This window comes from Gracilinanus agilis, chromosome 2, assembly GCF_016433145.1.
Source record: "Gracilinanus agilis isolate LMUSP501 chromosome 2, AgileGrace, whole genome shotgun sequence".
Lineage (NCBI taxonomy): Eukaryota > Metazoa > Chordata > Mammalia > Didelphimorphia > Didelphidae > Gracilinanus > Gracilinanus agilis.
Window position 1 is genome coordinate 463,756,374 of NC_058131.1, and position 72,089 is coordinate 463,828,462.

Genomic DNA, 72,089 nt, shown 5'->3' on the forward strand with positions numbered 1-72,089 from the left:
AAAACATTTTTTTTTCACATGACTATTGATAATTTGGATTTCTCCCTCTGAAAATTGCCCTTCCTATTCCTTATATATTTGGCTTGCTTTATTTAACTATATAAGGGGGAGTTCTTGGAGAGACAGAGGATTACTGGAAATTGGGAGTGATTTTTTAAAAAAAGGGAAATAGATATATTCTCAAGAAAAAAATCATGGCAGAAATCATCACCAAAATGTAAGATGATGAATAACTATGGTTATTCCCTCTTCCTTTCACCTCTAATTCATAACACTTTTTTGTGAAGTTGAGGTTGTCCATAATCATAACTGGCTTGACTCAGACTAGATCTGACAAAAAAGGTGCTAGGCCCTCCTTGCAGTTAGACCATAGCTCAGACAGAGATTGTCCTTCTTTTGTTATCCAGACTAATATCTGCGTACTAGGTAAATATCATCTTCCCTCCCCCCCATACAGCAAAAAACTATATGCTGCTTTTGATTTTACTATACTCATAATTTTATATTTGAAACATGAAAATTAAATTTTGCTTGTAACTCATCTCACATTTCTGTGACTTTTCTTGAATTATAACAAAGTTATAACTCAAGTTTTAGACATAATTTAATTTATTTGAAAATATATCTGTTAAGCTCTGGTTAATTATAAAAATGACAAAATTTTTATTTTCTATTTATTTTTTATGTCCATCGTGTAGATTTTTTTACTTTGTTTTCTTTTACAAAGTATTTCTTTGAAAGATTAAAATTATACCTGACTAAAACTATTTTTTCTTTCTTTCTTTAGGACATTATTGCTGGATTTCTGTATGCAATTTTTATCTTAGCCGTTTTCTATCCATATGTGGAACTCATTGATAACTTCAACCAAACATATAAATATTCTCCGCTAATTATCATCAGTTTGCATTTAGCCCTGGGGATCTTTTCCTTCACCCTTGACACTTGGAGTACATCCCGTGGAGACACAGCTCAGATCCTGGGCAGTGGTGCAGGAATTGCATGTGGATCTCGTATTGCTCATAGCATTGGCCTGGTGTCAGATCATCCTCTTGATACCATACCATTAACTGTTCCCTCTATCACCGTGACTCGTTTTGGAAAAGTCATATTACGGATTCTAATAGGAATGGTATTTCTGCTACTAATGAGAATTGTAATGAAAAAGATCACCATCCCATTGGCCTGTAAAATCTTTGGTATAAAAAATGATGATATTCGAAAAGCAAGACAGTGCATGGAAATTGAACTCACTTATCGTTATATAACTTATGGAATGGTTGGCTTCTCTATCACATTTCTGGTTCCTTGCTTATTTTTCTTTATTGGCCTCTCTTGATGGAGACCCATCATTTATAAGAAAGGATAGTAGTATGTGAGAATAATTCTGAGGCAAAAGCCAGATCAATGCCTTTGCAGGAATTTTACTTAAATCAGTATTTAAGTAAGTTTTAAGCAGACAGTGCTTTTTACCACTGTTAATCTGGATATTGTTTTGGAGAATGCTGAGCAATTTCATCATGGAGAAAGTTATGGACTATCCCTTAAGTACAATATTTTGAGGTGTTTTATTGCTATTGTATAATTTGGGTTACAGATCTATATATAATATATATTTAGGCACATAATATGTATTTATGCATCTAATGTATATTATATATGAGTCTTAATAAACTGTGGGACTGTATAAATAAATACAAATAATATGCATACAGTTATGTCTTTGTATTTGGATTTAATGTAGGTATGTTGTGAATAGCCTGACCAAAAAAAATTTCCTTTATCTCGAATGTGAGCCATTTCCTAATTATTAGTTAATGAAAACAGAATTAGTATACAAGCCACTTATCTGTTTATTGCCTCCTCCTACACCTTTCATGCTATACTTGTTAGTCTAAATTGGAGGAATTTAAAGGACCAAATCTTAAGTAAAATGAACTTTTGCATTCAAAAATTTTGGGACTTTTAGTTTTGTGTACAGTGTAAAATACTTTGGTTTGCATTCATTCTAGATATATCTAAATTGATTCAGGTACTGTATTTTATTGCTTATTAAGTGTGCCTTTCTGTTGCTGTATTAAGAGATGCCATGTATACTGTGATGTAAAAATCAAACTGATAACTTTATCTTCAATGACTTATAATTAAGGAATTTAAAAAAACTTATGTTGAGAAAATTCTGAGGAGTTTAGAACTAAACTGTACTTTCCACATTAACTTGTATGTTAATAAATTGAATGAACTAAACTTTCTCAGTGACTTAACAACTAATAGATTGTGTAGTTTGAAGGATTTTTTAGTTGAATTTTAAGTTACAGGAAAAATGCTTTTTTTCCTGTACACTGTCTTGATTGTATTGCAGGTTGATATCCCAGTAAGAGGAAATGCATTTGAAATTTAGACTGAGGAAGTGGAACATTAACTCAGTTTCATTTATAACATTCTTAAATTGTTTCCAAAGATCTATAGTTGGCAGTGTTAGTTAGATAGTGGCTTAAGACAGAATATATAAGTTAAAGTAGTTACCTATTATTAGATCCTATTATTTTTCAGTTTTATTTTTTCTCTCTTCTCAAAATCTGAAGGCAATATTAGGCTGTCATTTATTCTGTTTAAGTTTCTTCGAAAATAGGTTAATACTATTTCACATATGAGGAAGTTATTACATAAATATCAGGATAACATTGATGATTTTAATGCAATATCTGTACTGTAGACCCAGGAGTTGCCTTAAAAAATATTTTTGTTTTGATAAACATAGCTACTGCAGCTAATAGTTATAATATTCTAATTGAGAACTTGGGTTTATGGCAGCTGGCCTAAATTCAATCTACTAATTTAAGCATTAAAATTTGTCACTACTCTTTTAGAGATAAGAAAATAGCCTTTTTTTTCCAAATTGGGGGTTCAGAAGAATGAGTTTAGGGGAATATTTTCCAAGAATTAGTTCCATACTATTAGCATTTATATAAAGTTTAAAACAAATATTAGCTTGAACGTAGTCATTGTTTATTTTTTCCATCCTATGCTAAATATATTTAAAAATAAAAACCAAATATAAGATTTAAGATTTTCTTCCTTCTATAGATTTGTTTCTGTACTACTTAAACATCTTGAGCAGATGGTTAGAATTTTCATTCAAAAAGGCTTTTTCTTTATGCAGCCCATACTTAGCTCATTCAAAATGATTAAACCATTAGTGTTGTTTGTTTTTTTTTTTATAAAATCTTAGTTCTTGACTTAGTAGAGACCTTTGTTGGTCTAGTTAAACTGGGTCACTCCTCCCAACTCTAAGCACAAAGCCTGGCCTAGTGCAGGTGCCATAAAAATGCTAATTAACTGACTACTTTTTCTTATCAGTAAGAGGAGGAGTTTAACTAGATGACTTGCCCCAGATCATAAAGGTCGTAGCCATCTTTGATGGGAAGTGAAGCACTTTCCTTAGCAATCCTTTGGGCCTTCCTTTTGTTCTTTTATAATAGCCTTACCTTGTTATGAAATGTATTGTCTCAGAGGAACCCTTTTCTAAAAAAAAATTGTTAGATTTATGACTAACAGTTACTAGAATAAATATGGATGTATTTTCAAAATTGTGATTTTGGTATTTGTAGTTGATATCATTAGCATTCTATGAATGCCCCAAGATAGTCAAAATACTGAGAAGAGAGAACTCTTGCAAATAGAACAAAGCTATTATGAGATAGGTTTTTAGAGAAATTAGGAAAATTTTAGCTTATTATATCATTGAAAAATGATAACAAAATGTAGGGTTTAAGGTTTACCAAGCACTTTCCTCACAATAGTCCTGTGAAAGTATATAATATATATGTATATATATATATATATATATATATATATATAAATTGTATTAGTCCAATTTGCTGATGGAAAGAAGTTTTCTAGGAGCAGTGCTTTTTAAAGAAATGCAGAAAACTCTCATCTCTGATGTAAATTATTAATCTTGTCTAGTATTTTTCATAACAATTGAAATTATATGATCTTTTAAAGAAGATAATCTATATCCTTTAAGACTAATGAAACATAAGGTACATCCAGGGATCTGCACAGAATGAAAAGAAAATCTTCAACAAAACATTTGACAAATTGTGAACCTAATTCAAATACAACCAAACATCCTATATTACTTGATACATGTTGTATATAATTATTGCTTATTTCTAGAAATACTTTTTTTTCATTAATCAAAGCCCTTTTAAAATATTGAATATATCATAAAAATCTTCTGGTCAGCTTATACCAAAAACGTTTTAAATATAGCTTTAAAGGTGAAGTAGTTAAGCTTTCTTGCTGATGAAGATTTTTAAAAAAAAAACATAATTTATAGGACATTTTAAGAAAAGAATGAAGAATCCTCTGAGGCGATCTGAAAGATTCTAGGCTGCAAAGCTGTATAGTTTATCAAGTTTTTAAACTATTTCAACTCCATTCAGAGTAAAATAAGTTGTTTTTAGGTTTTCAAATTGAAGTGAGTTTTTGCACCCAATTTTGAGTGACAATATAAGGTGTAAATAATTTCGCACAATAAAAAGAAAGCATTAACATGCTATTTTAAAGGGCACTTTGGAAAAGGTCTATAGAAATCCTCTGAGAGTTCAAATGATCTCAGTGTATTGTATTTTTTCCCAATCAGTATAATGAGACTTTTTAACTTTGGATATTTTTACATTCAGTAGACTCTACTGTATATTGCATTGTTACATTGCTTTTTATAATCCACTAAAAATGTGATTGTTTTTGTACCATGGTACTATAGACTAGAATGCTTGGCTAGTTCCTTTTTTCTCCTTCAAAGCTGCCTGTCTGTGCATAGAGTTTCTGCATATTAAAAAGTATCTACATTAAGGCTCTTCTTTTTGAAACATGTCAACTGTTACAGAGATGTTACTTCATAAGCCCTAAGACCAGCTCCCTCATGACTTCTACCTATAATTTTCTTACTTAGGGACCAAACAGCTAGCAGCTAAAAGGTATGGACAGGTAGAAGCTTAATTTTGCTATTGTAGCAACTACCATTTTATTTCCTTTATTCTATTTTTAATCTCCTTGTTGGAAAGTTATATTTTTGCTTAGATTTTCCTTTTAAGTAGACTAGAAGCTTTCTGCTTTTTCTAAACCTCCCTTAAGGGGCTTTAGCTGTCTTCGTTTGCAGAATTCTATTCAACATTATATTCTCAGGTATCTCTAGAACATATCCTCTGGGAATGGCAAGGGAATTCCATAATTGTTTTTCCTGGCCACTTTCCTCATTGGAACAAATGGCTTTTTAAAAAAAGTGTATTCTGATAATTAGTTTCATATTGCCTGTAATCTCATGTTTCACTTTAAAAAGTTGCACAAATACAGCTTAAACTTTTAAGAAACTTCTGTGATATGTATAAGGTAATTAATTGATCACACTTTAACAAATCTTAAGAAAGAAATTCAAGGTAATTAGTGAACTAAAGTGCTTTGGTTTTTCACAGATTTGTTTATCATACATACTATGATATTTTTCCATTGAGGATATGAGTGGTTTTACTATACTACAGAGGTTTAAAGAAACTAACTAAACACACAGCAGTATTTATTTTCAGATTTGAGTTTTCTCATTATTATTAAATAGTTGACTTTTTATGATTTTCAATTTGTAAACAATTACTTCAAATTCTGTAACTATAAGATTTTTGTTATTTTGGATATGTAACTATTTAAGGGCTGAAGGTGATTTCAGATTCTTAAAAATAAGCTTTGCATGTAATAAGTACAATACACTTATTGTACAAAATGTGATTTGTATCCAAATCAGTTTTAAGATATTGCTTATTCAATGTTTAAATTAGATCTACAAAAGTAAAATACATTCAACTCATGGAAACACAGAGTACAACTACCACTAACCATAAAATAAGTCTTCTATTTTGTTGAATTGAAAATCAAATCTTGTGGGATTGACCAATATGCAATAAACTAGCTACTTAATATAAATTAAATTTTTGGCTAGCGTGTCATTTTAAAACTAAGTATGTCAATCCATACAATCTAAACTTAAATTTTTAGTGAAGACTAAAATTGTTCAGAAAATACATGGGATTGGCAACAGTGTAAGCCTTGAATTTTCTTTCTTTCTCTCTCTTTTCTTCTACATTTTTTGTAGCTTTAAGAAATACATATTTCCAAAGACTCAATCTTTCTGGCAGTGTAGAGAATACAATTATATTAAATTTAAATATGGGAATAAATAAAGAGTGGCCAAATTTAAACATTTTAATTTTAATTTTTTTCTTATATTTATGTGACATTCCCATCTGAAAGCCTTTTTTTTTTTTTAAAAGGACAAAACTGCAACTTTATAGTAATCTTTAAGTCTTGAGAATTTTAGGTGCTGGAAGCAATTTATTCCATTTTTCACCAATGCAGGAATCACTGATAGCAAGCCACATGGCTTTTTTGGAATAGTTCTATTGACAGGGTGTTCAGTTTTGAAAGCAATCCATTTCTCTTTTAACAAAGAGCTCCATCAGCTATCTAGGTTCTTTGTAGGCTATTTTCCCTTCTTGAGTAGGCAAAGCCACTCCCCACTACAGGGTGAAAGGTATTATGAAGTTTAACTGAAAGGAATGGAAGCAAGGCCTTCAATAGGGAAGGAATGGAATGGATCAAGAGTGGTGCTTGGGGGGAGGAAACATTTGTCAGCCAGAGAATGGAAGAATGTCAGAATAAGGTGGCAGCTGGGTGGCTCAGTGAATTGAGAGCCAGGCCTAGAGATGGGAGGTCAAGTTCAAATCTGGCTTCAGACACTTCCTAACTGTGTGATCCTGGGCAAGTCACTTAACCCCTATTGCCTAGCCCTTACTACTCTTCTGTCTTGGAACCAATATTGACATAATATTGGTTCCAAGACAGAAGGTAAGGTTTTCAGGGGAAAAAAAAATACACAGTATCGATTCTAAGATGTAATGGGGAGGGTTTAAAAAAATGTCAGAGTAAGGAGGAAAATAAGATTACTATATACTTTGAATTTAAAAAAGGAGTGGGATGCTTGTCCTATAACTGCTCGTCCTCCAGGGAATGATAGAGTAAAGCCACAGAACCTCATTCAATAAAGGATCAGAGAAAGAGGAGTAAATAGGTTGGAGACCTTTTTTTTTCTTTTCCCCATTTCATGGACATGTTAGGTGCAAGTCATAAAGTCAGGGGATATGCAGGCATACCCAGTTTAGTCTGAGAAACACAGAACATCAGCATTGATAGGATTTTTATTATAGAAAAAGGAGGAGCAAAGCTGGGGATTACATCAAGGAAACTTTTAACAAAGGAAGGAAAGGTAAAATAAATTGAGGAGTGGGTATATAGGGTATATTTACCCCTAAACTTAACATGGGTAGATCCAGGGTTTGGCTAAGATTGTTGATAATTGGATTAAAGTATTTATCCATCATTTTGAAAGTAGGTTTTGACGGCCCCCTTGAGAAAAGGATCTAATTTTGGTGGGGGCAAGAAATCTTTTATCTTCTTGGTTAATTTGCATTTAATTTATAACAAACAAATTTCAAAGGGGGAGAGAGGAGGAATTTTGATAAATAGGCAATTACATATATTCTTAATATCTAAATGATTAGCTTACCATTAATCCTAAATTTTAGTTGACTTGGCTATTAAATGTTAATGGTTAGAACTACTTCTTACTGCAAAATCAGAGTAATCACTAACAGTTCCTAATCAATAACTAATTCTAAATTGAATTTATTACTTCTGTGTGGTGTCACAGACTTTTTGTTTATACCAGCTCTTCTTACTGCGTGAGCCGTGGTTGAGTGTGCTATTCTCAGAAGGAATATTCAGCTTGCAAAGGTGAGTTGATTACCTTTTGTTGACTGTGGACCCCAGTTTGGGAGGGGGACTTGATGAAAGACAGAAAGGGCAATGAACAACTGGGTTGGAAGAATCTACCACCCAGTCGCAGGTGTTTTGGATTGTAGCACAGGGAAGTAGGTAGGAGACTGGTGTTGGGAACTTGTATATATTTCCTATTTGCTGCCTAGTCAGTTGGTGCTTCTTAGCCCATCATTGAAGTGTTCTCTTTCATGAAGGGGAATAAACAACTGCCTCTTTTTACTCCTGCCTTCTCATTCTAGGTTATTTGAGTGAGTCATTTTTATCTCACACATTGCTATATACAGATTAATGATCTGTCTAAAAATTGACCATTTGCCTTCCTTTAATTTTTTTGTTTGTATTATTTAAAAAGAAATTTAAAACAGCACATAGAAAAACTTGAGAAAGCATATGAAAAAAATGGCCAAAGATTGCTATGGAATACAGCTCCAAGACAAGGGGGAAAAAGGTAAAGAGAAAGTGATTTGGAGGGTTAAGTGATATTGCAGGGTTAAGAAAATTCAATTTTTGCAAGGACTGATTGAGACTTCTCACTTCTTTCTAGCTGTTTTTCTGGCTAATCTGTGACCTTCAGCATTGCCTTAGACTTTTGGATGAGCAGGAACATACTTCCACTCATCACCTATAATCCCAAGTCATGCTATCCAGTTTAGTGAATTGGTCTTTTAAAAAAACAAACAAAAAAAAAAAACTTGTTTTCCAGACATTTTCATTTGTTAATCCATTCATTCGTACCTTTGGTGAGAAGTTGGTTACCTATGTACACAGTGACTTTCACAGGGTTTGGGGGCTTAGCTTGCTTGGTCTCATTGTTTGCTGCTTCTAATGAGGCTCTTTGGTTTGTTATGCAGCACATATACTACTTGGGTTTAGGCCAGTGATAGGCAAACTACAGCCCCTGGGCCAGATGCAGCCTCCTGAAATGTTCTAGCCAGCTGTCTGACATTATTCCTAATCTGACAAATACAATGAGTTGGATACAACACAATGAAACTTCCAAAGAGTTGCCTTAGAAACAGACTGGCAGATGAGCATTTCCTTTCCTTTGGTCCCCTCTTTAAAAAGTTTGCCCATCACTGGTTTAGATCATGGCTTCTGACCAGCAGTCGCAGATACCTCCTTGTGCCCCTTCTCTTCCATTGTTACAGTGCTAGAGTCTGATCCCTGGTGCTGATGCTCATACCAACCTCCAGAGCCTCTATTCTGCCATATTCTGCCATAGTTAGAACTCCAAGAGTCCTGCTGATTGTGTTTCCAATTCATCTCTAGTCTCCCCAAAGGTTTGGCAGAGAAAAAAGGAACTCTGACCTTTAGAGAATGTGAGTTGGAGACTTTACTTTGAGGTACAGGAGGAACCATTTGTCAAAACAGGTGACTACTACCAATCTCCAGAGATCTGCATAGGCTCAAATGATACTGTTCAAAGAAAACAAAAAAGCATCACCAAAAATTATAAAGTCTTAGGCAAGAAACTGTGACAAGGACTTGGGTTTTATTTCCCTCACTGATTCTCACTGAAGGTGGGGAATGGAGAATATTAACTAATTTGAGAGGCAAACTCCTTCCTGAGAATGTAGTACTTGTGAAAAGAATTTGGAGTTAAGGAACCCAGCTTAAAATTTAACAGTTACAGACTCCTAACAAGGGATGAAGTGCATCTAACTAGGACTAGCAAGAATGTTATTTATCTAATGAGGAAAAAAAAATTTGTAGCAACTTTCTCTTGATAAAGGTCTCATTTCTTTTCCTTCTTTTTTTTTAATCATTGCCAAGAAAGACCCCATAATGGTGTCACAAAGAGCTGGACACACCAAAAACGACTAAACAACTAAGAAAAGCTAGATTAAACCCCATTATAGCTCCTAAAGTAGCAATATTTAGGGAGCAGATGTAATTCTAGTCTGGTACTCCCGCTTTCTTAGGAGAGCTTCATGAAAGTCTCCCTTAAAGGTATAGGGCCCTGAGGGCGAACCTATAACACGCATGTCAGCATTGACACATGTAGACATTTTCAATGACACACAGCCGCATGCATCTGCATTATGCCATTTTTTTCTCAAAGTGATCCACCACCCGAGTTATGCTCGTTTTTTTTGGCTAATTTTGACACACCAAGCTCGAAAGGTTGCCCACTACTGGTATAGGGAGAAGAGGCTAGAGATTCTCTTTTGCCTCCTAAATGTCTCATTCCTAATGTATATAGGGAACTTCCAAATTCAAATTTGTAAGAATAAGAAGCATTCCCTAATTGATAATAGACAAAGGATAGGAACATGCAGTATTCAGTCAGAAGAAATCTAAGTTATCAATAGCCCTGTTTAAAAAAGGCTTCAACTGGGGGAGTAGAAACAGAGAAGAAAAACAACTGCTTCATCACATGGTTAAATGGGGATATGATTGGGGATATTGATGATCTAAGCCAGGGGTCAGCAACCTTTTTGGCCGTAAGAGCCATAAACGCCACATTTTTTAAAATGTAATTTCGTGAGAGCCCTACAGTGCTCACAGTACATGCTCCTGTAACAGCGCCTGAAAAAAAATTGACTTTATGGCTCCTGCAGAAAGAGCCATATCTGGCCCTCAAAAGAGCCATACATTGCAAATCCCTGATCTAAGGGATCACCCTAATGCAAATATTAATAATATGGAAATAGGTCTTGATCAATGACACAAATAAAACCTAGTGGAATTGCTCGTTGGCTATGGGAGGGAGGAGGGGGGAGGGAAAGAACATGATTCATGTAACCATGGAAAAATATTCTAAATTAAACAAATAAATAAACAAAAAAAGGCTTTGGATTACTAATTAGAGAAATGCAGATTAAAATAATTGAGATTCCACCTCATACACTTTAAGTTGACAAAGTTGGCAGAAAAGGGGAAAAAATGCTGAAGGAGTTATGGTAAAACATTATTGCATTGCTATAAATAGTCTAGCATTCTAGAAGGCAATTTGGAACTAGTCCCAAAAACCTATTAAACTGTATAACCTCTGACCCAGCAATATCATGATTGGGTTTATACTTTTAAGAGATTTAAAAAAAAAAAAAAAAGAGCAAAAGGTCCCATATGTCCAAAAATATTTATGGCAGCTTTTTTTTTTGTTGTGACAAATGATTAGAAACTGGAGGTGAGTACTTATCAATTAGAAAATGGCTAAACAAATTAAAGTGTATGAAGTTACAGTATATTTTATAATATATAATTATTATATAGGAAATATGAAAAACAGTACTATTGTGTTGTAAGAACTGATGAGGGCAGAGGTTTCAGAGATATGGGGAAAGTCTTATAAGGAACTGATGCAGAGTGAAGTGAGCAGAACCAGAATTTAACAATTTATGCAATACCTATAATATTGTAAAGCTAAACAACTGTGAGAGACTTAGGAACTCTGGTCAACAAAATGAATGATCACAATATTGGAAGACACATAAGGAAACATGCTACTGACAACTTTCCTTATAGAGAAGTGATAGACTAAGTGCAAATTAAAATGTATTGGGGCGGAGGAGGTTGACCAACATGAGAATTTGTTTTGCTTGACCATACAAGTTTATAGTGGATTTTCTTTTCTTTTTTTTTTTTTTTTATTAGGGGTGAGGGAAAACTTGAAGGGAAAGGAGGCAAGGAGGGAGAGAAGAGAGAAGAGAAAATAAAGTTTGATTAAAAAATATATTGCCTGATGTCTTTCCAAGACTAACCAAAAGTGCTTTCAAATTAAAAGTACGGGGAGGGGGAGGAGAACATGGCCTGTGTTTATTCACCAAGCTAGAAACTAAAGAGAGTAATAACTACAAGGAAGGAAGAAGAAATTTAATTGAAATACCCAGAGGTTCACAGATAACATCCAAGAAAGCCAGTAAACAAGGAGCAAAAATGACTTCATGGATACCATCAAGATTGGTAGAAAGAAATCCATGATTAGAATATGACTTTGGATGCATATACCTTATTCAAAAGAAACATCATAAGTAAAGGGATGGGAAAGGGACAAGGATAGAGACTCATGAGGAAATCTAGGAATCAATAGGAGGGAAGGACATAAGAGTGGGCATTTTGGTAATATTTAGTAGAGGAAAAATCAGCAGAGAAGAATAACTGGTTTTCATAACATCTGGGCAGTGTCAACTTGGAAAAACACAGAACCATTATAGTAGTCAGAAAATCCAAATCTTTAATAAGATAAGAGACAAGTCCTTAATAATCAGCCACCACACAGAGCCAAAGCCCTGGGACTCTGGGGCTTTGGGGACAGTGTCTCTGGGAGAACACCTCCCCAAAGATGATTCTCCAAAGAATAATAGAACCTAGGATTAATACAAAAGCATGGCACTATAAGTATCTGGAATGGATGGGATAATAATAATAGCTAATATAATACTTACTATGAGCCTGGAGCAATGCTAATTACTTTACAATTATATTATTTGAACCTCACTGGGAGATAAGTAATATTATTATCATCATTTTATAGATGAGGAAACTGAGGCAAATAGGGGTCAGGTGACTTGCCCAGGGTCATGCAGAAAGTAAGTTTCCGAGCTGGGTTTGAAACCAGGTCTTTCTTACTTCAGAGCCTGAAGACATAATAAAAACCATCCATGTGAAGTAGGGACTACTCCACTTGGATTTCTTATGACCACACAAGTCACCATATCATACATTTTTGATTATACATGTTTCCATATAGTAACAAAGGGTCCCATAATCATTAAAGCTAAGGGCCACTATATCTTTGTTGCATGTCCTTGCTGTGTTAGGTTAGGCCTAGGTAAATCTTTTGTTAACTGTTCAGTGCCTTGTGAGGTTCTCATTTTGACCTAATACTGAAACGGAACAGGGGGCCTGGTGTTAAGGCTACCCTTAATAAGGGCTTTAGTGGACTTCAATTTTATCAGTCATATGATGTGACAACCAAAAAAACTAATATATTCCTGGATTGCTTTGAGAGATGGCTTCTAGGAGGAGGTGATAATACCTTTATACTCTGCCCTCATTGGACATCATTAAGAACGTTCAGTTCTTGGCAGAGTATACAGAAAAAAGCAACTAGGATCATAAAAGACCTCGAGTTCATATCATACAAGGAGCAGTTAAACTGAGGAATACACAATTCAGAGCAATTTGAAAGAACTGGGAAAGAGCAACAGATTCGTGATTCATATATTCTCTTCTTTCTCTCCTTTGTATAAAGAAATGTTACTGTTTGATGTTTTCCAAGTTCATAACTTACTATGAAAATTTTAAACTAAAAAATAAAAGGGGAAAAAGGAAGCCCACGTGGGTCGCTGGGGTCAGTGAGACTTCAAGGGAAGCTTTACTACGAGGATGGCTAACAGCCACCAGGGGGCACCCACAACATCGCAGCTCGTTGCACGCACAGATAAGATGCTTTCTTGAAAGCAATATAGTTGTCATTTCCGTTGACGTAATGGACGTAGGGGGACGGGAAGAGATCGAGTCTTGGAAGGTCGTAGCAAAGAAGCAGTCGGCCGCTTCACTCTACTTTAGTATGACTACCAGCTTCCTCCGCTTTCACCCGCCCCTCTCTTCCTCCAACCCACCCCACCATTTCTTTGACCAATGCCTTTTGGCCTTCCTTTTCTGGTCTACCCAATGGGTGAGGCGAAACCTTAAGACCGACGGAAATAATTAAGCTAAGGGGGCGGGGTCTTGGCTGTCGGGAAAACTCCGCAAGGCTGTCGCAGTCTACGCCATCATTAGCTGGGGTTTGGTGGTCTCCTATCTCCCACTTCGCCCCAACGTTATTTGGACTGTCAGCGAGGGCTACCGGCTAGGCTGGATTGCGAAGAGCAGAAGCATCTGGAAGCATCTTTGATCTCCCGGAGCCTGGTGCGACTAGGACGCCGATTTCGGCGCTTCAAAGGCGGCGTGCGCCATAGGGAAAAGTGGGGTGAGGACAGAGCCCAAGCAGCCTAAGGAGAGGAAGCTCCTCGTCTGGGAGGAAGCTGAGGCCGGAGTATAAAAGTGCAGCGAATGCCAAGGGAGGAGATTGCCTCTCTCCCGCTGCTTGGCCCTCGAGCGAATTCCCAGTGAGGTTAGTACTTTACCTGCGCTTGCTACTTTGAGTGACACCCAGCGGACTTCCTAAGAACTACAAGGTTTTTGATGTGGATGTAATAACACCCTTGAGATGTTTAAATGACGTCATTTTGCTAGTTTTTTGTTTTTAATTCGGGGAAGGTTCCCAACTGTCTAGAATTAATGATAGCGTATTTATGTAGCGTTTTAAGGTTCGCAAATCGCTTTACAAATCCTTTTACGGTAATAACGCTGGGAGCTAAATGGCGTCATTACCTCAATTTTACAGATGTGACTTCCTCAGGGTCACACAGCTAATAGGTTAGAGGCAGGACTTGAATTCTGGTTTCCCTGATTCCATCTCCTTTACTTTATTCAATGGCCTATCTCACTACCTTCTAAGCACGGCTGTTTCTTCTAAACATGGCTGGGGTGTTGTGAATTTGTTGTTGTTGTTTTTTATACTTAGATAACCGATAAAACTGTTCCCTTTGTAATCCTGTTTATCTTATTTAATGCATCTAAAAAGATCATTCTGAGAATAGGTCTTATGGGCTTCACCTGGCTGACTGTGACTGGGGTCTTTGACACGTATTGGGGGGGCCTAGTCAAGCATTGATTAGGCCACTGCTATTTGCTCTAGGCACTGTGCTAGGCCGTGGTTTAAAAGTCTGGAAGACTGACAAAGATCTGTGATTTACTAAAAAAAGGTTAAGACTGTCTATCCGTACTAGGGGCTGCAGCTATGTATAATTCAAATCCAAATTGTGAAGCAAAAGTAGATGCCTTATCTGCATATGGCAATATCATTTCACCATGTTTTCAGTGAATGAGGTGTCTCAGATAAAATGCTTATCCTTTTAAGTGCCAAAACTAAATTTTTAATACTTTGAAGGGAATGTTTTAAAATCTGAGCATGTTGGACATAATTCTTTTTTTTAAACCTTTACTTTCTATTTTAGAATTGATATTAAGTATTAGTTCCTCCAGAAGAACAGGAAGGGCTAGGCAGTTGGGGTTAAGTGATTTGCCTAGGGGTCACAAAGCTAGGAAGTGTCTGTCTAGATTTGACCCAGAATCTCCCATCTTCAAGGCCTTGCCTGTATCCATTGAGCCACCTAGCTTCCCCAACATAATTTATTCTTAATGATTCACAGCTATGAACTTCAGTTTTAAGCCGAAGTACTCTTAATATCCGTCCTTAACACTAAATTCTTAAGCCTGAGTGTACTACTTGTTATTTTTGTTTTGTTTTGGGGATTTTTTTGTGTCTCTGCTTCTTAAGGTTTTCTTGTCCAGCTATCAGATGCTTGGCTATTAATTTTGTTTCATGCTCTTATTAGAAATGAGTTCATTAGAATTAATGACCTCATCCTGGATGCCATGCTTAAAAAAAAATTTAGAATTTTAAAATCTTGAACTTATCTCCTCCCTTAAAAGAGCATTTCCAAATACATAGCAGAATACAAAGTGCAAATAAAACCATGAATCTCCATTTAATCTTGCTTGCTTTTTCAAGTATATGATAAAATCCACTCATTACTTTAAAAACTTATTTGTGTTCCTTATGAACTTCTTTCTTTGTTGTATATTAAAAAACCCCAACACTTCAATGCCTTTATTTTCATTTCATTATTACTGCTAACTTCTTTTCCTCACCTTATTATTAATTTGTCTCTAATTTTCAAAATTTACAGCAGATTGAGAAACTTGATTACCAAACTTCAGAATTTTCTAAAATAAGAGTAAATAACATTCAGCCGAAGGCTTGAGGACTCTAAAACATTTTGATTCTTTAGTATGAATTTAAGCACATTGCTTTTCAGAACTTTTATTCTAGCATCTCTATAGACTTTTGCTGTTTTTTGATTCTTGATTGTGACATAGATTAGTGAAGTCCCTGGATCAGTGTTCTCTGGATTTATGAGGTGTATTATGATGTTGTACATTTTTAGTTTTAGCATGGACCAAAAAAAGTGTACTTGTAGATGAAGAAAGCAAAAGTGTATATGTTTTGGATATGCTTCAACTTAAAAGGCAATACCCTTCTCTCTCCCATCAAGCTGTACTCCAAATGTGTTTTTAAGATTTCTCAATTTATTTCTTTGGGTTCTCAAGATGAATTATGCTTACCCACTGGTTTTATCTAGTTTCCATCCTCAAAAAAGATAGACCCTCCAATTTGGAATTATGCACAAAGGGCTTTAAAAGACTATCTGCCCTTTGATCCAGCCATACCACTGTTGGGTTTGTAGTCCAAAGAGATAATAGGGGAAAATATGTATACAAAAATATTTATAGCTGCACTCTTTGTGGTGGCAAAAAAATGGAAAATGAGGGGGTGTCCATCAATTTTGGGAATGGCTGAACAAATTGTGGTATCTGTTGGTGATGGAATAGAATACTATTGTGCTGAAAGGAATGACGAACTGGAGGAATTCCATGTAAACTGGAACAACCTCCAGGAATTGATGCAGAGCGAAAGGAACAGAATCAGGAGAACATTGTTCACAGAGTCTGATATATTATGGCATGGCACAATCGAATGTAACAGACTTTCCTACTAGCAGCAATGCAATGACCCAGGACAATTCTGAGGGACTTATGAGAAAGAATGCTATCCACATCCAGAGAAAGAACTGTGGGAGGGAGCAGCTGGGTAGTGCAGTGGATTGAGAGCCAGGCCTAGAGACGGAAGGTCCTGGGTTCAAATTTGACCTCAGACACTTCCTAGCTGTGTGACTCTGGGCAAATCACTTAACCCCCATTGCCTAGCCCTTACTGATCTTCTGTATTGGAACTAATACATAGCATTGACTCCAAGACTCCAAGGTAAGGGTTTAAAAAAAAAAAAAAAAAGAACTGTGGGAGTAAAAACCCACAAGAAAAACAACTTCTTGATCACATGGTTTGATGGGAATATGATTGGGGATATAGACTCTAAATGATCACTCTTGCAAATATTAATAATTTGGAAATAGGTCTTGATCAAGGATATTATTAAGAGTTTTCTTAATCTTTCCCTTTTTCTCTTTAAGAGGCAAGGGAGCAAAAAAGATTTCTGAGTAAGAGCCCCCCTGCTGTGCAAGCTAGCAGCTGATGACAATTAGGAGGACTGGCTAAAAGTTGGTAGGTGAGTGGCTGGCAGTTGGAAAGAGGCTTTTGTCTCTGGGTCCCCTGGGGAGAGGAGCAGCAGTTTCTGGCTCTCTCAGACTGGCAGTTTTTGACTGACAGTTGTGGATAGATAAAATGTATTTAAGGCCTTAACAGCCTCATTGATTATTGATCAGCTTAGGTAAATAGTTAGATAGTGGGTAAAATAAACTAAGTGTTTTGTTTTACCAAACTGCTCTCCTGACTTTAGTTGAAACTCCTACCCCCAAAATTTAACCCTTCACAATATGTAAGAGTTAAAATTGGTTTTGGTCAAAGTAAGAGTTATTAAAAAGTTGTGGTCACCATTTATAATAATTAAAAATTAAACTATGAGTATGTTAGTAGCTTTATTACAGCAAAAGTAGAGAGAGTAAAGAGAGGGAAATGTAGGAAGGAGGTAGAAAATATCGCCTAGGCTAAATACCCTAAGTCAGGATCCGAGTGCCTCACCGAAGGAGAGCATCCCACTGAAGAAAGGAGAAGAGCTGAAAGACCAGTGTTGCTGGCTAGGGTCTCCTCAACCCAAACCAGTCACCAAAGCCAAACTCCTCAAGCCACCAAACACAGAATCTCTAACGCAGAATGAAATCCAACACAGAGACACCAACGCAGCAGAAGGTCTTCAACACAGAAGTTGTCCAATGCAGAAGTATCTGTTCATCTCCTCAGTCTTGCCTTTAATAACTGTTTTTCCATGTCACTTCTTGTCACTCTGGTTTCTACTTCCTTTCACTGTGGGCTAGTCTATCACATCTCAGGACCCAATCATAGTTTCTTAATTTGCCCGGCAATGCCCAGGTCCGGCAGTGCTAGTGGGATCCACTTCTGGGCTTTGAGAGTGTGAACTTCCTTTTCTAGTAAAAGGTTCTTCAAGTGTTTGACTAAGTGTGAAAGGAGGGGCACTCCAAGTTCTTGATTGATTAAGTTAAAATAAACAAAAGAAGATGATTCCATTTACCCCAGTGGTTCCCATACTTTTTTGGCCTACTGCCCCCTTTCCAGAAAAAATATTACTTAGCACCCCCTGTCGCATACTATCGCCGCCTCCTTACAGTTATTCACCACCCCCAAATGCACCTGTGGCCATCACTGCCCTCCTGGATCGCTGCAGCACCCACCAGGGGGCGGTGACGCCCACTTTGGGAATCACTGATTTACACAGATACATGTAAAACCCAGTGGAATTGCTTGTTGGCTACGGGAGAGGGGAGGAAAGAGGGAAGGGAAGGAACATGAATCATGTAACTACGAAGAAACATTCAAAATTAATTAAATAAGTAAATTTTAAAAAAAGATAGGGCCCTCAACTATAGAATTATAGTGTTCATTGGAATATATTCTATAACTCTTGGGAATACTTTTTTACTTGAAGAAACTGGGGAAATTAGTTGTCCTTATTCATTTAACAGAAAAATCTCAAATGATAAAATGGTATATATTTTCTTTCATCAGGTGTGATTACCCTAACAAAGGCTTGGGCTTTTTCATTTTAACTGGAAATGTAGAGTTTTTGAAAGAAAAATTGACCATTCATTTAGTTGTTGAGTCACTAGATATTTGAGATTTTGCTGAGCCTTGGAGATTTAAAAAAAAATGGTAAAATAGATTTACCTTCAGAGAGTTTATATTCTGGGAAGGAGAAGATTACTAATACTCATGCATATATAAAGAAAATGAAAATAAATATAGGTTAATGAGTAGTAGCTGGAGGTCGAGAAAGGCTTCTTATATAAAAAGTTTTTTTAGTACTGAGTTTTTAAAAAATATATATATTTTTTAACCAGTTACATGTAATAACAAATTTCCACACAAGTTTTCAAATTATATGATCGAACTTATCTCTTCCCCTTCTTTTCCCCCTCCTGGTGCTAGCAGTTGACTAGATCTGAGTTACACATATATTATCATGCAAAACCCATTTCCATATTGCCCATTTTTATAAGTGAGTAATCTTATAAAACCAAAATCTCAAAATGTAAACCCAAATAAAATATTGAAAAATCGTATGCTTTCATCTGCATTCTGACTCCAACAGTTCTTTCTGAGAGGTGGATAGCATTCATTGTCATAAGTCCCTCAGAATTGTCCCCAAGTATTGCCGGTAATAGTTAAGTCTATTACACTTGATTGTTCCCACAGTATTGCTGTTACTGTGTACAGTGTTCTCCTGGTTCTACTCATTTCACTCTGCATCAGTTCATGTAGGTCTTTCCAGCTCTTTCTGAAATCATCCTGTTCATCATTCTTTGTAGCACAATAGTATTCCATTACCATCATATACCACACTTTGTTCAGCCATTCCCCGATTGAGGGACATCCCTTTAGTTTCCAATTCTTTGCCACCACAAAAAGAACAACTGTAAATATATTGAAGTTAAATCTTGAAGGAGGAAATAAGAAGCTCAGTTAAGGCAGAGGGAGTATATTTCATGCATAGGCATAGCACGTGCAAAGATGAAAATGGGAGGGCCAGTTTGGATGGACCAGAGTAGGAAGGGGAGGAAGATATGGTATAAAAAGGCTAGAAAGGTAGATTGGACCAGGTTATGAAGGACAAATGACAAACAGGAATTTGTACTTGATCCCAGAGATATGAGGGAGTCATTGAAGTTTATTGAGTAGGAAGTGAAATAGTTGAGGCTTTGGGAAAAATTGTTATGGCCATTGTGTGGAGAATGGATTAAAGCAGAAAGAGATTTGAGGCTCTGAGGCCAATTATTAGGCTGTTGTAAAAAACTAGAAAGTCCTGGAGTAGAGAGAAAGGGTTAGGTACTTTAGTATCTATTGTGAAGATTGTGTAGACTAGACTTAGAAAATGATTGGGAAAAAAAGAAGAATGAGAGTTGAGCATTTATTTGCAAGAAAACATTCTGCTTTCTAATTTTTTTATTCATAAACTAGAAAAGAAAGATTAATTAAAATTTTTTTCTTCACCTCACAAATAATCTTTGATGTTCATATGGTAGCAGCTAAGTGTGTAATGCCAGGCCTGGAGCCGGGAGCACTCATCTTCCTGAATTGAAATTTAGCCTCAGACACTTACTAGCTGTGTGACCTTTGTAGGAGTTCTTTATACTATCTGATTCAAGCCTGTTCTATGAAGTAGACTCTACAGGCATTGTTCAAAACTTGCATATGAAATAACTGATCTCCCTAGCAAGGTGACTTGCTTGTAGTGTTAGAGGCATTGTTGAAACCAGATCTGCCAGACTCCATTTCAAGCACCCTATCTATTTTCTGCCTCTGTTTTGAGTGATTTCATTTGTGAATACAAGCAGTATTTGATGCCCATTATCTGCCAAGACTTCGTGCCTTCAGGGAGCTTACATTCAGCAGGTTAGAAATATAACATGTCCACATATAAATAAATGCAAGGCCTGGAGTAAAGGGATGACACATAAGGGCCTCTAGAAGGGGGTGGCCCTCTGTAAGAGGGAGATTTTAGGTATTATATAGATATATATTTAAGGTGTGGCCACCAGGAATCAATAATTCAGATTGATTCCATAATTAAAATAGACCCCAGTCAGGATCCGTTTTGCAGATAGAGAGGGTTAATCTAATTAAATCTAATTAAACTAGATTACATGCCACAAGGCCTTAGCAATCAGAGAGGCAAGAAGCCTATTTAAGGTAGAGAGTCTGGAAACCGCCAAGGTAGGCCAAGGAAGTCAGCCTAACTTACCCACATGACAATTCAGAGTAGAAGCAGCCTGAGGACTCAGCTGAGATCCTTCAGCACCAAGTTCAAAGCAGGAACTGCCCCAATAGGAAGTAACCAACATACTTGAAGAGATAGTACCTTTCCTCACTTCCCGTGGGTCCACCTCTAATTCAAGTGGACAAATGGCAACCTCTACACTGATTTGGACTGCCCAAAGGGCAGTCCCTTGTTCTTGATTTGTTACTTATTGTCATGTGTGGGTAACTCATCTCCCCTCCCCACTGAGGGAAGTGGGGATGACATCTCTAGTGGCTAGAGTTTTAACTATGAATGGGCTAGAGCTAATTCTCTTAACATACCCCAGAGCTGAACCTGGAAGGAAGCTTTCATTTAGCCACTTTTTGTTGATATGATTTAGCTTATCTAGCAATGCCACCTTGTTGATCTGTGAGTGAACAAAGGTAATACAAGGTATCAAGTAGTCAAAGTATTGATGGTCAAAAAACTGATTCTTAGCCTTCTGTCTCCTTTCCTGTCATACTGTTACCTTTGTTGCAGAAGAGGAAGGGGTCATGCAACACTAAGGGCATTTAAAAACTTTTCTTTGCTTCACAGGTAGTCATGGTCAAGAAAATTTTCATCACCAGGTAGCCAGCCTAATGACTGTACTTCTAGTTATTAGCTAGGTTGGTCTTTAAAAAACAGATTCAGTCAGTTGCTAGAGTCTTAGTTAGTCTTTCCAGCATGGGAGAAATAACTTAAAATTATAACAGCCATTAAAAAACTTGGGAAAAGGGGCATCTAGGTGGCTCAGTAGATTGGACTCAGGACCTCCCGACTCCAGGCCTGGTATCCTATCTATGAGTCTGAAGGTCCTGGGTTCAAATTTGACCTCAGGACACTTTTTTTTTTTTTAAACCCTTACCTTCCATCTTGTTGGCTCCAAGGCAGAAGAGTGGTAAGGGTAGGCAATGGGGGTCAAGTGACTTCCCAGGGTCACACACCTGGGAAGTGTCTGAGGCCAGATTTGAACCTCCTATCTCTAGGCCTGGCTCTCAATCAACTAAGCTACCCAGATGCCCCCAAGACACTTCTTAATTGTGTGACTTTGGGAGCAAGTCACTTAGTCACTTAACCCTTGCTATTCTTCTTAGAATTTATATTGAGACAGGAGGTAAGAGTTAAAAAAGGGGGGGACTGGGAGAAAAAGAAATCATCCTAGAAAAATTAAGAAACTAAGGATACGAACCTCCACAGAATACTTGATTCCAACTCATCATAGCAGTAACACTGTGAATCTATTTTTGGATCAAAACTTTTATGCTACCTATCCCAGAGTCCATGACAGCTTTATAGGCCAACTCCTATTCTTCAGTTTCTACCTTGGTCACTGAATTCATCTTGGCTAGAAAAATAACCTACTGTATTTTTTTTTTCTGTTGGTTTTACTAATATCTACTGGACTTGATGTTCTTCCTAGATCTTTGTTGGAGGAGTTGCATGAGTGAGAGCTGGCTGTATTACTTCTTCCTCTACTCTACCATCTTCACCAGTCTCCGCCAGCAAAGAAAAACACCTCACAGGTATTTAACCCATTTCGTTTAATTATTTTGAGTTGAGAGGGCAGCTTGAAGTAGTACATAAGACAGGGATACCTCAAGTCCTACTTCTGATATCTCCAGGCTTTGTAGTCCTGGGTAAATCACCTTAAATTTTATTATCCAGGGCAGCATTAGGGAGTTTCTTAACCCAGAATAGCTTATACCAGTGAAATGACTGGCTTAGACCAGAGCTAGGGAGTATCATAATGGATATTGAGATTTTTGACTGAATGAAAGGGTAGAAAGGTGACTGTCATGGAGAAAGCTAAGAGAATGCTATAGAAAGAGCAGTGTTAAAAGGGGCAGCCAGAAACATCCAAATCTCAATGGAAAGCTAACTTTTGATTTAATGTGAAGAAGTAGAAGGAATTTAAGATAGGTGACTAAGTGGATAAAGTGCTTTAATGTTGCTTTTGTACATTGTTGTGACTTCACATTTATTAAGCACCTACTATGTCCTGGGCACAGTGCTATCCTTGAGGAATACAAAGAAAGGCAAAAAATAGGCCCAGTTCCCAAAAAGCACACAGTAATTCCTCCCCAAACAAAGCTGTTCCTTTAAACAAAGGTATAGTGAAGGAAAATAGAGCATATTGACTGTGGTAGAAATCTTTTCCACACCAATCAGGGTTCCATCCTTCACCTCTAAGCCTTGGAAATCACAATTAGTCTTTCTCTGTTTTTCTTTGCTTTTTGTTGTCATCCTACAAATTGTTCTGGTTCTTCTCTGTATCTGTTCATGTACGGTTTCCTAAATTTCTCAGAAACCTTCATCTTTGCTTTTTTCCTATGGTTTAGTAACACTCCATTACGTTCATGTATTATTATTTATTCTAACATTCTCCAATTGATGACCATCCACTTTCTTTTCAGTTTTTTGTTTAAAAAAGTCTAACTCTAAGGACATTTTTAAGTTCTTGGGGAACATGCCAACCAATGGTATTGTTAATACTCCATCCATCGTAATGTGTTTTATAAAATGCTCTACCAAAAATTATTAAAATCAATATTTTAAAACTTAAAAGATTAAACTCAGATTATATGGAAAATTAGGTTTTGGAACATGTATTTCCTGATAATGTCAGTTATTTATAAACATGGTTTCAATTAAGCATCTCTATAATCTCTCCCCCTAGATTTAAACTGCCATGTTTATAGAAATAATTATCAGATATTGTATCTTTAGTTTTTACCTTTAACCTAAGTTCTAGTAGTAGCCTCCTTGGTGATCTGTCTGGCTCCATTTTTTTTTCCACTGTGGTAATCTTACCTGCAAATTGCTGCCATGTCCATCTTCCCCCCCAAATATCCCCTTTTATGGTATTTTTTTGGGTTAAATCTTAGTAAGCGAATCTATAAATAAAAAGATAGGATCAATTTTATTACTTATTGTATACTGTCAAGTTCTCCAAAATGGACCATTCTTTAACCTGAATCTCCCCCCCCCCCTTTTTTTTAACAGTCGGGAGATAAGTTATTACCACTCTTAAAAGTTTATGCCCCCCCCTTTGGTTTTTTTTCTTTGAAACATCATTAATATCTGGTTTGTCTTGTATAACTACTTATATTTTTGGCCAGGAGACATAGCTGATTTTGGGAAACTTTCTTGAAGTAAATGATGCCTTCAAGTTTTTTCAAGTTTTCTTTTTAATTTTTTTTTTTTTTTTTTTTGCTTTAAAACAGGATAGTGAGGGGGCAGCTGGGTAGCTCAGTGGAGTGAGAGTCAGGCCTAGAGACAGGAGGTCCTAGGTTCAAACCCCCCGGCCTCAGCCACTTCCCAGCTGTGTGACCCTGGGCAAGTCACTTGACCCCCATTGCCCACCCTTACCAATCTTCCACCTATAAGACAATACACCGAAGTACAAGGGTTTAAAAAAAAAAAAACACAACAGGATAGTGAGTTTTGCTGGTTAAATAATTGTGCATTTATGACCCATACTTCTCAATTTTGTACATTGTTTTATTTTAATTTCTCTAGTTTTTCCTTTTTCTCGTTTTAAAAATTTATGGATATCATCTTGAAGACTAATGATGTATCCAAGATTATTGAATCTTGTATTCTTCATTTTCAGAATCTTCTCTGTACTTTTAGTATAGTCTTAATTTCTTGGGACTTCAAATGCAGAATATTTTTTTTTTCTAAATTTTGTAGGATATCAGCAATTTTAGATTATTGTATTATTATTTTGCCCTTTAGGTCTATCACTTAATTCTATATGCATATTTTTAATTCTCTTGCTAATTGATTTTTCTGTGCCTGTGTATTTATTTTAATTGGTCTTCATAAACTATCATTCTGTTTTATGAACCTATCAGTTAATTGTGATGGTTGAAGTTTTCTTTACCAGTTTATATACTGATAATTTTCTTTAGGATTTCTTCCCAGTTTTTTCAGTACCTTTTAATTGTAGTTGTTTTTCTCCTGTATTGTTTTCTTTTCAGTCTTTTATTTGACCCTTGTGATTTTATTTTTTGCTGAATTTTTTTGAATGTGTTCTTTAGTGGATGGAACACATTTCAGGATATCTTGTGTGGTTTCTCTTTTGTTTCTATTATTTCTGGTACTTTAGCTTGTTTAGTTGCTTTTTTAAAAAAAATTCTTTTTGATTTTAGTATTTATATTTGTTATTTTTTAAGGGCTCGTGAGAAGCTTAGCTGACTAGGAACCCTCCATCTGCTCCAGAGCTTTATTGATGGATAATTGGTAGGACTGGTCTTGAATTGTCTTCCCTTGGGAGGAACTAGGCTTCTTTCTTTGTTGGACAGTTCTTTTTTTTTTTTAAACCCTTACCTTCTATCTTAGAGTCAATACTGTGTATTGGTTCCAAGGCAGAAGAGTGGTATGGGCTAGGCAATGGGGGATTAAGTGACTTACTTGCCTAGGGTCACACAATTAGGAAGTGTCAGAGGCCAGATTTGAACCTAGGACTTCCCTTTTCTAGGCCTGGCTTTCTATCCATTGAGCTACCCAGCTGCCGGCTATTGGGCAGTTCTAAAAAACTGAAATCTGCTTCCTTTTAACTTAGATGAATAAAATTATAGATTTAGAGTGGGAAGGGCAATTAGAATGATACTACTAATGATATTTATATAGCACTTTAAGGTTTGTGAAGTTCTTTAGAAATACTATCTCATTTTATCCTCACAAAAACTTAAAAGAGGTAGGTACTGTTGTTATCCTCATTTTACAGATGAAGAAACTGAGGCAGGTAGGTTAAGTGACCTGACCAGGATCATACTGCAAGTAAATGTCTGGGGTCAGGTTTGAACTCTGGTCTTCCTGATTCCAGGTCCAACTACTTGGCTGCTAGAAGCCTAAGTTCTCTAAGCCAATAGCCTTATTTTATAGATAAGAAAACTGAGTCTCAGAGAAATAACAAATTGCCCAAGTCGATACATTATTGAACTAGAATTCAAACTTCTTTCTGTCCTAGTTCTGCTGTCTTGAGCAGCATAGAAAAATCCCAATTATCTTTCCACATGTTAAGCTTTTCAAATGATTGAATATGGTTCTCATATACCAAATCTCATTTCCTTACCTTTTGTCCTCTAAGCTAATTAGCCCTAGTCATATAACAGAATATTCTAGACCTGTTATAATTTTGGTCAATTCCCTCTGCATATGTTCTCTGGTATGCTTATAAAATTATAGATATTAGAGAAAGAACTGATGGGAGTCTGGATGCCAACCAAAGCATACTATTTTTCACTTTCTTTTTTTTTGTTTGTGAGTTTTCATTGATTAAAATTTTTTTACATGATTGCATGTATAAAATCTTTACCAAATTGCTTTACTTTCTCAGGAGAGAGAGGGGAGGGAAAGAATTCAAGACTCAAAATTTTAAAAATGTTGAATGTTAAAATTATTTTTACATATAACTGAGGGGAAAATAACATTGTATCTAATTTTTAAAAATTAAAAAAAAAAATAAGTGCATAGATGTTAGGCCTGGAAGAAACCTTACAAGTCACCTAGTTGGAGCAGCTAGGTGGCTCAGGGGATAGAGAGCCAGGGCTGGAGATGGGAAGTCCTGGATACAAATGTGGCCTCAGACACTTCCTAGTAGTGTGACTGGAGCAAATTATTTAGCCCCATTTGCCCTAGGCCATACCTTATTTGATACTAAGACAAAAGGTAAGGGTTTAAAAAAAAAAAAAAGTCATCCAGGCTTTTTTTACAGCTGAAGAAACTTGGGACCCAAAACATTAAGTGACTCAGCTAAGGTGACTGATAGCAGTTCTAGCATTTTCTGTGTGTAATAATCAAATCTGAAACCGGTACCCTAGTTGTATTGTTTGCTTATCAACAGATACTATAGTGAGTCTATTATATCCTGGGACATAGCTACCAGACAATCATTATTTTAACCTGAGATCACATTAGTTTTGCCAGTATCACATTCTGGAATCAGTTTCCAATTGTGATATTGGAAATTTGGGGTTCCTTGAGCTTTTTTTGAGGTCCCTGGTCTAAACTTCCTGTGGACATTTTAGACCTCTTACAAACTACATTTCCCATGATTCAACAGGCTTCCTGCCCTTACATGGTGAAGTAAGACAATGTAAACAGAAGCTTAAATAGGGAGATTGGGATTGGTACTTTTTTTCCCTAGGAAGCAGCCAAAGGGTAGGTATGGTGGGCATTCGAATTAGATCTTAGCAAGCACATGGCTTTCTTAATTATCAATATGGATTACAATAAACCCTTAATATTTTTAAATATATCCTTCTATATCAATTTTATTTGTAACACAATTCTTTGCTACTACAAAAAGAGCTGCTAAAAATTTTGGTATAAGTATGTCCTTTTCCCTTATCTCTGATCTCTTTAGGATATAGATCCAGGAGTGGTATTGCTGGGTCAAAGGGTATGCACAGTTTTATGGCTTTTTGAGCATGATTCCATATTGCTCTCAAGAATAGTTGTATCAGCTCATGGTTCTATGAATTGGTAGTATATTATGTCCCAGTTTTCCCACATTCCCTTCAACATTTATCATTTTCCTTTTTGTTCATGTTAGCCAATCTGGTAGGTGTGAGGTGTATCTCAGAATTGTTTTAATTTGCATTTCTCTTTTCAATAGTGATTTGGAGCACTTTTTTCATATAACTATAGATAGTTTTAATGTCTTCATCTGAGAACTGCCTATTCATATCCTTTGACTGTTTTTTGATTGTGAAATGCTTTGTATTCTTATAAATTTGTTTCAGTTCTTTATATATTTGAGAAATGAGGCCTTTGTCAAAGACAATATGAGTTTTCCCCCTAAATTTGTCTTCTAATCTTGGTTATATTGGTTTTGTTTGTACAGAAACTTTTTTATTTAATGTAATAAAAATTACTTATTTCATTTTTTGTAATGTTTTCTATGTCTTATTTGGTCATTAAATTCTTCCTTTATTAATAAATCTGACAGGCAAACTTTTACTTCTTCTAATTTGTTTATGGTACCACCCTTTATTTCTAGATCAAGTATTGCACTCTAAATTGCTATGGACATTAACCACATGTATTGATCACCTAATCTATTCCATTGATCCCACTTTATTTCTTAACCAGTACCAGATTGTTTTGATGATTTCTACTTTGTAGTATAGTTTGAAATCAAGTACAGCAAGGCTTCTTTCCTTCTTTTTTTTTTTTTATTCTTTGGGTATTCTTGGCCTTTTATTCTTCCAGTTGAAATTTTTTTTTTAGCTCTGAAATAATTTTTAGCTAGTTTGATTGGTATGGCACTGAATAGGTAAATTCATTGAAGTCGAATTTTCATTTTTTAAAAAATATTGACTCATCCTGTCCATGAGCAATTAATGTTTTCCCAATTGTTTAGGTCTGACTTCATTTTTGGGAAGAGTATTTTATAATCGTGCTCATATAGTTGCTGGGTTTGTTTTGGTAGGTATATTCCTAGGTATTTGATATGGTTTAGAATTATTTTGAATGGAATTTCCTTTTCTTTCTCTTGCTTTTGGACTTTGTTGACAGTAAATAGAAATGCTAGTGATTTATATGGCTTTATTTCATATCCTGCAGCTTGGCTAAAGTTGTTAATTTCTAATTAGTTTTTTGGTTGATTGTCTAGGAATATAGAGTGATAACTTTGTTTCCTCATGGTCTATTTTTATTCCTTCAATCTTTTTTTCTGCTCTTATCATTAGAGGTACCATTTCTAGTACAGTATTAAATAGTAGTGGTGATAATGGTCGTCCTTGCTTAATCCTTGATCTTATTGGTGTAAGAGGGAAATTAGGGTATTTTATATATATATATATATATATATATATATATATATATATATATATATGTGGCCACCAGGAATCAACAGTTCAGATTGATTCCACAATTAAATCAGACCCAAGTCAGCATCGGGTTAAGGCAAGTTTATTAACAACTAGGAAGGTGAAGGTATAGGATTAAAGAGAAAGGGAGAGGCTAGTCCAGGCTTGGTTAGGCCTGGATGAGAGAGAAGGTTAAAAGGCTAAATAAATCAGGCTACAAGCCACAAGGCCTAACAACCAGATAGGCTAGTGCCTGCTTAAGACAGAGTTTGGAAGTGTCCTAGGTAGGCCAAGGAAGTCAGCCTAACTTACCCACATGACAATACAGAGTGTAAGCGTTCTGTGGTCTCAGGAGCTCCTTCAGCACCATGTTCAGAGCGGGAACTGCCTCCACAGGAAGTAACCAACATACTTAAAGAGATAGTGTCTTTCGTCACTTCCCGTGGATCCACCTCTAATTCAAGTGGACAAATGGCAGTCTCTACATTGATTTACTGCCCAAAAGGCAGTCCCTTGTTCTTGATTTGTTATCTATTGTCACGTGTGGGTAACTCATCTCCCCTCCCCACTAAGGAAGGTGAGGAATTACATCATTTCTGTGCCTCTGTTAAGTAAGAGTTTAGCTATGAATGGCTAGAGTTAATTCTATTTACACATTGGGAAGAGTTTTAGTTTATCCTCATTACAAAAAATGCTTGTTAATGGTTTTCAATAGGTGCCATTTATCACTTTAAGGAAAGCTCCACTTATTCTAATGCTTTCGTATTTTATTAAAAGCTTTTTCTGTATCTGTTAAAGTAATCATATGGTTTCATTATTATGATCAATTATGCTGATGGTTTTCTTAATGTTGAACCATCCCTCCCTTCTTGCCTCCCCGCCTCCCAGAGTTGACAAGCAATTCCACTGGGTTTTGCATATATTATCACTCAAAACCTATTTCCATATTATTTATTTTTGTAATAGAGTAATCTTTTAAAGCCAAAACCTCAAATCATATACCCATATAAACAAGTGATAGACGTGATTAGTATTGTCCTGGATCATTGCTTTGCTATTAGTAGCCTAGTCAATTACATTTTTTTTTAATAGCCCTTACCTTCCATCTTAGAATCAATACTTTGTATTGGTTCTACCGCAAAAGAGTAGCAAGGGCTAGGCAGTGGGGGTTAAGTGATTTGCCCAAGGTCATACAGCTAGGAAGTGTCAGAGGTCAGATTCGAACTGGCTTGATTGAGGTGTACCTTTGAGTACAAGGTGAGTTTGGAGCCTGGACTTGAAGTTCTCTTCTCCCAGGAAGGAAAGAGTCAGGAAAGGGTAAAGCAGGTGGCAGCAAGGCATGTTTGGTGACCTTTCATAAGCTTAGGAAAGGGAGTGGTACTCACCATTTGACTAAGCAGACAAAATGGGGAATACTGGATGCAGGGAAAGGAAAGGAGATTTCTATTCTAGGAGATATTTCCATTGGGGAGAATGTTAGAAAATTGGGAAGACTGATACTGTACTAAAAATGAGAGCAAGAAAAAAAGATAATAAAGTATTGTTGCTTAATTTGGGCTAGGGTACTGGTACAGGGACCAGCAGTGGCCTGGCCCAAATATGGGTCAAGTGAGGTTTGGGTGTGCCAAGCCTTAAATCTGTATCTGAATAGTAAGGAGTCTTAGAGTGAGGAGGAATCCAATTATGCCCTCTGCTGGTTCCTGGGGGCTGGAATGTTTCCTCTAAAATGAGAAGAAAACAATAAGACCAAGACTGAGGCCAAAAAAATCTGAACAGCAATGGAATCCTCTTTTAGCTTTACCTCCACCTGAAGAAGATGATGAGGGACTTGTGGTACCAATAACACCACCTTTAACTCCCAAGCTGAATGAAATTTATCCAAAATTGAGGAAAGAGGTAGAGCAGATTAAGAGCAATGTTAAAAGTTTTCCCCTTTCCAACCTCAATCAGGAGGTCAAATGAAACTTTATTTCCATTAAGGAAAGGCTCTTCCCTTCTAACAAACACCTTCTGAACCTCTTTCAGCAACTCATCCAGAGGCTTCTCATTCCACCCTTCTAATTTCTGCAGTTTTCTCATTATGTGAGGATTTGGTTTAAAAATATATACTTTAAGTAAAACCCTGGGATTCAGGGAAAAGGAAGAGGAAACCCAGGAACAGGCTGCCAGAACTGGCAGGCAGGCCATGGCAGGGGATGAATGGCTGGTTGTTTCCAGTGTGAAAAAACCTAGCCATTTCAAAAGAGCCCTTTGAGTTAAGAAAGGAAAGAGAAGATGATCCCTTTGATGAGGACTAGAGGTGTCAGAGGTTCTTCAACATAGAAGCCCACCTGGAGTCTTTGGTAAACTTAAGAGGAAGGCCAAAGTTGGAAGAAATTTTTTAGTGCACACAGGAGCTGCTAGATCTTAATTGACTGATTCTAAAGCATGGGAGATTGAAGGAATACATTAATAATCTTAGGAGTAAAGGGAGAAAGTTTTCCTGTACGTTCCTTGAACCATTAAGAATTCAATTTGAGAAAAAGGTAGGGGAAGATTTTTATATATCCCCAAAGCAGGAACTAATTTATTGGGCAGGGACTTGATTACACAATTAGAACTTATTCTTAAAGTAAGAAAGAAATAGTTTTACAGATGGATTTGATGAAGGCAGAAGATGAGCAACACATAGACCCTATGTTGGCGAACCTATGGCATGTGTGCTGGAGGGAGCTGCTTCTTCCCTCCCTCCACTGTGTCTGAGGACATTTCTCACATTAACCCCCTCTTCTGCCCAGCAGCCCAATAAGAGTTCTTCCTCCCACCCCTATAGGGTAAGGGGGTGGCTCACATGAGGTGTGAGGGTGCAGTTTGAGCACTCAAATCTCTAAAAGTTTTGCTATCACTGACCTATAATATGGGTTAAAGAAGGAAAAAGAGGTGGATTAAAGATAGAACCTATCAAGGTAACTTTAAAGAAACCAGTAAGAAAATCTGATAGAACTTACAGGTTTGGTTTGGAGGAAGCTAAACCAAATTGTTCAAACCAGTCACCCTATGGTTCCTGATCCCTACACCCTTTTGAGTAAAATATCTTATGGCCATAGATTATTTAATGTGGTAGATATGAAAGATGCCTTGGACCCTGGTTGCAGGAGTTTATTTGCATTTGAGTGGGAAAACCCATATACAGGGATAAAACAGTACCGGTGGATGGTATTGCCACAGGGATTCATGGAGGCCCCAAATTATTTGGTCAAATTTCTAGAGCAGGTCTTTGAGAATTTTCACCCTGTGGCTGGAAATAGTCTTATACAGTATGTAGATGATTTACTTGTATCTGGAACAAAAAAAGTGGAGGTATCTAGAACTACTAATGACTTACTGAACTTACTGGGAAAAGAAGGACTAAGAGTGTCAAAAAACCAAGTTACATTATGTGGAAAAAAAGTCAAGTACTTGGGGCACTTAACTAGTTAAGGAAAAAGGAGAATAAATTCTGGAAGAATAAAGGGAATCATTGAACTCCTCTTGCCCAAGACAAAAGTGATTAGAGGAAATTATTGTGGTTAACTGGATATTGTAGATTGTGGATAGACTCCTATGCACAGAAAAAGAAAAGATTTATAATTGAAATTGTTAGAGGATTCACCTACAGTATGTCTTGAGAAAGAGAAGAAGCTGGTTTAAGAATTGAAAGAGCCCTAATCACAGCGCTAGTCCTGGTCTTGCCCTCACTGGAGAAACCACTTCATTTACTTACTAAGGTGGATGTTGCCTTTGGAGTCTTGACCCATTAACAGGGAGGACAAAAGCACCCTATCTCTAGGGATTGACCTGAATGTGGCATGCAGTAGCTGCTACTGCCCTTCTAGTTGAAGAAAATAGGAAATTGACTTTTGGAGGGGCCTTGGTGGTGAGTATTCCTCACCAAATTAGAGCAGTCCTGAATCAAAGAGCTGGGAGATGGTTGATACATTCTAGAATTCTGAAGTATAAGGCCATATTATTGGGAAAAGATGATCTAGTTCTGACTGCATACTCAAGCTTAAATCTAGCTGCCTTCCTATGGAAAGGGTAAGATGAAGTGTGGAGTGCAAATAGAGCATGACTAGATGTAATTGAATATCAGACTAAAATGAGGTAGGATCTACATGAGGTCCCACTATATGATGGAATGCATTTGTTCATTGATGGATCCTCAAGGGTAATAAATGGAAAAAGATATAATGCATATGTAGTGGTGAATGGGAAAGGTAGCTCACTAAGGGAAGGAGATCAGTTACCTAATAATTGATTTGCCCATTCCTGTGAACACATTGAATCAAGCCCTTAAATTATTGAATAGAAAGGAAGGAACCATTTACACTGATTCCAAATATGCCTATGATGTGGTACACACCTTTGAGAAAATCTTGGATAAATGAGGTCTGATAAAAAATTGGGGAAAAGAATTGGTCCATGAGGAACTAATTAAACACGAGTTGAAGAATCTCCATCTACTTAAAGAAGTAGTTGTTGTCTTTGTTAGTTGTTGTCCATGTCAGTAGATATCAGTGGAAAGGCAAGAGGGAACAGATTAGTGGATGAGTGCACCAAGGAAATGGGCTTGAAACCTGAAATAGAGAGATTAAGGGTTTTGATCCCCACCTTCACAACTGTGACAGAAGTTCCAAAATTCTCAAAATCCAAAAAAAGGGAATTGATTAAATTAGGTGGAATAAGAACTGAAAAGGGAAGGTGGAACTTCCCCAATGGAAGGAAGAGAAATGTCGAATAAACTGATAATGAGAGAAATATTGATCTTACTACATCAGGGGGAATCACTGGGAAGTATGAGCTATGTGTGATATAGTTCTGAGAAGATCCAGGTATTTAGGAATCTATATTATTGCCAAGCAGGTATGGGAGGGATGTTTGACCTATAAGAAAACCAATTAAGAGCCTATGCAGAAACAAATATATGGAGGGAGAGTGCTGGGGTTAAGACCATTCCAAAGTATTCACATGGATTTCACTGAAATGCCTGTGGTGGGGAGATTGAAATATGTAATGGTGATAGTGGATCACCTACCTGGGTGGGTGGGAACCTACCCCATTGCCACCACAGCAGCCTCTGGAGTTTCCAAAATTAATCTTGGAGCAAATAATTCCTCATTATGGTTTGGTTGAGAATATAGATTCTGATAATGGGATCCATTTTACCTTCATAGTGTTGCAAAAGATAATGATCAGTTTGGAAATAAAATGAAATTTCCATACTTCATGGCACCCAGCCTCATCAGCCTCATCAGGTAAGGTGGAAAGGATGAATCAGGTTCTGAAGGGGCAAATAATCAAGTTGATATTAGAAACCAAATTACCATGGACTAAATGTCTACTTGTTATGTTTTTAAGGATCAGGACTTCCCCTACGGTGAGTGTTTCCCTCTCCGATATGTTATTTGGATTTCCTTGCCTAGGGGAAAACCAGGACCTTCCACCTTTGAATCTAAGGATAAATTTTTAAAGAACTATATATAGACTCTTATCTTCATTATCATTTCTTGAGGGAAGGAGATTCATCTCTCAGACACCCTCATTGGAGATACACCATTTCAGACCAGGAGATTGAGTGCTGATCAAGTCCTGAAGGAGATTAAGCTGAGGTCAACTATCTAAAGGATGGAATCATTTTCTTCACGAGAGGAACTAACTTTAGTTGAGCCAAAACAATGAGGAAGAAGAACTTTGGTGATTAGAATAATCTTAGTAACTTTCTTGGGGGGAAGCCCAAGTGAAACTAACAGTGTTGTAGAGGGATTGGATTCACAGACTCTATAGATACTTGTCAAGTAATAGATTGTGGAGGTTTAGAAAATCAAAGATGGCTAAGTGGAGAAAATAAGTATTTATGTCCAGGACTAGAAAGATCACCATCCATTACAGCTTCTCCATGTCCTTCCTAGGATGGACCACCCAATATAAAGGATGGACTGTAACTCAATATCCAGGTTTGATTCCCAGAAACTGGCAGTAGTTGACCCTCTTACCTATAGACCCCGCTCCCTTGGTAGCACCACTAGCCCCAAAGAAGTCAGGCCTGGATCCAGAATGATCCTAAAGTAATAAGAATAGTGAAGGCTGAAGATCTGAATCTGAAAGAAATTGGGACACAGATTATGGGGTCATGAATGCCTGGGTGGAATGGGTAAAGTACACAGTTTAGAGCAATTGTTATGCTTGTCCTTCTGGCTGACCCACCACCCATTTAATCCCATTCCACTAGGACTAGACAGAAATGAAGGAATTTAAGTATATGGGCCTTTTGTTTCAAAATAACATCCCTGGGAAGAACTGCTGTGCCTGTCTCATTTGCACCACCACCATCCCCCACCCCCTAGAAAAAGGAAAAAATCAATGCTATTCCTGCTTGCCATCCAAGTTCCAGAAATCACTCTCTAGGCAGCCAGAAGGACTCCAGAGCATTGATGAATTGTGAACTTGTACTCAGGTCTGGAATGTTTCTGGAGAGAGTACTGGCAGTTTTCCCAAGCTGACCTCTGGTGGTATTGTGGAAGAAAAATCATCTTACCTATATGCCTTCCAACTGGCCTGATATTTGTGTGCTAGTGCAGTTGGCTATTCTTTTTACCCTGGCATTTGCAAGAGAATAAAAACCAGTCAAAAGAAGTAAGGAGAATGAAAAGAAGTATACTTATGAGAATATATATACCTAGCATAAGAGTCCCTAGAGGAGTACCAGATGAGTTCAAGGCCAGAAATCAAATAGCATCAGGATTTGAATCATTTTTGTTCTAGTAGTCCACCATTAATAAAAATGTAGACTGGATTAGCTACATCTATTATAACCAACAAAAATTCATCAGTTACATAAGGGATGCTGTCAAAGGAATCTCAATACAACTAGATGCTAGTAGTAGAATGGCTGGGAAAATAGAATTGTCCTAGATATGATACTGGCAGAAAAAGAGAGTATATGTGTTAGGATAGGAGACAGTTGCTGTACTTTCATGCCCAGTAACACTGCCCCTGACAGGACAATAACCAAAGCCCTTCGAGGCCTCACAGCCCTATCTAAGGAGGTAGTTGAGAATTTGGGCACAGATGGTGTCCTTTGACTAGTTGGTTGGAGGCATGGTTTGGAAAATGGAAAAGGATGGCAGTTTTGATTCTTACATCCCTGATTGTAGTAGCAAGAGTACTCAACCCAGTAGGCTGCTGCATCATTATGTGTCTATGAAACCTAGCTCAAAGGGTAATTGAGACTGCCATTACCAAGCAGATGCCTATGCAATACAAACAGAACAATTTACCCTATGGAGGAAAGAATGGGAGCAGAGAGCTATTAGGATACCATCAGTCTGGCTGCAGAATTGTATAATAAATGAAATGAAAAGAGCATCTTAGCAAGAAATAAAAGGAGGGAATTGTAAGAAATAACAGGATGTGGCTCTTCTCAAACTAGATAATGATCAGCACAGAAAGAAGGAAATGGGCAGTGGTTGAAGGGGAAATTGGAACAGAAATAGGTCAAAAATAGCTAGAGTCAGCAATGAAGTAAAACAGTAACCTGAAGATGAACCCAGTGCTTACTTCACATGCTTAATAAGTATTAATGAAGCTAATGATTGTTATCTTCCTGCCTCTGAGTGGGATTTGGCAGCCATTTTCTGCACATGCCATATATGATAATATATGTAATGGGAGGGAGATCATACCAAGGGATTGTAAAGTAGAATTCTTCCTTGAAGATTGAACACTCCTAGTACTCAGCCAATGAGGAATGTAGGAGAGGAATTTCTGCGTGTTTGGAATAGGATAAAAGATTGCTTGCTAAAATGAACCTTTGCACTTGGCTTTTTATCTGGATGGATGCCCATTCTTACAAGAATGAAATAAAACCTTCAACTGCACCTGAGTACGACTCTCTCTTTTTGTGTGTCCTTTATCTCTAACAGTAATTTTTGGTTGTAGTCCTAGATCCTTTGCCTTTCATAATATTATTCCATGCCTAAAAAATAACCTGAGTAAAAAAATGGAGATAATTTTAAGACAAAATTAATAAACAATTTTAGGCAAGTTTCTCTAGAATTTAGGTGAAGGGAATACTGCGTATTTGACAAAAACTGCTGGGGAAAATGAAAGCCATTTGAGATAAATTAAACTTAGACCAACATCTCATACCATCATAATAAGTTTCACATGGCTACATGACTTGGGTCAGAGAGTCTTGACCTGGTTTCCAAAGTCCTGGAGGTCTTAAGTGTTCTGGCTTCTGATCTCTGTTCTCTCAAGTTAACAATGATCTCTTCTTTTTTTTTTTTAAATTTTATTTTAAACCCTTAACTTCTGTGTATTGATTTATAGGTGGAAGAGTGGTAAGGGTAGGCAATGGGGGTCAAGTGACTTGCCCAGGGTCACACAGCTGGGAAGTGTCTGAGGCCGGATTTGAACCTAGGACCTCCCATCTCTAGGCTTGGCTCTCAATCCACTGAGCTACCCAGCTGCCTATCAACAATGATCTCTTTCTTAATCATGAAATCTTTTCTCAGTTCTCATCCTTCTTAACTTTTCATTAGCCTTTAATACTTTTTGTGACTCTTTTCTTGATACTCTCTACTTGATATTTTCTTGACACTACTCTCTTCTGGTTTACCACCTGCCTTTTGTACTACTCCTCAATCTCCCTTACTGGGTCTTCATCTGGGTCATTCTGGCCAACTGTGTGTTTCCCTCTAAGGCTCTGTTCTGGTCTGTCTTCTCTTTTCCCTCTATATTTCACTAAATATAAAGTTTCATCTCCTCCCATAGATTCAATAATTATCTCCATGCAAATGATTCTTAATCTCTTTGTCTAGCCTTAATCTTTGTCAACTTGAAAAATAGCTCATAACTACCAGAGTAGTTATAATAGAACCCATCTTTAAACTGGTGAGGGAGACAATTCTTTGAAGCCACCACAGAGTCTCTGGAAGTGCTGTCTTGGGAAATACACCAATAATGGACATTTTCACTGAACTAAAGAACTTGGGGTTATATATATACTTTAGGGAATATGTAGAAGGAAGGACAACTGACTGACTACTTAAAGGATTCTCAAAGAGCATGTGTATATAAATACAATAAGAATAACTAAGAAGATGAAAAGAGTATTTAAGAATCAATTGTATGTACCAATTCTAGGGTTATCTAGGGTATTTGATGACTTATTCAGTCTAGAACAAGGGTCCTTCAAGGGTTTCTTGAAGACAGGTTATCTGGAACAAAGATCGATTTGCTGTTTCATAAAACATGATTATCATCTTTTTTGTTTTTGTTTCATATCTCCAACTGCCTATTGAGTATCTCAAACTGGGTGCTACTTATCTTAAACATCTTAAACTCAACATGTCCAAAATGGGACTTATTACTGTAAGAGGGAAATTTAGGTATTTTATAGATATGTGTTTAAAGTGTGGCCGCCAGGAATCAACAATTCAAGTTGATTCCGTAATTAAATCAGACCTAAGTCAGCATCGGGTTAAGGCACTTTATTTACAATCAGGAAGGTAAAAGTATAAGAATAAAGAGAAAGGGAGAGGCTAGTCCAGGCCTGTGAATGCCTGGACTAGAGAGAAGGTTAAAAGGCTAAATAAATGAAGCTGCAAGCCTCAAGGCCTAGCAACCAGATAGGCTGGCTAGTGCCTGCTTAAGGCAGAGTTTGGAAGTGTCCTTGGTAGGCCAAGGAAGTCAGCCTAACTTACCCACATGACAATACAGAGTATAAGCGTTCTGTGGTCTCTGGAGAGGTCCTTCAGCACCATGTTCAGAGCGGGAACTGCCTCCACAGGAAGTAACCAACATACTTAAAGAGATAGTGTCTTTCGTCACTTCCCGTGGGTTCACCTCTAATTCAAATGGACAAATGGCAGTCTCTACATTGATTTACTGCCCAAAAGGCAGTCCCTTGTTCTTGATTTGTTATCTATTGTCACGTGTGGGTAACTCGTCTCCCCTCCCCACTAAGGAAGGTGAGGAATTACATCATTTCTATGCCTAGGTTAAGTAAGAGTTTAGCTATGAATGGCTAGAGTTAATTCTATTTACACATTACCTCTTCTTCCACCAAGGTGTCATCAATTCTTCACTTTCTCCACCTTCCCTCCCCTGTATCCAATCTGTTATCAAAACCTGTCAATTTTGGCCTCTTCTCCCTTTTGACATTTGATTGATTATATAACTTTTTTGTACCTAGTTGCTTATATGTGTTATTTCTTTAATTAGAAGGTGCTTCTTAAAACCAAGGTCTGCTTTTCTTTGTATCTCCAGATCATAAGACATTGAAACTGCTTATTCACTGACTGGCAATGCCTTAAAAAAACACAACAACAGATTGTTATGAGTTGGGGTTAACTAGGCTTAGTAGTAGTTGTAAGAGTCTGGACATAAAAAAATGTCAAGAACCCAGACCTTGACAAAAAAAGGTCATAGAAACAAATTACAAAGGTCAGAGAAACAACTTTCTCAACTATGGAATAGGGAAACAGTTCTTACTCAAGTATTCTCTAAAAATGTTTATAGGAGGATGGACAATTTTAATAATAAATTGAAAAGCTTTTGCATAAACAAAATTAATGGAATTAGAAAGAAGACAATTAACTTGGGGGAAGTATTTATAATGTTTAATGATATAAAGGCTGTGATATATAAAATATAGCTAGTCTATTAAAAATTATGAACGAGCCATTTCTTTAACGGATAATCAAAAGCACTTTTTTTTTTCAAAAGAAAAAAGCAAGCTATCAATAAACATTAAAATAATGTTTCAAATTGTTAATAGAGAAATGCAAATTACTGTTCCTCTGAAATTCTTATACCTATCAGCTTGACAAAGGTGTCAAAAGTGGAAAATGATGATATTGGAGGGACTATCAAGCACAGCTAATGTACTCTATTGGTAGAACTCTTAAAAGCAATTTAGAAGTAACTCCATCCCCATTGAACTGATTCAAAGTGAAGTGAGCAGAATCCAGGTAAACGTTATGGACAATAATAACAATATTATACAGTGATCAACTGTGAATGACAGCTATTCTTAGCAGTCCAGTGATCCAAGATGATTCTAAAAAGGACTTATGAAGTGCTATCCAGACCTTGCCTTTAACTCATCAGTACCACTAGTAGGTTTATAATTCAAAGAGATTACTTTGACTGTAATTATATAAGTTGAAATTATATCTACAAAAATTATATGAATACACATAGATTGTTGAAAGAGACCTAAAAGGAAGGAGTAATAGTAAGGTTGTTATGGCTACTTATTGAAAGTAATTTTAAAAATGTAAATAATTGACTTTTAATTTTTAAAATCAAATTCATAACTAACTTTTAAAAAGAGAATACGATTATTATTAACGTCACCATACTGTGAGATGAGAGCACTAGGAACGCAGAATCCAGTTCTCTTGGTTGTTAGTACATTGTTTTTCTGTTAAAGAACATTTCTTTCCTAATATGATTGAATCAGTTCATCTACTTCCTTGTTTTGTCTTGTGTTTTTCAGCAGGCTTTAACTTTTTCCCTCCCCTCATGATTACTTCCATTTGGGCTTTGAAAACAATTCTACCATCTTCTCATTGGACAGTGGCTTCCTCTTCATGCCTAGTCCATCTTTATGGCTACTCCAGTATCATATTCAAATATTATTCATTACTATTTAAAACCAGAGTTGTCAGATACACTTCTGATTTCCTGAGAAGAAGAAAAAATAAACTAGTAAATCATTAGGTTATCTTTTAAAGTGAATGAATCAAGAATGTTTACCTGAATATGTGTTTGTGTATATTTCATATCATTCAGTTATATTATAGTGTTGCAGTGCTCAGTGGTATGGTGTCCTTCAAAATAACCATTTAATTTTTATTAAGGACTTAGAAAACAAATTGTTTTGATAGACCTTATTGGAGAATCAGAAACATTCTAGAAACAAGCCTCCCTTTGAGATGTATATAACCTAATTAGGGCAATAAGATGTACATTTAAATAACAATAAAGAGGTGACATTTCAGCATGAATTTTTACAAGGTCATTTTTGATTAATTGCTAAAATGAAAGGCATAGAGTGGATGCTCTAGGATTTCTGGGGCTCTTGGTTAAAAATTGCAGTGTTTGGGAAGATCTTTTCAGAGAGATGGCAGTATTTCACTGAAAGAATATTATACTAAAAGGATAGAAATGATCTCATTATCATTACTTTGTGCTGCCATTTAATATCAGAATTATTTTCTCTTAATTTCCCTGCTATTTTGAGAATTTCTTAAGACTTTATATGTCATCTCCTTGTACTTTTTTTTTTTTTTTTTTTTAGCTATTGTTGCTCTGATAATCAAGACGATTCAGGTTTTAGTTCTGAATTTGTCTTTAACTGTCTGTGTAACTTTGTCCCTCTAGGCTTCAGTTTTCTCATCTGTGATGTTTAGAGGTTAAAGTAGGTAATCTCAAAGATTCTTTCCATTTAAAAAATTATTTTTTTCTGAGTTGCTGCAGTTTGAACTGAGTCAAAAAAAATGGAGAAGAGGCATTCTAGAGTGCAGTTGTAGTCCAAATTATAAGTTCCTGAGACCACTAAAAACTTCTCTTTAGCTAGGGATTGCTGAAAAATCTTACTTTTCTGCATGAAATTCTTTATAATAAAATATTAATTTGGATCACATCATGGCCTCATAAAATACAGTACACAAAATAAAATTGATAACATGGAAAACATTTTTTCTCACTAGTAATTACCTAGAATTCTGTGGCCTTTGATATCATCTCATTTTTTATTTATTATTTTGTAAAACCCTTACCTTCCATCTTAGAATCAATACTGTGTATTGGTTCTAATGCAGAAGAGCATTTAGGCCTAGGCAATGGAGATTAAGTGACTTGCCCAGGGTCACACAGCTAGGAAATGCCTGAGGTCAGATTTGACCTAGGACCTCCCACTTCTAAGCCTGGCTCTCAAAACACTAAGCCACCCAGCTGCCCCCTCACATCTCAGTTTTTAAAAAATCACTGATTTCAGACTATTCACTTTCCATAACACATGATATCCACAGTACCATAAATAATATACAGCAAATAAAGTTCTTAAAGTAAAACATTTTTTAATCCAAATCTTAGCTTCCACTCTGTCAAATGGCAATATAAGCACATTTAACTGTATACTATACTGCTGTAAATCTCTCTATTGTGGCTGCCTTCTGAACACCAAGGGAGATATAGCCAGGGCTGTTGCCAGAAGACCCTGAGACCAGTGCAGTCTCATACTCACTTTAGAACTCAAAGGACTTGGGTTATTATTTTGCAGCTATAATTACAACACAAAACTTGAGTTTTCAATGCAAACATTGAAAATATGCAACAAATACATGGGAAGCTCTTTACAACAGTGAAGCACTTAGTAGGATACTAGTTGCCCCCACAGACTTTTTTACATCAAACTTCTTTTTTTTATTATTTTTTCTTTAGCTGAGAATGTTTATGACTATCAGATGAAAATGAGGTTACTAATAAAATGATTTGAATGCTTGAAGTCAAGAAGTTAAATCCAGGAATGTTGAGGATTGACATATGTTTTGAAAAAGTTTATGGGGGTAAAAAGATCAGAGGAGGGACATAGGAACTTCTATGACTACTTTGCTAAATTTAATATATACTTTGAAAAATCTGTGTAACCAAAGTTCATGGGTTCATATATAATCTTGTTCTTTATACCATGAAATATAATTTTCTGCTGAAAAGTTAATGATAATTAATTGTTAAATAAGGCAATCTACCTTGGTGTGGACTGTCATTGATAAGTTATTAGTTTATTTCTTATTAACAGGCTACCGGCTATAACAAAGATAAGTTTAAAACAAAGACTGAGACAAATGCATTTGCACATATATTAACCGTACTTTCTCTACAGTTTATAGTCTTATAGATTTTCCCAGAGTACTGAAAATTTAAGAGAGTAACTAGAGCTGCCATACCTAGTTTGCCAGAGGCAGGACTACCGAGTTTGACTGTCTCTTCCCACTATTCCATGCTGCCTCTTTTTTTTTTTTTTTTTTTTAATAACCCTTATCTTCCATCTTAGGGTTATTTTAAAAAAAAAAAGTGCCAAGGCTGAAGTGGCAAGGGCTAGGCAATGGAGATTAAGTGGCTTGTCTAGGGTCACACAGCTAGGAAGTATCTGAGCATGCTGCCTCTTTAAACCAGAATTATTAAGTGAAAATAAGTGTTTTTCACTTGATTTCTGAGGATAGGTTCTGAACTTGAGCCTTCCTAACTTCAGAGCCAGTGCTTTATCTATTTTAATACTGACCCCACACACACACTTTGGCCACTATTGTCTTCTGAAAAGCTGTATAAGGCACATTGATCCATGGAGGTTCATAGCCAGACTCGTGATTACACTAAAATGAAATGGGGAACCAGATAAGGAAGGGCCAGAATTAAGCTAGAATTTAAGGTTTCTTTTTGAAGGGGGTAAGAGGGGATAGATGCACTAAAATGAAACAATCTCTATTTCTACTTACCTACAAAAGATGTAATATACATATGATATTTTCAATTTTTCAGTTGTATCCAACCCTTTGTGATGCATTTGGAGTTTTGTTTTTTGGGGGGGGCGGGGGAAACAAAAATATTGGAATGGTTTACTATTTCCTTCTCCAACTCATTTGACAGATGAGGAAAATGAGACAAACAGGATTAAGTGACTTGCCCAGGGTCACATAGCTAGTACATGTCTGAAGCTGAATTTGAACTCAGGAAGATGAGTCTTCCTGACTCTCAGGCCTGATATTGTGCCACCTGGTTGAAGCTGTTCCACATAGGACATAACCAACATAAAGGTTTTACCTCTGCTTACTTATACTTCACAAACCATTGAGAAACCTTTTCTCATATGGGTTTAGTTAAAATCTTTAGAGTACATTCACCATGGTGGAATGGCAGTTGACTTTAGATTGAGTGTATAAATTTATAGGAATAGTTTTTTATTTCTTACATTCTATGCCAAAAAGCACAGATTCCCTTGATTTTAATATAATTTTTGCAGGAGCTTTGAGTTTTTAACTTACATTTTGGTTCTTGTTACAGATTTAAATGCCTTTGAATACTACTGTAGGTATGGAGAAGATTGAAGAACATTTTGCAAAGTTGTCCGTCGCTAGACGTTCTGCAGCGACTAAAGAGCCCACTTACCTCCTCGACATAGACACTTCAAAAAATGTACAGGAAGAAAGTGGATGCATAGTTGCTGTTTCATGTTCCAATGGATCAATTAGACTATATAACAAAGAAACATTAAGTTTACTAAGGGAGTTGAATAAACAGCCTGGATTCTTTAATGGAGTGAAATTTTCACATTCCAATCCCCATGTATTTTCAGCATGTACAGATGGCACTGTAAAATGTTGGGATATGCGTTTATCTGGCAAAACACCCGTACAGATGTTCAAGGGTTATCCTTCCAATGTTCTCATCAGTTTTGATATTAATTGTAATGATCATATAATTTGTGCTGGCACTGAAAAATTTGGTGAGGATGCTGTGATGATATTTTGGGATGGAAGAATGAGTTCTCAAAGTACAGGCCCTTTTAGACCACCATTGGGTGTTTATTCAGAAACACACAGTGATGATATAACCAAGGTACGTTTTCATCCTACTGACCCTAATATACTACTCTCAGGATCAACTGATGGGCTTATGAATGTTTTTGATATAAGCATTGACAACGAAGATGAAGCTCTGATTGCAACTTGTAACTCTGGTTCATCAGTAAGTTATGTTGGTTGGGCTGGGAAGAAATACAAAGAGGTTTATTGTTTGACACATGATGAAGGATTTTGTTGGTGGGATCTTACCAATTTAGATAGTGATCAACCAATTCCATGCTTGAAAATCCCGGATGTCAGAAGAATGATTAAAGTACAAAATGGAAATCTGGATTATATGATTGGTGGCATATACCATGAAAAAGCAGACCAATTGTTGGTTGTTGGGGGTTCAAACACAGGAACCATTCACTTTATAACTAGTGGGCTTTCAGGATTGAAATACATGAAAAGCCTTGAGGGAGGGCATTCTGCTATTGTTCGTTCTTTTAGTTGGAATACGCAGGATGATTCTTTACTGACTGGTGGAGAGGATGCACAACTGTTACTTTGGAAACCTGGAGCTACCGAAAGGAGCCTTGCAAAGAAGGATAGGATGAAAATAGCTTCCTCTCTGCATAAACGTGTTAAAGTTCACAGTCATGATTCTTACAAAAGCAAGAAAAAGTATATTTAAATTACTTGCTATCTTGGTGGGTCTTATTTCAATTAATGAACTATTTTTGCATGTGCTATTCCTACTATATATTACAACCTTTATGCAGAAATGGACCAATTTGTAAATATGCTTTTTGAAGTAAAGAGAAAGCAGATTGAGGTAGAGTGAGGTAGAGCTTGAAATGTCATATAAAGAAACACTTTCTGAATTCAAAAGACCAGTCTGAATTCCATTAAAATAAAATTTAAACTTAAAAGCAAGCCTATTCTTGAATTAATAAAAACTAATGAAACTTTGATTGACTTGTTTCTATACAGGATTTTTTAAAGCAAAAATTTTTTTTTAATTTACATATCAGTTTTTTTAGCCCTGAATTAAATTATGCATTTGGAAGTTCCTGCTTTATATGCATATTTTTGTTCTTTATTATTTATATCAATAGTTATTTTTAATAATCTAAATGGAATTAGATTTTTAAAAAATTAAATGGTGGATATGAGTAAAATTTCTAAAGGAAATATTTGACTTTTGTATATTTTATTTTGAATGAAAAAGAATAGCATCAGAGTAGTTGGCAAGAAGATGGTTGGAATAAGGAGATAGGTAGAAAGGATGTGAAGTATTCATATGAAATTTCTGGAGCAAAGCTCCTCAGGTGAATGGTCTAAAGCGAATTTGCACTCACCAATGAGGATGGCTCAGTTTCGGCATGAGTTCCAAAGCCAAGTATGTAGTTCTTGTAAACTATCCAATAAAAAATGTCATTTTTATTTATAATAATTTTTAAATGGAAATTTTATAGGATCATAGAATTAGACCTGGAAGTGGCCTAGTACAACTTCCCTTATTTTATACATAACAGAATTGAGGCATAGGGAAGCTTAACCTAGGCTAGATAATAAATGGAAGAGCAAAGATTTGAACTTCATCTGACCCCTAACCTAGCACTCTTCCATTGTACCACATTACACTTCTCTTTCTCTAAAACATTTTAATTATCTGATTTTATAAGTAGGAATACAGTACCTTAACTAAAAATTAATAATCCCAGAATCTTGCTTCAGAAGAGATTTAAGTGACTAATCCAGCCCATGCCTAAAAAACAATTCTTCCTACCATATATATGACAAGTGGTCATCCTTTGCTTGAAGTGAAACTTACTACCTCTCTAGGTAGTTCTACTTATTAACTCTGTTAGATGTTTTTTCTTTATGTTAAGTGGAAGTTTTATCTTTTTGTAATTTGAATACATTGTCCCTAGCTTTTGAAGCCTCTTTGATAACAAGGAATATCTCTTTCTCTTTTACATGACTGCCCTTCGGATTCTTAGAAAGTTATCATGTTCTCCCTAGGTCTTCTCTTTTCTAGGTTAAGTGTTCCCAATTCCTCCAAACAGGCCTCATAGGGCAGGAACTCCTTACCCTCCACCATTTTGGTTATTTCCTCTAGACATTTTCTAGCCTTTCATTATTCTTCCCAAAATGCAACACATAGAAATGAACATAATCCTCCAGAAAAATAGGTTAGAAGTGGGCAGCTGTGTCACTTAACCCACATTGCCTAGCTCTTACCACTATTCTGCCTTGGAGCCAATACACAGTATTGACTCCCAAAACGGAAGGTAAGGGTTTTAAAAAAAAAGGTTAGAAAACAAAGGACAATTTCCTAGTCTTGAACAGTGGTCTATCTCAGTAGGATATAAGATGATAATTTTGCAGGAGGCAACTCTATCAACATTGTTTCATTTAGAATTTTGTAAAACCCTGAAACTCCTCCCACTCCCCAGTTCTGTTAAACTGCTTATTGAGCCAATGTTTTTTAGTTATATCCAACTCTTTGTGACTCCATTTAGGGGGTTGCTGGATAGAGATACTGGCATGGTTTGCCATTTACTTTTCAAGCTCATTTAACAGATGAAAAACTGAGGTAAACTGAGGCCTAGGGCCTCATGGCTAGTAAATGAGATTAGATTTTGAACTCATGAAGATAAGTCTTCTGACTCCAAGCCAGGTACTCTCTATGCACTATGCTACCTAGCTGCCCTTGCTGAACCTTACAATTCTTTGTATTTATGATGACATTTTAAACTCAGTTGTAAAACTCTGTATTATCTCCATTAAACTGCACCTTGAGAATCTACTTGTATTAGAATCAAAAAAGAAATTATTGAGGACACACCTAAATAAGACTGGAATTGTTAGAACCTTTGTCTAAGCCCACTCATTTCACATTTAAAAGGCCCAAAAGGTTAAGTGATTTGTCCAAAATCAGCAAGTGAGTGAATTTGAATCCAGGTTATCTTTTTACTCCACCAAGCAATCTTCTTTAAAACAGCAGTTTCTGAATTCGGTTTTGTAATCTTTTCAAATCTTGTTTCTATTGTCCAGCATGTTTGCTATTTTTCCCAGGTTCACATCCATCTGTGAATTTTAAAAAGCAAGCCATCCAAGTCACAAAAGTTTTTAAATAGTTCAAGACCATACAGATTCTTGAGATACTACTAGTGACCTCTTACATTGACAATGAACTCTGATTTTTCTTTGGGTTTAGAAATAGAATTTTGGACATCTTGATGGACAAGTAGAGATAGAAATTTTTAGAAAGAAATTAAAGCAAAGTCCAGAGATGCCCGAGTCAAAACCCCACCTCTAAGAATTAGCAGTTGTAGGGACAGTAGCTGTATTATAAAACATTTTTGATTATCTTTATAATAGTCACTTTCATGCCTTGATTTTTGCTTGTCTATTAAGGGTTTTGTTTTTTTTTTTTTTTTTTTGACAAAAATTAACTTCTATAGCCCATATCTCAGAGAAATGTCTATTCTCTCTAGTCCTTGCTTCCTCATTGAAATGTTTTGTATAAGATTATCTCAGGAGACTTGAGGAGGTATTTTTCCATCCTGCTGTTCTCTGGTATGTAAAAGCCTTTCCTTTGAATTAGGTTATGAACCAACTCAGGCACTGGGCAATGTTCTGCTTGTCCCTTTGATTAATGGGCCCCGTAGTACTTAAAGAGTAGAGGAAGCTACCACCCTGAATAGGACTGCTACTTCAAAACTCAGGGGGAATGACACTCAGAGCTGATGATTTCCACTTGATCCTGTGCATTTTCTAGTAAACATCAATCAGTAAACATTAAATGAAATGCCTACAATGTGCTTTGGGTGCAGAAAGAAGCAAAAAACAGGCCCTGCCCTCAAGGAGCTCACCTCTGAGTACTTTGTCAGTCATTTTGAGCAGTTTATAATTCAAACTGGAGCACTAGATGGCTGCACTGTCAGATTAATAGTGACCATGGTTAAGTCCTTTTTTTGAACTTGTCTCATCTATAAAATGGTAAACTGTGTAGTTGTAAATGGAGTGATAAATATTAAATGGAATAATATATTTGGAAAACTTTATCTATTTTGCATGCTGTTTTAAAAGTGAATAAAACATTTTAATTGATGTTACAGTTTATTAGAAATATTAAATAGCAAAAGCAAGACCTGAGAAATTCCTTTTTCATGTGATCGCTAGCAGCACTAGTATATAAGTCTTTAGGTTATCAACTAACTGACTCTACTTATTTAAATCCTTCACAGGTAAGTTACACATAGCATGCATTATTAAAAAATATGTAAGTTAACATGGGGAAATTTTACTTAAAAGTATAAAAATGTAATTTTGTCTTCGTGTGGACCTTTTTCAACAACTTTTTCAGAAGTTATCCAGATAACACTTATTTGTTTTGCCTTCTATAACCATATGCTTTCTCCACCAAAATCCCATTTCAGTGTCTTATGTAGGTAACAATAGATTCTCAAAGGCTATGCCAAAGATGTGCAAGTTGTCAAGTCCGGACAAGCTGGAGAGGCTTAGGTAGAAATTCAACAATGAACTGTGTCTGTCATTGCCTAGGCTTGTTTAGAAGAGAATGAATTAGTAAGGGGGTGGGAGGGTTGACCATAGCAAATGATGAAAACCAAATGCTAGGGCATGCATAGCAAATTTATAGTCTGTATTGAAAATACTGGTCAAATACTTATTTTTGGTGGTATAAGATAATTTTGATTATATTAAATTATAATTAATTAAATTATAATGGCATTATGCAATAAAACCAGTGTAACCAAGAGTAGATGGAAAGCAAAAACTTTTGGCAGGGAATTTTAAACAGTTTCTCAGACATAGGTCCTATATCAATTAAGTAGAGAACTTTGTCAAATTTATAAGAGCATGAGCCCTCCTCCCACCGATATGAACAGATAGTTTTTGGATGAAGAAATCAAAGCTGTATGTGATTACATGGAAAAATGCTCTAAATCATCATTTAAGAAATGCAAAGCAAAATAACTCTTGATTATCTCACCTCAGACTGGCTAAAATGATAAAGTATGGGAAGGGATGTGGAAAAATGGGGGCACTGATACACTTTGGTGGAGCTATGAACTGAACCAACTATTTTGGAGAACAATCTGGAGTTGTGAACAAAGAGTAATAAAACTATTCTTTTTGACCCAGTAATACTACTTCAGATCTGTTTCATAAGGTGATCAGGATAAAAGGAAAAAGAACATACATACATAAATATTTTTTAACCCTTACTTTCTCTCTTAGAACTAATACTAAGTGTTGGTTCTTAAGCAGAAGAGTGGTAAGGGCTAGGCAATTGGAATTGTGACTTGCTCAGGGTCACACAGCTAGGAAGTGTCTGAGGCCAGTTTTGATCCCAGGTCTTTCTGATTCAAGGCCTGGTACTCTTCCACTCTGGCAGAACCTAACTGCTTCAGGACCCATGTTTTAAAACATTTTTAGCAGCTGCCTTTGTGGTGGCAAAGAATTGGAAATTGAGGGGACACCCATCAATTGAGAAATGGGTGAACAGGTTGTATATAAATGTGATGGAATTCTACTGTACTGTAAGAAATGATAAACAGGTTCGTTTTTTTAAAACATGAGAAAATATTTGAAATTATGAAGAGTAAAAAAAACACATACAGTAACAGAAATAATGTTTGAAGATTAACTTGTGAATGTCCACTTCTAAAGAAAGAACTGATAAATAGAAATATGCAAGGCATAGTTTTATATGTACTTGTTTGTTTCTGTCAAATAAAGCCTCTCTAGTTGGCTTGGGAAGGCCCAGGAATTTGGTGTAACCTGCAAACAAATAAATTAATTTTAAAAAATGAAAAGATTTTTGTCCTTGTGTTCTTTAACAATCTTACATCACTTTTCCTAGAATAGTCACTTGGAAAACCCACAAGTTAATGTTAACTATCCCAGAAGAATACTTTTAGGGGAAGGATGGTGAAATAGTTCATATCTGAAGAAATGAGATGAATAATAAATCACTAATCCTCCAAACCTGAGATGGAATATTTGAACATATGGTAAACATTGCAAAGTAACTTGCTTTTCTTGTAATTTTTGAAAATTATTTTAAAATGCGTACCTTTACCTCTTGCTAATAAAGTAGCTAAAATGTATTTTGCAACAGCACTGGACTTTTATGTTGGTTGATTCAAATTGTGATTAGAAAAATTCATGAAAACTTTTAGAGCAAGAGTATATGCCCCAAGTAAGATATTTTTCTCTTGTCATTAGCTTTGGGAAGTAAAATTAGCACTCAGCCATTCCTTGCTACTGTTGCTATGGGGAAAGAATGGTAGTCTCATATAAGATGGCAACATAGGAAAGGACTAAAGGAGCTCAGCTCTCCCAGAGCACTCTAGCAATGTTCTAGAAATATACAACTAAATAGCAAAAAGTCTTTCCAAACCGGAAAGGATTACCCTAGAAAATTCCGGAGTCATGAGAACATTCTGAGTGGAGATAAGCCAGGGGAGGAAGAAATCAGTGGGATCTTGGTCCTGGCCTGATGGAGCAGTAGAGAATAGAATGAACCACCACAGGAGGCATCAGGGAAACTGGACCACGCAAGTGTATTTAAATCATGCTTTGCAAGAGTCATGAATCCAGCTCCCTGGCAACCTGCATTACAGCCACAATAGGAGATGAAGCTGGTACCATGATTGGGCAGTTCTAGTACCAGTCATCTTTTGGAGGTTTGGAGCCACCACAAAATACTAGGCCAGCACAGTGCTTGGACAGCCTTAGCATGAAGACATTTCAGGAGATCTGAGACCAGAAAATCCTGAAATATCTATTTGGGGCCTGTTCAATGTTGGTTGGGCAGCTAGGTGGCCCAGTGGATAGAGTGCTAGGCCTGGAGCCAGGAAGACATCTTCCGGAGTTCAAATCTGACCTCAGACACTACACGACTCTGGGTAAGTCATTTAACCCTGTTCACCTTAGTTTCCTTATCTGTAAAATGAGCTAGAGAAGGAAATAACAAATCACTCCGGTATCTGCCAAGAAAAACCCAAATGGACACAAAGAGTCAGACAGCTGAATAAGAGTTAAAGCAGAGGATAGTCAATTCTTGGGGATAAAAAACCTATCCAATTAAGCCATCTGATCCAGAACTTCAGTGGCATCCAGATTATAGAGGAGACAGGACCAAGCAGGACTTGATTGCCCAAATAAGAGTTTGGGAGGGAGTAGAAAGTGGCTCTAACACAAAGACCCAATTCAGAAATGCTAAGTTTTGAATAAACAAGAAAACACCAAGCACAATCAAATAAGTGAAGCCTGACTTCCACATCACCTGAGCAATTCGACATTTTCTCTGATCTTTATGACCTCTCAAACCCTCTAAAAAGTGCCAAAGATAAAGTAACTTTAGCTATCTCCATGGAATAGAATATCCTGAAGGTTTTAAAAAATAAAAAAGCAACTCTTGAATTGATGATCACTGATCCTGAGCTCACTCAGCACCCCTCCACTCCCATCTCTCTTGCTACCAACAGCTAAGCTGCACTAGCAGACCCAAGAACCTGACATAGGGGCTTGCAACAAAACTCAACCCATGCCTGAGTTCCCTCCTTCATATTTCCAGTGCTGTGGAGACTAGCTGGGAAAGTTTGCTGAGGCAGTGACAGACAGATGGCATGGGAAGTGGCAACCCTTTAGGAGTAAAAGCCTGCTGGGGGCACAATCCTGTAACAATAGTGCAGCAAAGCTCTGAACTAACAGGACTGAGGCAGAAAATCCCATACAATGCATTAGCCCTCTGAACTGCCCAGAGGGTCTGGGACAGGACACCGGAGTGGTGGTGTTAGGAGAGAGGGGTTGGGGAGAGCTAAGCAGCACACTTCTAAGACTAAAGCAAAGAGTACAGCTTCTAGCTTGGACCATTCCTAAATACCCAAAAGATACTTAGAGTAGAGCCCTAGGCTGGTGAGCATGAATTGCCCAATGTGGGAAGAGATTGAGATGCTGTGAAATTCATCCCCCAATGAAATTGTCATCAGTGAGGACAGAGTGAGAAAGTGAATACAGGAAAATCAGTGGGGAGAAATGGAAATGACCAAATAGGAAGAAAACTTAAACCTTGAACATAAGAAGATAAGTCAACTCGTCAAAGGAGGGAGGAATAAGAAAGTAAGAAAGGAATTTAAAAGAAAAAATGCTAAAGCCACAAAGATCTTGAGGAAGAAAATTCAATTAAAAATTCAGATCACAAGCAGATAAATCAACAAAGAAGATAATAAAGGTAGAAGGAAAAATGGATGCCTCAAATCCCCCAAGTTACTAAATTATATACTATGATATTACAAATGTATACAAAAATGTCATAACAGTATAAATTTATATACATGTAAATAGAGATATATAAAAGTAGAGTAAGTTAAGTCAAAAGCTGATGAAAACATTGAAGGAAAGCATAGAACTTAGTAGGATATTTCAGAATGGCTCAAGAGAAGTCAGAATCGAGAGAAGGAAAGAATTTTTGGCCTACATAGCCAAAATAATTAGCATAATAATAATTTTTAAAAACTGAATCCACAGAAACAAACATCAAAAAATAAGAAAGTGATGATATTAAAAGAACACAATCTCAAAAACTATGCATAAGGACAGTTTAAGAATCCTAGGCCTCCCATAACATGACAAATACAAATTCTCAATACTATAATGCAAGAAATAATACAAGAAATACTGCTTCAAACATATGGAAAACAATGTACCAATCAAAATAATATGCAGAAAGATGCAGGGGTGGGGGTGCAGCTGGGTGGCTCAGTGGATTGAGAGGCCCAGAGTTAGGAGGTCCTGGGTTCATATCTGACCTCAGACATTTCCTAGCTGTGTGACCCTCAGCAAGTCACTTACCCTCCATTGCCTAGCCCTTACCACTCTTCTACCTTAGAACCAATAGAACCAATACACAGTATTGGTTCTAAGATGGAAGGGTAAAGGTTTAAAAAAAAAAAAAAAAGAAGAAAGCTGCAGGGGAAAAGCTCTATGCTTCAAACTGCAAGATAGTAGTGGTTGTTTCAACAATTTCCAGTGATAAAGAAGTTCTGCAAAACATTAGGAAGACTTTAAATACAATGGAAATGAGATACAAATAACACAAGAATGTTCTACATCTACCAAAACTAAAGAAGAATGTTCTACATCTACCAAAAACTAAAGAAGGGAATAAAATATTTTGAAAAGCAAAAGAGCTCAATATTCAATTCATTATGATGTATCCTGCAGACTTGAGCCTAATACAATAAAAATGAACACTCAAAAAAAGAGGCATTTGAAGCATTTCTGGGTGGTGGTGGTAGGGGGGAATATGAGTAGATTATTCAACTTCCAAAAAACCTTAAGCATTAGAAACACAGGAAAAGCAAATTGACAATTATGAAGGAAAGAACAAGTTATGAAATTACTCCATCACTAGACCAACTGAAATTAAAAAAACAACAACTAGAAAGACATTTATTACTTTTTAAATGACTACTACTGTACCATTGTATTAGAGCATTAAGAGATTTCTTTCTAAAGGTACAGATGGGTTAATCTGAATTTAAAGAAATAGAAAAGGCATCAGTAGAAGTAGAAGAGCAGACATAAAACAACATTAACTTAACTGAAAAACTCTCTACTCCAGATGAATCTATATTTTGTGAAGTCAAATTACAGATTGGGAAGATGTGTAAGTGGGAGACAAGGTAGAGAGAAAAGAATTTGTTTTAGCCTACTTGAATCCATGGTAAACAATAAAGGGAGTATAATTCCCATGTTTGCATTATGAAAAGGAGCTTCAGAAGAATGGGTGATGTGGCAAAAGGAAGGATTGAAATCCGGAAAAGAAAATGGGAGATGACTTAAAAAGGAGAGGAAGTCTCACTGAAATACAATTCCATGGGAGGGAACATTTTGTAAAGGGGATTGAGATTTTAAAAATGAGTTTCATCTGAAGTGAGTAGGTACAGAGGGGAACTTTTTCCTATTAGAATGTTGTACCTCCAAGCTTGCCTCAAGGAAAGGGAAATTAATCAGCTACCTTCTAGAGCAGGGGTCAGCAACATATGGCTCTTTCTGCAGGAGCCATAAAGTCAATTTTTTTTCAGGCACTGTTACAGGAGCGCGCACTGTGAGCACTGTACGGCTCTCACGAGATTACATTTTAAAAAATGTGGCGTTTATGGCTCTCACAGCCAAAACGTTTACCGACCCCTGTTCTAGAGGCAATGTTGTGCCTCAGAGAAGACAGATCCACTTTTGGAGACAACTGGCATCAAGAAAGCAGAGGGCAGGGGTCACAAGAGAGAATTTTGAGGTTCTCAGGAAAGTAAATGATCTTGGGGAAAATAGAGAGTAGAATTGGGCCATGGAAATGTCTACCATGGGACAATATTTCTGACTATCTCCCTTAGAAAGTCAGTGAAGTACAATGGGAAACAAAAGACAAGAAGGTGAGATCTAAAAACGCAATAGTAAATTGGCTAGAAGAGGATAATCAAACTTGATTGTTCATATGTTTAAATTCCAAGAGGAACACATAGAGTCTAAAGAAGGAATAAATATAGAGCATCAATGAAATGAACAAGGTTTTAAAAATTCTTAGAAAAAAGGAAGAGAAAAAAAACTAGCAAAGATGTTGGATGGGGAGAAGATTTTGAACTAGCCACTTAATGAGACAGAATAGGGGAAAAAATTTTTTTTGAAGTTTTATTTTAATTTTTTGTTAATACTATTTTATTCCCCCCAATTACATGTAAAGACAGTTTTTAACACTAAAAATATATATATATTGAATCCCAAACATGTCCCCATATTAATCATCTTGTGAAACAAAATTTAAAAACAAAAAAATGAAGAATATGAAATATAGTATGCTTTGGCATGAATTTAGACCCCATGAGTCCTTTCTCTGGAACCAGATAGCATTTTTCGTTATGAGTCTCTTGGGATTGCTTGGATCATTGTACTGCTATAATTACATACAATGTCCTCCTGGTTCTGTTACTGTCACTTTGCATCAGTTCATGTAAGTCTTTCCATGCTTTTCTGAAATCCTCTTGCTTGTCATTTCTTATAGCAGTATTCCATTAAAATCATATACATCTTACTTAGCCATTCCCCAATTGATGAGTATCCCCTCACCTTGCCATCACAAAAATTGCTGCTTTAAATATTTTTGCACCTATAGATCCTTTTTTTTTTTTAATTCTTTATTTGACTTTTCTTTTTTCTTTTCTTTTTTTCCTTTTTATTTTATAGGCAATGGGGGTCAAGTGACTTGCCCAAGGTCACACAGCTGGGAAGTGTCTGAGGCCAGATTTGAACTTAGGACCTCCCATCTCTAGGCCTGGCTCTCAATCCATTGAGCCACCCAGCTGCCCCTATAGATCCTTTTTTGTTATTGTTATCTCTTTGGAATACAAACCTAGTAATGGTATATCTGGGTCAAAGAATATGTACTGTTTTCCATCCTGGAACTGTAACTCAGTTTTACTGCAGTTGTGCAAGTGTGCCAGTGCTCCTCCTTGCTCTGGGAATGCTATGTGGCCTGCAACCTGGATCCGTGAAAGGGCAGTGAAACAGAGTCTTGCACCTAGACCTGGAAAAGGTATCCATATAATATTCTGACCAATTGTCCTACCCCCTTACCATCTGTGGCTGAAAATTCCAGAAGCCTTTGCTACTGATTCAGCTGCCCCCCGCCCCCCACCCCCCATCCCTGAGGCCTGTGCTGGCTTACTGAGTGAAGATCTGCATTGGCATGCTGGTCTGTGCTCCACTTTCACTCTGGTACAACAGACTCTTGTTGATCTTTTACTTGGCCTGAAAGATTTTCACCTCATCTTTTTGTGGTTTCTGCCACTCCAGAATTCATTTAAAGACATTATATCCAAGCTGTATGGAGGGTAATTTGGTAGCGATCAGACAAGTCCAGGTACCTTCTCTACAATCTTGGGGCTCCCTGCTCCCCACATTGTATCTAAGGAAAAAAGTCTAAGCCAAAGGTGGGAGGAACTCTTTCTCGAGGGAAAGCTAGGAGAGAGACTTTCAGCATTCTCTTAGGTAGGATTCTTCTTGGCTTGGTTTCCTCAGCATGAAATTGCCTCCTAAATGGAAAAATTTCCTATCTGGCTGATTCCAAGCCTGACTGTGCAATATAACTCAAGCTAGGTGAGCATTCTTACTATAATTATGTCCCTCTTTTTTTCCTTTTTATCAAATTTCTATAATCATGATGGGTGATGAGTCTTTATATCTAATTGGCTAATATCAGAACATATCTGACCTAGTATAATAAGATACAGGTATGTAAGACTAGCTATTTAATCTGAAATCATAGTCCCTTCTATGTCCTAAACACCTAAGGAGATGAGTATTTGGGTTTGTTATCTGCCTGTTATTTTATTTTATTTTAAATTAAAACCCCATATTGAGTCCAAGGCAGAAAAGTGGTAAGGGGTAGGCAATGGGGGGTAAGTGACTTGCCCAGGGTCACACAGCTGAGAAGTGTCTGAAACCAGATTTGAACCTAGGACCAGGTCTCTAGGCCTGGCTCTCAATCCACTGAGCTACCCAGCTGCCCCCTATCTGCCTATTATTAATTAATATCTCAGTGTTGTGGGAATTGGGTAATGTTGTGGTAGTTTGTGAAACTAAGGAATGAAGCTATTATTTAGTAATGTTAGTGAGATTAATTATTTTAGAGAAGAGAGACTTATGGTCTATCATGTGTTACCTCAAAGAGACTTCTAATTTTAATTGGATTTATTGTATAATATGGGATTAAAACTTGTATATAGAGCATGCTCTGAAATGCAAGCAAATTGCCCATAGGTTTAAAGATAGTTTGAAAGAAGATTTGAGAGCAATGTCCTATATGGATGAAATATCCAGTTTATTTGAACATAGTTATGGTTAATCTATTCAGAGACCCCACTGCTGCTCTTTGTCAAACTGAGTATCTTTTGGATAAATTAATTTATGTGACCATTAAACTTAGGCATAGAAATCACCTACTTACACAAGGTGTTATTATTAGATCCTTAGCAGTAACTCATTTTCCTAAGAGGAAGATGAGAGTTTTGAGAATTTTCATATTCTTGCTTTTAAAATATCATTATGACTTTAGGTGTTTATTTGATATTTTTTCCTTTAGATGTGCTTTAGCAAACACTTTGGTAAATAAACATAATATCTTTTATTAAAAACAAATTTCTAAAGTAACAGGCATGAAAGAGTACTACAAATTAAGGATTTTGTTTTCTTAGATTGAAAGAAAAGTGTGTGTGTATGTGTGTGTGTGTGTAGGAAGATTTTTTTGTTTCATAATAGGATGTTAGTCTAGAATTTATTTACTATAATCTGTTTTTTTTGTTTGTTTTAAAGCACATTAATAGTATTTTATCCTTGTCCCTTTCCATTAATGCCTTGGATACTACCTTTTTTTTATTGCCAGGTTTATGAACTTTGGTTCATTTAGCTTTTGCATTTTTATAGCTTAGTATTTATCAAATTTTTAAATGTTACTATTATATTTTTAGGCACACTGCATTTCCATATCAAGTATGGTGTATGCTCAGATCCAATCTTAAAAAGTACCTTCTTTCTTTCCTCTCTGAAAGTTAATTAAGAGCCCTTAAGTTTATCCCAACATCAAAATGCTTTTAAGTAGCCTTGGTAGTATATATGCTTGCTTAAGAAATTTCTACTGATTATTTGTAGAGTCCAGCTCATACATAAAATTCTTGTGTGGGTTTGAATCACCTGTGGAGGGAAGTTGGATGCTAGAAAGCAATGGATTAAGCTCATAGGCTCAAGAGAATGAGACATAGAAAGATCAGAGAAACAAGAAACACAGAGACAACATAAGTGTGGTGTCATCAGCCTGTCAGCTTCTCCTCAGATGGTAAGAGAGATCCCGATAGAGCTGAACTGATTTTATTTAGGATTGTAGGAATGGGGATTGCAGGATGTCCATCAAAAACTGTTGGTACAGGGGCAGCTGGGTAGCTCAGTGGATTGAGAGCCAGGCCTAGAGACGGGAGGTCCTGGGTTCAAATCCGGCCTCAGACACTTCCCAGCTGTGTGACCCTGGGCAAGTCACTTGACCCCCATTGCCTACCCTTACCAATCTTCCACCTATAAATCAATACACAGAAGCTAAGGGTTTAAAATTAAAAAAAATGTTTAAAAAAAAAACTGTTGGTACATCAGAAGTTTTAATAGGTTAATGACAAAATCATAAGAGCAGATGATAACACCACAGATCGCCAGGTATCTGGACTAGAACCCTTCTCCTTGGCACTAGCTTATCTTAGGAATGCAGGTGTAAATCTTTGACATTACAAAGGACCCTAAAACTTCTCTATCAGCTTGCACACAAGAGATAACAGTGGAGGTTTGACTTTTAAGATCAACAAAATTTTAAACCCCATCCAATTTTAGGATTCAGAAATCAATCATGTGAAATATTAGAAACATATCCATAAGTCTGATCCATGAGTATTTTGCTCATTGGAGTCAGTTTTTGAATATATCTTTAACATCTTCATGATTCGTTATAACTGAAACCCTACATTATTGTCACAATTAATTTTTAATTGTGTTATTAAAAAATGTCAAAAGATGCTGCTAAAGATTGCTAATGAGGTAAACTTTCACCACTGTTCTGTGCAGCAATAACAAATGATTTAAAGGCCATCAAGATATTTAAATCAGTCTAATAATGCTGTAAGCACATCATAAGATGGTGGGGTTCAATATATATATTTTTTCTATAAATATACATAGATATATGACATATATACACACATATATACGAGAGAGAAAGAGAAATACATATATACATATAGGGGTGTGTATCTGTGTATATATACATACAAACATACCTAAAGAGTCATCTCTTCCATTTGAGAATTTGGTTGTAGATTTATTATTCTGAGAACATTTTGCTAACTATTCATTGTAGCAAAGGGTTCATTCTGTAAGTCAGATTCTCATAGATTCTTTTAGATTCTCCCTTCAACCTATGGTTGAAGCGGCTCTGAGAATCTGCCAATTACAAAATGCTGAGGAGGTGAGATTTCCAAGTGACCAGATGCCTGAAGTCTCAGAAACCAGATAGCTGCATGAGAAATCTGAGACCTCAGGTATAATGGACAATAGGAGTAGGTTACCCTTCCCTTTCACTTCTTTCCCATTTGGGTGTATTGTTTTTTGTAAGGCCTGCTGCTGAAGAGGACTGCCCCCAGGGGATCCTGTCAATGTGTCCATCAATATCTTTTATGAAGTGTTTAGCTTGATTCCTCCTCACCATTGGTGGCTGGATGGCCTTTTTAGCTGGTTCCTTATAAGCCTGGATTCTCCCTTTAGACCAGTACTCCATGTGCTCCTGATCAATTTCCTGTTTCTCCTTCTTAGATATTGCCTTTCTTGTTCAGTGAAACTCAGGACTAAGATGATCAATATGGTCCAGCAGCACATCAAACTTTTTGGCATTTCCCTTGATTAGTGATGGGATTCATTTTGACCAACAAGGGGGAAAGTTGAATGTAGGTACTGACTATGAGCTGATTTTGTCCAGTTCCCATAACCATGAATTGCCTGAGGGTCATCTGTACTACTTTCTCCCTCTCCTACTTCCCCAAGCCTCTGGCTCTCCCTTCTAATCTTGATTTTTATGTGAAACAAGGCTGTGCCTAGCATGAGACAATTTAACTTTGCCCTTCTTGTGTACTTCTGAACCCAGTGCTTTGTGGTGACTCCAGATTGCAATCTTTTCTTGTCTTAATTAAAGACCCTTCATTGTTGCTACTTTGATAGTCTTCAGGCTGACAATATAAAAACTATCTAAAACCAAAGGATTAAATAAAGTATTTAGTAAGCATTAACAGTATACTTGATGCTGTGATAAGCACTGGGAATACAAATACAAAAAAAAAAGATACTCCTTACTTCCAAGGTGATTATATTCTAATGGGAGTTATTACACATAAAAAAAGAGCTGGAAATTTCAAAAATAGAGGAGAGAGAGGCAGCAGGGCCTCACTGGGGCAAGGTGGAAAAGTAGTCCAGAAATTCAGAAACTGAACCAAGTTAAACAGCATGCAAGGACTTAAATGAATTGGTGCAAAATGAAGTAAGCAGCACTAAGAAAATAATAAAAGCAATGACTACAATTTTTTAAAATAATTTTTATTTATTAGAAAAGTTATCATGGCTACATGATTCATGTTCTTACTTTCCCCTTCATTCCCCCCCCCCATAGCCAATGCGCATTTCCCCTGGTTTTAACATGTGTCATTGATCAAGACCTATTTCCAAATTATTGATAGTTGCATTGGTGTGGTAGTTTCCAGTCTACATTCCCAATCATGTCCGCCTCAACCCATGTGTTCAAGTAATTGCTTTTCCTCTGTGTTTCCTATCCTGTAGTTCTTCCTCTGAATGTGGGTAGGGTTCTTTTCCATACATCCCTCAGAATTGTCCTGGGTCATTGCATTGCTGCTAGTACAGAAGTCCATTACATTCTATTTTACCACAGTGTATTGGTCTCTGTGTACAATGTTCTTTTGGCTCTGCTCCTTTCACTCTGCATCAGTTCCTGGAGGTCTTTCCAATTCACATGGAATTCCTCCAGTTTATTATTCCTTTTAGCGCAATAATATTCCTTCACCAGCATATACCACAGTTTGTTCAGCTATTCCCCATAAAGGGCATACCCTCATTTTCCAGTTTTTTGCCACCACAAAAATCGCGGCTATAAATATTTTCGTACAAGTCTGTTTTTCTCTTTGGGGTACAGACCCAACAATGGTATGGCTGGATCAAAGGGCAGGCAATCTTTTATAGCCTTTTGAGCAACTACAATTTTTTTTTGAGAATCTGTGAAAACCTCTTTTTAAAAATTCAAAGATATTTTATTTTCCCAATTACATTCAATAACAATTTTCAACATACATTTTCCAAAATTATGAATTAAATTGTCTCTGTTCCTTCCTTTCCTCTCCCTTCTCAGAGATGGCAAGCAACTTGACCTGGTTATACTTGTATTATCATGCAAAATATACTTACATATTGGTTATTGTTATAAAAGGATACTCATATGAAACCAAAACCCCCTAATAAAACTGTGAATAAACTAATGTGAATGACAGCATACTTTGATCTGCATCTGACTCCAAGAGTTCTCTCTCTAGAGATGGATAGCATTCTTTGTCATAAATCCTTCAGAATTGTCCTGGATTACTGAGAGTAGCTAAGTCTTTCACAGTTCATCATTCTACAATATTGCTATTGCTTGTTCTGTTTATTTTGCTCTGCGTTAGTTCATGTAGGTTTTCCCAGCTTTTTCTGAAATCATAATGTTTATCATTGCTTATAGCACAATAGTATTCCATCACCAATATATACCACAATTTGTTCAGCCATTCTCCAATTGATGTACATTTCCTCAATTTCCATTTCTTTGCCACCACAAAAAGAGGTGCTATAAATATTTTTGTACATGTAGATTCTTTCTCCTTCTTTTATGATCTCTTTGGGATACAGACCCAGTAATGGTATTACAGGATCAAAGGGTATGCACGATTTTGTAGCCCTTTGGGCATAGTTCCAAATTGCCCTCTAGAATGGTTGGATCAGTTCACAACTCCACCAACAATGCATTAGTATCCCGATTTTGCCACATTCCATCCAACACACTTTCCTTTACTGTCATTTTGGCCAATCGAATAGGTGTAAAATGGTACTTCAGAATTGTTTTAATTTGCATTTTTCTAATCAAGAGTGATTTAGATGATTTTATATGATTATTGATAATGTTGATTTCTTCATCTGAAAACTGCTTGCTCATATCCTTTGACCATTTGCAATGACTACTATTTAAGTGGAAGAACAACCAGCAATCAAAAATGAATATCACAGGTTGCATGCTAGGAGCTAAGATAGTAGAATAAGAGATGTTCAATTTGCCCAAACCTTCCAAATACACAAAAATAGGAATTAAAGCACATCAAAACCAAGGAAAACAGGAGCAACATGTCTCACTGGGGTGAGAGAGGGAGAGTAGCCCAGTGGATGTTGCATTTCAGGAAGTGTGCAAAGCATTTACTGGGCCAGAAAGCTTCCAAATGGCCTGAGGCAACAAGGCAGCCAATAAAGGAGCACTCCTACATGATGCCAAGTGGCCTTAGGCAATGAAACAGCAGATGGATAGCAGCCTAAGACTAGCCTAATAGAAACACGAGGTAAGGAAACCAGGGCCTGGAGTAGCCTACGTGTGGCCCAAGGCAACAAGACTGGAAAGCTCAACCCCAGTCCTATCTACTTCCATGTGATCAGAGGTAATGAAAGGTCAGAGCAAGGAGCAGTCCAATGCTAGCCTTATATACTTCCATGAGGTCTGAGGAAAGGAACTTACAGAGGGGAAACAGTCCAACACTGGAAACAATAGGGGAACCGAAAGCTGTGGGAGCAGAATCCATCTGGAAAAAAACTACTGCAAAGCTCCCCACAAGAAGCCAGCTGGTTTGGAACCTCAACAGATAGACAAGGTAAAGGGAAGGGGTGGGGTGGAATAATAACTAGAAAAACAAGAAAAAAACAAAGAAAAAGCCTAACCATAGAAAGTTATTTTAGTGACAAGGAAGATCAAAATATAAAATCAGAAGAGAACAGTGGTAAAAAGGAAACTATATGAAGCCTGTTATAGGGGACTTGGAAGGGAGTTAATATGGGGATTAGGTAGGATGTAATAGGGAGATGCAGAATATAATATGAGGCTGAAGCTAGGGGTAATAACTGGTAGGATCAGGGAATAAGACAAAGCAAGGGATCCAAGGCTGGAGGCAATCAAGTGAATAGACTAGGTAGTAGGGAAGTTAAGGCAATATAGTGGATAAGGAAGGTTCAGTGATGAAGGATGGCAGTTAAGGTGGTAGGAGAAATAAGGGAATGTCTGAATTCAGGGAGTATAACACTGAGGTAACAAGGATTTCCAGGGAGAGAATGAACTAATCTAAACAGGCAAATAGCAGTAGGGAATACAGACTAGGATTTAGACTAAAGATAAACACTGAAGGGAAATAGACTGATTGAAATTAACTTGTTTTGAAGTTACACTTCCTTCTGGGTTTGAGGGAAGCTGGGATATCCATCTTGAAGGAAGTGTAACTTCAAAACAAGTCCCTTCCTGTGATATTAACTAAAGCCTGTAGTTAATTTCATCTCCCTCTGTCTCTTTAAGAGGCAGTAACATACATATTGGGCCTCTATCTCTTTAAGTGGCCGACTATAAAAGAAAAAGTCAGTTAAGCCAAAGGGCTTTGTCTCTCTGACTTCCTAAGGAGCAGGGGTTCTGTGTTGGTCCTCCTCAGTCAAGAAGAACTGGCAGTTAACTGTTGAGAGTTTGGATCTAAATATTGATTTTGAGAAGGAGTCTGTCTCTGAGGGTTTTTTTCTCCTCAGCACTTTGAGGGAGAAAGGTCTGATTCTGAGGGCCTTTATACTCAGAACTTGAGGGATCAGGAGAACTATTTTCATTTGAGGGAGAATAATTACTTTAAGGAGGTTGCTTGATGACTAATGCTCATTGATTTAGCTTAGGTAAGAAAGATAGCGAATTTAATCTTAGACAGAGTAGTTGAGGATAGGCCTGCTTTGTCAGGCAAGAAGACCCTGCCCAAGAAGGCAGTTAGATTTAGGGTTTCTTAGAATTTTTAGTATAGGGTTTTGGATTTTAGACATAGTATAAGATTTAAGAGCTATCATCTCACTTTCCTTCCTCCTCCTCTCCTGTGAATAAGTATTGCTGGTTTACCAAACTGCTCTCCGTAACTTTCATCAAACTCCCACCAGTAATTTTAATTGCCAACAAACCTAAACAATTGGAAAATATTAATAGCTCATGACTGAGCCAATAAAAATGACAAATATTACCTAAATTAATTTAACTATTTGGTGCCATACCAGTTAAAATACCCCCAAATTATCTTCTAGAACTACAAAAAATAACAATATTCATTTGGAAGAACCAAAGGTCAAGAATATCAAGGAAATTATTGGACAAAAATAGGAAAGGGGGACGTCTAGCTATTGCAAACTATACTGTAAAGTTGAAATTATCCAAACAATCTGGTCCTGGTTAAGAAATAGAACAGTGGATTAATGGAATAAATTCACATATTTTGCCATGAACAAAAAAAAAAGGTGTCTCATTGGATGAAGCATAGGTGATATACCATATCTCTGGTCCTCTTGAGCTATATAGTTGGTTATTGTGTTGATCAGAGTTCACTTGAACCATCTTGCCATGTGCCTGATGCTATGCTGGCCTATGGGATTTGAGTCTAGAAAATCTGGGTTTAAATCTTGGCTCTTCTGTTTACTGTTTCGTGACCTTGGACAAATTATTATAGTGAAAGGCATGAGCCAGGTGATTTCTAAGGTCCCTTTCAGGTCAAAATCCTATGATCTTAAGACTTACCTCTCTCATTTGGAATGTCATCCTATTTTCATAGCATATCTTATCCCATTAACTATCTAATTGGTATCTGGCTAAAATTAAAGTCAATGAGAGAGGTTCTTTGTTCATAAAGTTCATACCATGGGTTTCTGTGATCTGCTCCACTTCACAATCTAATATTGATTAACCAGAGTCAAGCTACTTGAATGTTTTTATATTTAGGTGTCTCTCTATATTCACGACAGTCTGGAGTATGTATCCTTGCTTCCCATTAGATGTTCTGACTCCCTTTCCAGACTATGTAACTAATTTGGAGAAGAGAAATTTGATCTACTACCAGTCATTGTAGAGATCTATTCCAAAGGCAGCTCCTGACTTTCAGTCTCTCCCTTTCTTGAACTCCAGACCAAATGTCCCCCATTCTACTGCTAGATGCCATGATGAATGAGGGGATTGGATGAGGGAGTAGAAAGGAGCAAAAGAGAAATGCTCTTTCCCCCACCTATAGGAGTCTCCTCAACTGCTCCAAGCCTTCACTGCCTCATGAGGTTATTATTTTCTCAACTAGTCATGTTGTAGTACCCTTCTTGACTTAATCAGAAAAAGGGTTAGCCATAAGGTATCTGTTGCAATCAGTTAGCACCTCATTAACAGCTTATGATTACATTCTGATATTCTGTGATTATATCAACCTCTCTTAAAAAAGAATGGGGGGGGGGGCAACTGGGTGGCTCAGTGGATTGAGAGCCAGGCCTAGAGACGGTAGTTCCTAGGTTCAAATCTGGCCTCAGACACTCCCTAGCTGTGTGACCCTGGGCAAGTCACTTAACCCCCATTGCCTAGCCCTTACCACTCTTCTGTCTTGGAGCCAATATGCAGTATTGACTCCAAGATGGAAGGTAAGGGTTTAAAAAAAAAAAAAAAAGAATGAGCAATCTCATATCTGTAATTCTTGTTTTCAGGCATGATCATTAAAAAAGATGATTTTTCTGATTCTCTCTCTTCCCTCCACATTTCACCATTCATTCAACACATTTGTTGAGCATCTTCAATGTGCAGAGCATAATTTCTATTAATCTATTCCATATCACAAAACCACATTTTTTCTTAATTAGATTATACTTATTACGGTGAAATGATACACATTCAGTTTTTGTAATTTTCTCATTACAAAAGAATCTCTACTACAACAAACATACCCAACTCCTCTCACCCAGTGGAGTCTATTCTATTTTTAGATAACTCTGTTAGGAAGCTTTTCCTTAAGTCAAATATAAATTTGGCTCTTTGAAATTTCAGTCCATTTTTTTTGTTCCCCGGGGACCAAGCAGTTCAAGTCTAATGTCCCTTCCACATGTTAGTCTTTCAAATACTTGAAGAGGAATATCATATACTGATCCCTCTGGTCCCCACTTGGCAAAAAAAACAACAACAACTTCTCTTTTCCAGGCTAACAATCCACAGTATATTAAACTGATAGTTATATGACATAGACTCAAGGTCCTTCACTACTCTGTTTCCTCTCCTTTCAACATTCTCTAGTTTGATGGGGTCTGGCAGTGGGCAGTGAGGGGTAGTAATAGGAACAGGATGCTCATACTCTGCAATCTTGCATTTCTCATCAGTTAGCATTAGTTGAACATAAACTGCAGCAGTAGTCAAACATAAATTTCAAGCATTAATCATTAATATTGGTTTAGTAATATAATATACTGGTCTATCAGCTTTGCATCCAATCTGTTTTTATTGATTACTCATATTGTTCTTTATTTACCTAATTCTGAACTGTTAGGACCTTACTGCATCTCCCTCCCATGTTCCCATTCTAGAAAGGCAGAGACCTCTCCTACATTGACAAATGATAACAAGATGGACAATAGGGGAACTTAGAACATGCACACTGGGGACTCTTGCATTCCAGAAGAATTCCCCTGAACCTACACACACTCCTTATTCCCTGTAATGTATATGTCACAGGGTAAAGGTAAAAGGCTGGAACAAAATCTTTTGGGCATCAACTGAGAAAAAGAAGGCAGGAGTCACAATCATGGTATCTTACAAAGCCAAAGTAGATCTGATTAAAATAGATCTGATTAAAAGAGATAGGGAAGGTAATTACATCCTGATAAAAGGCAGTATAGACAATGAGGAAATATCAGTACTCAACATGTATGCACCAAATGGTATAGCATTAATATTTTTAAAGGAGAAACAATTGGAGCTTAAGGAGAAAATAGATAGTAAAACTATACTAGTGGGAGATCTGCACTTTCCTCTATCAGATCTAGTTAAATCAAACCAAAAAATAAATAAGAGGTAAGAGATGTGAATGATATCTTAGAAAATTTAGAGTTAATAGATATATGGAGAAAAATAGAGACAAAAAGGAATACACTTTCTTTTCAGTAACACATAGTACATTCACAAAGATTGACCATGTACTAGGGCATAAAAACATTGCAAACTGTAAAAAAACTGCAAAAAAAGCAGAAATAATATATGTGTCATACCCCAAAACACTCCCCCACCTGAATTTGGTCATGGCCATTTTCTAAGATTTTCAGGAGAGGCAAAGATTTCTCTGGAAGAGTAGATGACAAGCTCTCAGAACCTAATACATATGTAAACTCTGATCCACATCTGTGGTTGTGACTTCACATTTAGGGCTGCTACTCCACACCTGGAGAACTACTATTCTGTCAACCCCAGAGAGGCCCCTGGGCTACTAGCTCCTAAAGATCTGTACTACAATGATTGAAGTGAGAATAGAAAGAAAGGGATGGATGTGAGAGATATTACACAGGTAGAACTTGCAATAGTCAGCTCATAGTATATGTTTTATAAATGTTTATTGAATTTAAATGAAAATCATCAATTTTAAAATCTTATTTAAAAACTTTCTCACCGTAAATACTAAAAAGAGCATTTTTATACATAGCAAAACAAAGATATTTCTAATATGGAACTTTGAACTTCATATTTTCTTAAGAAAATCTATGTACTAAATTCTATGTAAACCTTTAAAATGAGTGATCTCTTTGAGGAATGATAACAGTTATGATGATCTGGATTGGATTGAAAATACTGAGTAAACTTTAAAGGAGAAAAGGTTTCTGTGTGATAACAATGAAGGAAAAGGCTACGAGGGAAAAGGAATATTATAACTCTCCCTTCAGGATCTTTAGGGGAGGTAAGGGTGAAGTTACAGTCCATGCTGGAAAGAAGAGCTAGGGATACTCAAGTGGAGATGATATGTGGAAATAATAGTTTAAAGTTGAAATAGTTGAAAGAGGTCTAGAATGAAGGGAAGTTTATTCACTCCATAGTGAATTTCACAGAGCATAGTAGAAAAGGTGTGTAGGATTGGAATGGTACATGGCGTTATGATTAAAAATGATAAAGATTGATATAATAATATAAATTAGTAGTTTAATTAAAGCCATGCTGATAGGGATAAAATCATTAGACCGAGCGACTGTAAGAATTCACATTGCCTCCGCCATTTTTACCTTTCATCTCTTCCCGCGCCTGCTAGCTAAGAGACCAGTTCAAAGTCACTTCCCCCTATTTAAAGCTGTCCCTCACCTTGAATACGTAATCCAAAACAGGAAACCCGTTGGACCACAGGAAATGTAGTTTTAAGGTCCCCACGTATCCATAGAAAATATATATATACTTTTTAATGGCATCTCCCAAATTCCAATTATACAATGGGTGGGATAAGGTTAAATAGGACTGGAATAAGAAAATAGAACATGGAAGTTAGGGGTATCTTGCTTCTCTGTGGCTTATGATTGATAGCCTTCCCTTGTAACAAATAAGTATAGATAAACAAAACAAATTCACACATTGTTTCTGAAAATATCTTTTAATATTAAAAAACAAACAAACAGCAAACTACAATGATACCTTGGCATATGAGTTTGTTCCATGGCCAAGCTCATAACTCAATTTGCTCCTGTGTCAAATCAAATTTCCCCATTTAAATTAATGGAAATGCAATTAATCCATTCTGATCCCAAAAAAACACACAATTTTATGTGCTTTTAAATATGAAAAAGTACTTTACAAATAACAAATAAATATACTTATAGATAATAAGAAAGAATGTAAAGAAATAAATTTGCTTATGAAATGTTACCTTCAAAGTCAAGTGAAGATGCTTACTCTACACATGTAATGCTATATTTAAATGCAAAATTGACCTTATACATTACTTATGATATGTAACTTTATTGCTAAACTTAATTACTATTTTTTTACTTTACTTAATTATCATCCTTTTCTTTATTGAATTTTGGCTATTTTGCCACACTTTCCTCCATTTCACTTAGAGGCTGTTTCAACAAAAACCTTTCCGTGGAAGTTTGTTTCTTCTTCCCTTTCAGAACACTTTGATAATTTGTGAAACGAGTGTCGTTACATGGCTCCAATGTATGACCTGTTGCAACTTCTGGATGTGTCTTTTCAATAAACTGTTTAATTTTTTCCCAAATCCTCAACATTTCCTTAATCTCACTTGTACTGATTATCTCATCTACCTCCGGCTCCTCCTCGCTAATTTTCTGTAAAACCTCCATTTGCTGGTAGTGCTGTAACTCCTTCAATTCCTCTGTCATCAGGATCCATGATTAAAAGTTAAGAAATTTGCCAAAAAAAAACCTGATAATAAAGACAAAAATAAAGAAGTGAACAAAAGCAATTCAATACAGGTGCTTACGTGGCCAGATAAACCCTGAATTAAATGAGACAGCCTTGTGTAACTTATAAAACTGAATGTTAGGCAAGCTATCTAGTGGAGGGTGATGGAAGCTCATGATTCAAATGTCTATTTGTGACTTAAAGCAAAATATCCCGATCATGACTGCTTGTATCTCAAATTGCTCATGACTTAAGGTGCTTGTGTATCAAGGTACCACTATATTCTTAAATTTTTAGCTCTAAATTTTCTCTTTCATTTACCTTTTCCCTCCATTGATGAAAATACACAAAAACCTGTTACAAACAAGCATAGTAAAACAAAACTCTCATTTTCCTTGTCCAAATATATGTCTGTGTATTTCTGTACCTCAATTTGCATTCTGAGTCCATCCCCCCTCTCTATCTGGTGGTGGGTAATATGTTTCATTATAAGTCCTCTGGAATTGTGCCTGGTCATTGTATTCATTAGATTTCATCATCTTTCAAAGTTCTTTGTCTTTAAAATATTGCTGTTATAGAAATTGTTCTCTTGTTTGTTTGCTTTATTGCATTAGTTCATACAAGTCTTCTCAGGTTTCCCTGCATCTCTTACCTTCATTATTTCTTAAAGCACAATACCATCACATCCCCAGTTGAGGGAATCCTCTCTGTTTCCAATTCTTTGCCACTATAGAAAGATCTGTTATATATTTTTACTTATGGATCCTTGAAAATATGTCTTAATCTGCACCTCTAGTACCTCACTGCTTTGACACCCTGTTTGCTCCATCATCTTTCTAGATCCTCATTACAGTTATATACAAGTTTCAAAGGAATTTGGTCCTTGGTTTAGTCTTCTTCTCCATTCTCTCCATTTCAAACCCAGTGTTTTTGCCTGGTGACTCCAATGTACACATTGTGTACTGCCTAACACCTAACACTGCCTTAGTTAACTTTCTCTACTCGTATGACCTACATCTTCATAATCCTACCTCAATCACCTACAGGATGGCTCTAGATTTCACCACCATTCAATTGTGTTATCTTCATGATCTTGACCTCTTAACATTTCTTTTTCTGATCATAATTTTCCATCATTCCATCTCTTCCCATTTCTATCTTCCTGAACATATTCTTTGTACTCTGAGAATACAATTTTCTCTTTCCTGAACTTCCAATTCATCATTCCTGTAACAGTTCCACTATTCTCCCTTCACATACACTCTTTTTCTATTGCCAATTAACACTAGATTACTTCAGCCATCCAACCATCTGTTCCCTCTATTTCTGCTCATATGTTACTGAAGGAAATCTTACAACTATACTTATTAGGATTTTTATAGTTTAGGTATATAAGATCAACTAGACCATCAATGCTGCAGTAAATTCTCACTGGCTTATTTCAATAAGCGTCTTGTTAACCCTCCTACTATGTGCCAGGGCCTATGCTAAGTGGTGACAGAAAGACAAGAAAATAGTTCCCAGTGCTAAAAAAGGAGATACTAGGGGCAGCTGGGTAGCTTAGTGGAGTGAGAGTCAGGCCTAGAGGCAGGAGGTCCTAGGTTCAAACTCGGCCTCAGCCACTTCCCAGCTGTGTGACCCTGGGCAAGTCACTTGACCCCCATTGCCCACCCTTACCAATCTTCCACCTATGAGACAATACACCGAAGTACAAGGGTTAAAAAAAAAAAAAAGGAGATACTTTGCATCACTTTCACTATTTTATCTTCTCTGGACAAGTATCTCTTCCACCCCAAATAACCCTTCCCTTATAACAAATAAGTCAACCAAAACAAATTTATACATAAGCTTAAAAAAACCCCAATAACCCTTACCTTTTGACTTAGAATAAAAACTATGCATTGGTTCTTTAGGCTGTATAAATGAGGATTTTGAACCTTGGACTTCATCCCCCATAAGTCCCTTTGTTTTCCCAAAATTCCCTTTAATCTCTCCTGCACCTCCATGTTTGCATGGTCATGCACGTTATTGTTTTATAGTTGGCTGTAACTCTGCCCTCTTTCTCTTTGCTTCCTGGGAGCAAGCTGGTTAGTACCTTTTAGTTAGTCTCTTTAGTTAGTTTATTATTAATAAAATATTTATAAATATAATACTTAGTATTTTGCATATTAATTTTAATCTCCATGATAATGGCTAAGCACTTCAGGAAATAAATTCTTTAAAAAAATTTTTTAAGATAGTTTTTAAGTAAAAGTTAAGTTTGACTGGACTCCACCAGCCCATCAGCCACCTGCTTTCACTGCCACTGCCTTTTCACACCCCTCTGCTTGAGCCAATATCCCTCACCTCACTCTCCGCCCAGCCTGCAGCCTGCCAATCCAAACTGCTTTTTTCCAATGGAAGGGTGAGACTCTAATCCCTTCCCCCACCCCATGTGGCTTTTCCAGCTTGCACTACTATTTTTTAAGTCAAAGTCTTAAATTGATCCTGGAATCCTGGCTGAGAGAGACTTGCAACTCAGGATTTTTTTTTCCCCCACAGTAAGGGGACTTCTCTGCATTTTTTTTCTTTTGAGAGCAGAGAGACTAAATCACCAGATTAGAAGTAGAAGTTTTGGGGATTTTGTCTTTACCTTTTGGCCAGCTCTCTCATATGCAAATACCCTATTGTTCTCCCTCTAGAAATTTTGCTTCCTTTTTGTTTACTCTATAAACAAAATCCAT

The 72,089-nt window shown here is 36.6% G+C and overlaps 2 protein-coding genes across 3 annotated transcripts in view; both read left to right on the forward strand.

Moving 5' to 3' along the window:
* SGPP1 (sphingosine-1-phosphate phosphatase 1) overlaps window positions 1-2,247 on the forward strand; it is a 55,622-nt gene extending 53,375 nt beyond the window's left edge. The window contains exon 3 of the mRNA XM_044664859.1: window positions 788-2,247. Within this exon, the coding sequence (XP_044520794.1) occupies window positions 788-1,339 (552 nt within the window). The 3' untranslated portion in view covers window positions 1,340-2,247. The remainder of the gene's footprint in view (window positions 1-787) is intronic.
* An 11,388-nt stretch (window positions 2,248-13,635) lies between these two features.
* WDR89 (WD repeat domain 89) lies at window positions 13,636-45,210 on the forward strand. 2 transcript variants are annotated; one of them, XM_044664862.1, is made up of 2 exons: window positions 13,636-13,957; window positions 43,735-45,210. In XM_044664862.1, the coding sequence occupies exon 2, from the start codon at window positions 43,741-43,743 to the stop codon at window positions 44,929-44,931; it is 1,191 nt and encodes a 396-aa protein (XP_044520797.1). In that variant the 5' UTR covers window positions 13,636-13,957; window positions 43,735-43,740; the 3' UTR covers window positions 44,932-45,210. The 2 variants fall into 2 exon arrangements, with proteins under 2 accessions (XP_044520797.1, XP_044520796.1); XM_044664861.1 differs by lacking the exon at window positions 13,636-13,957 and adding an exon at window positions 22,279-22,344.
* The last annotated feature ends 26,879 nt before the right edge of the window (window positions 45,211-72,089 follow it).

Coding starts and splice junctions, on each gene's coding strand:
- WDR89 (XM_044664862.1), top strand. CDS start 43,741: ATGCCTTTGAATACTACTGTAGGTATGGAGAAGATTGAAGAACATTTT.